The 62235-nt window shown below is 37.4% G+C and overlaps 1 protein-coding gene and 1 long non-coding RNA gene across 2 annotated transcripts; both read left to right on the top strand.

The window, feature by feature from the left end:
- Nucleotides 1-8974: 8974 nt before the first annotated feature.
- Nucleotides 8975-10670, top strand: LOC115926779. Its single transcript, XR_004065264.1, has 3 exons — nt 8975-9357; nt 9938-10087; nt 10597-10670. It is a non-coding gene; the product is annotated as an uncharacterized LOC115926779 (long non-coding RNA).
- A 179-nt stretch (nt 10671-10849) lies between these two features.
- On the top strand, nt 10850-40274 carry LOC115926778 (alpha-(1,6)-fucosyltransferase-like). The gene is made up of 4 exons (XM_030992078.1): nt 10850-10896; nt 36747-36980; nt 37608-37722; nt 39728-40274. The coding sequence occupies exons 2-4, from the start codon at nt 36793-36795 to the stop codon at nt 40184-40186; spliced, it is 762 nt and encodes a 253-aa protein (XP_030847938.1). The 5' UTR covers nt 10850-10896; nt 36747-36792; the 3' UTR covers nt 40187-40274.
- Nucleotides 40275-62235: the final 21961 nt, after the last annotated feature.

The following is a 62235-nucleotide window of genomic DNA, read 5'->3' as shown; positions in this document are numbered from 1 at the left end:
TTGTGGTGGTAATCATGCTCGCAGTCCACGGGAAGCATGTCCGGCTTATGGCACCAAGTGTAACAGCTGTGGAAAGCTGAATCACTGGAGGAGTGTTTGTCGGTCTCCAGCTCCAAGTACACAGTGGTCTGGGAGATCTCCAGCTTCAAGTACCCAGAAGTGGAAGCAGAAAGCTAAATACGCTACGCCACATCGTGGAGGCAAGAACGTTCACTCCATTCAAAGCACAAACAATATTGAAGCAGCAGCAGCGGTCCCACTACTGAATGACGCTGTGGATGTCCTGTCGTTCAATCGAATTATTGTGTCAGGTATTAGTGCTGTGCAGGTGGATGACAGGGACGACCTAACAATAGCATATGTGGAAGTCAGACGGGATGAGAGAACTATCATGAAACTTCGTTCGAAGGTTGACTCCGGTGCGGAGGGCAACACGCTGCCTCTTCGAATGTTTCGAGGGATGTACCCTGGGCATCTCACTAAGGATGGAGTTCCTCACCCTCAATCAGTGCATAATTCAAGTGCACGGTTGTTCGCTTACAACGAAACACCAGTGATGCACTTCGGTTCTGTTCGGCTGCCCTGTCGTTTCAACAACTCAACTTGGCTTTATGCTACATTCTACATCGTTGAGTCCAGGGTCCAGCGATTATCGGATGTGACACAGGCTTGAAACTGAAGCTGCTTACTCTACACACACGCATCAACGAGATCAAGCATTCAGCACAGATAAGCTCTACTGATGACCTAGTAAGGCAGTATCCAGACCAGTTTGACAAAATTGGCAACTTCCCAGGAGAATATCGTGTTGTTCTTGATCCAGACGTTCAGCCTGTTGTCCATGCTCCTAGACGGTGCCCAATCCACCTACGAGATGAACTGAAGCGTGAGTTTGATGACATGGAAGGTAATGGCGTGATCACTAAAGTCATTGAGCCTTCAGCATGGGTCAGCAGCATCGCTGTTTCAAGGAAGTCGAATGGCAAACTCCGGGTCTGCTTGGATCCCAAGGATCTCAACCGAGCTATTCGACGTTGCCATTATCGCACTATCACGACAGATGAGGTGATACACAAGCTATCAGGTGCTCGACACTTCAGCAAACTCGATGCCAAGAACGGTTATTGGTCTATCAAGCTCGACCATGACAGTTCACTTCTGACTACCTTCAACAGTCCCTTTGGACGGTACAGATATCTCAGGATGCCTTTTGGTCTAGCAATGTCTCAGGATGTATTCCAGCAGCGAATGGACGAAATCCTCGAAGGTTGCCCCGGCACAATAGGGATCGCTGACGATATTGTTGTGTTCGGCAAGAGTGAAGCAGAGCACGATCGGAATCTGCACCACCTCATGTCCAAAGCTGTGAAGTACGGTCTGCAGTTCAACAGTGGCAAGTGCAGCATCAAGGTCAACCAGATTTCCTTCTTCGGTATGATCTACGATGCAGATGGCGTCCATCCGGATCCTCACAAGGTCGAGGCAATCAAGTCAATGTCTCCACCTGAGAACAAGAGCCAGCTTCGTGAGTTCCTTGGTATGATAACCTACCTTAGCCCATTCATACCAAATCTTTCAGCCCAGACTGCAAGCCTACGTGGTCTTTTGAAGCAGGACGCTGAATTCCAATGGACCCCAACGCACCAGTCTGCCTTCAATGATTTACGTGACAAGGTATGTCATGATGCAACTCGGGCGTATTTCGATGTTAACAAGCCTACGGTACTGCAGGTAGATGCTTCTCTGCAGGGCTTGGGAGCGACTCTACTGCAGGACAGCAGAACCAGAAGTATCATCACGACAAATCAGCCCATGACCTAGCACCACTCTCACCTGGGCAGCTTGTGAGAGTCCAAGACCAGACATCACGTCACTGGATAACAGCTACTGTTCGTGAGCAATGCCATGAGCCTAGGTCATATCTCGTCGAGACGCCTAATGGAAGGGTGCTACGCAGAAACCGGCAACACCTCGCTGATATTGAGCCCAGGCGTATCCATCATGATGAGGAGGTAACCAGGACACCCGATCCTCATACACGCGAAGAGATGACGCTTGATCCAACGCCCGACATCAGAGGTTCTCCTGCCCCAACCCCTGCCCCAAACCCTGGCCCAAACCCTGGCCCAAACCCTGTCCCAATCCCCAACCACCAGCAGACCACCCGCAGTGGCCGGGTAATCAAGAAGCCAGAAAAACTGACTTATTGATAGGACTTCATCTTTGGATACTTCAAGTTTGGACATTATGGACTCAGTTTATTTTTCTGTAAGGGGGATGTAATATGTGATCTTATACATTGACTCAATGCTACATGCTATACACACATACACACAGTTAATGTACACTGTGGTGTATGGGCTCTTCTATATACAATATAACCAGTCATGCTGGATTGCAACTTCACTCTGATGTTTCTCTATGTGTCTTCATTTGAGTACTAACCATACAGCTAAACAACCCCACATTATAGATGGGAACATTGATAACGCCAAATATCGAGATATTCTGGACGCCCACTTGTTTCCATCCATTGTTAACATCTTTGGCAACGCGCAACACCCGTTCGTCTTCCAGGATGACAACGCACCGGCACACAGGGCAGCCAGGATGGACCAATGGTATGACGAAACTGGCGTCAACAGGGTGCAGTGGCCGGCGCAATCACCAGATGCTAACCCGATAGAGAATCTGTGGGATGACATCAAGAGAGCCAACACCAAAGACCGACCAACCACGAGGGAAGGTTTGGTCCGCTCTATCTTCAGGGCCTGGGGCAGCATCACCCAAGAAAGATTGCAAGGACTCTACGCGACGATGCCAAGAAGGATGCGCGCCATCATTAGAAGGCGAGGATATCCAACAAAATACTAGAGACTCGTGAATCTTACATGAAAAATGACTATTGATATATCAATAAAATGTGCCTGATAGTATGATAAAAAATGATGCACTACATATTCATTAAAACAGCACTCATTTTCAATTATTTGTCTCCTGTGTAATGTGTGTGTCTATGTTGCAATACTTTTGGCACGGGAGGGTAGCTACTACAAAGCACATCATATAGCAAGACGCTTTACTCTAGGTAATCCCGACCCTGTGGATCGTGCATTTAATACGCAACTTAATGTGAGTGGATAGTCATCGGTCGTGTGTCTACGGATGTAATGTTGAATATCCATGAGGTATCTCTGTCGTCACGCATATCCTGCATTATTCATATCGCGTCTGTTTTCGCCCTGGACGTCGAGACGGAGGAGGACCTCGGGCGGAGTATAGCCAATTCCACAGAGTAGACTCTCCCGCGGACGATGGCACCGGGCACGGGTACCCCGAGGGGAGGGTTCAGGAGGAGATAGCTGCACCAACTTCGGTCGGCGATCTCATTAAAAAAACAATAGAATACAAAGGCTCGCGGAGACGTCGCGCCCCCCCGCGGAGCCTTAGCGTATTACTTATATAGAAGTGATTGTCCTAAGTGAAGTAGATACAGGTCATTTGTTTTTAATAGTCTGCCATTAACAAATAACGGGTCTGTGTGTGAGAGTGAGCAGAATGGTAAATAATACAGAGAGACTTCTTTTGTAATAATATTTTATAATCTATTTAATAGAGTTTGCTGCGTGTTGCCCCAAGTAAGTATCCCATAATTCAGATATGGTAAAATTAAAGATGAATAAAGCATGAGCAGGGATGATGTTGGAAAATGAAATTTAAGTTTATTTATTATGCCAATATTCCGTGAAATGATTTTACATGTATTATCTATATGGTATTTCCACGAAAGTTTGTTATCAACAGTTATGCCTAAAAATGTAATGAATAAAACAATTTCCAAGGGGGTATCGTCAAAAATTATATTCTTGGGCAGTGTGTCAATAGAATTACTAAATAACATATATTTGGTTTGTTGGAGGTTAAGTGATAGTTCAGAATTTACAACATTGACTAGAGAATATGGATTTTTATGGGAATAAAATAAATTAGAATCGTCTGCAAAAAGTATAAATGAAAGGACATCGGATGATTTACAAAAGTCATTTATATGAATAATAAACAATAAAGGGCCCAACAAACTTCCCTGCGGTACTCCACAATTTACGTTTTGCATATTGGAAGTATGATCATTCAAGAATACATATTGTCGTCTATTGGATAAGTAACTCCTGAACCACCCCAAGGCCTTCCCACGCACCCCATAATGAGAAAGTTTGAATAATAAGATGTCATGATTGATGGTGTCGAAGGTCTTGAAGAAGTCCAGGAAGATGCCAACCAGGTGAGAAGAATTGTCTAAAGCACGCGCTACTTTGTCAATAAAATTCAATAAGGCATGTTCTGTATTATGTTTTTCTCTAAATCCAAACTGAAAGTTAGAAAAAATACTATGAGTTTTTAAAAAGTAAAGAGTTCTACGATAAACAACTTTTTCTAGAATTTTCGACAAGGAGGATAATAAAGAGATTGGTCGATAATTACTGACATTCAACTTATCACCTTTTTTGTACAGGGGTATGACTTTTGCGATTTTCATATTATCTGGGGCTTGTCCATTAAGTAACGATAGATTAAGAATATGTACTAAAGGATTTACAATTGAAGCTATTACACCTTTTAGAATAAAGTTATTAATGTCGTCATAACCGGGACTCTTTTTGTTTTTCAAATTAGATACAATATTAATGATATCTTCTTTAACTATAGGAGTGAGAAAAATAGAATTGGGGTTGGGTGTGACAAGGTAATCAGAGAAATGTTTGGCTGAAGGAGGAATACCTTCAGCCAAGTTTGTCCCTATAGAGGAAAAAAAGTTGTTGAAAATATTGGCTATGTTTTCAGGATCTTCGACAATATCATCATTATACCTAATTTTAGTTATATCTGATTTGTTATTGGATAAATTCATTGCTTGTTTTAAAATCTTCCATGTGTTTTGAATATCGTTCTTATATAAAGTTAACTGGTTCGTAAAGTTATTGTTTTTTGCTAATCGTATTGTTTTAGTTAAAATATTTTTATAACTGGTGTATCTAGCTCTTGCCTGTTCAGTACCTTTCATTTTACATGTATAGTATAAGTTATTTTTTCTGTTAATTGAACGTAAAAGTGATGTAGAAATCCATGGAAGTCTCGGTGATTTTTTTGTAGGTAGTTCCTTTGTCTTTAACTTTAGGAATGTGAATATCTAATTGATCATGAAATATGTTAAGGAAATTATTAAAAGATACATTTACGTCAATATTATCGTAAACACACGACCAGTCAGCAGAGTCTAAAGATGCGCCAAGAATGGCAATTTTTTCATGGTTAGGTCTGCGTCTTGATGGTCTGTGATGATTAACTAATGAGTGCTTAAGGGTAAAATGTGACTTAATAGGAAAATGATCCGTTATATCAGATAGAATTACAAAAGAGTCTGGGGTAGGAAGAGTATTGCAAAAAACATTATCAATAAGGGTGGCGGAGTGATTTGCCATACGGGTGGGTTTCGATATCAAAGGCAAAAACGAGGAAGTCAAAAATATTTCAAGAAATTCATGGGATATATTGTTGTTATTATGCTTTAAAATATCAATATTAAAATCTCCTATTATGAAAACATCTTTGTTGATAAAAAGTGGATTCTTTAGTAAATCTGTAAGGTACACTATGAAATCATTTAAATTTGAACTTGGAGGTCTATACATAATACCCATGATTATACTTTTAGTATCCGAAACATTGATTTCGATAAAAAGAGACTCCAGTGTTTCGTTCATTACATTAATTTCATTTAAAATTGAATAGTCGTAATTGTGTGAAACGAAAAATGCAACACCCCCGCCGGGTCTATTTTTTTCTATTATTGACAACAAGATCATAACCATCTAATGCTAATGGTAGGTTTGATTCATTGGATAACCAGGTTTCCGTAAGTCCTATTATGGAGAATGACTGTTTGGATGGGTTATCTAATAATAATAACAATTCTTCAAAGTGTTTATTTAAGCTTCTAATGTTTAAATGCTAAAGAGAAAATGGGTCTATAGCAAATTCCTTAACGAGGTTTTTAAATTGGGACTCGGTTACATATTCAGATGAAGGGCTTTGAATTTGGTCATGATCAGGGAAAAAATCTAAAATTTCTGTCGATGAGTTTATATTATTTGCTACAAACTGGTTATACGCTATATTAGTTGAAATATAATCATTCGCGAGATTTGTTGATGAAGGGTTAAATGAATGAAAAAGGTCATCATCATTTGAAGAATATAATGGCATATCAGCTAACTGGGCCATTGAAGTACAGTCAATATCTCAATATAACATTGCATTTTCGGTTTTGGGTTTGTAGCAATATATAAGCAATCAATTGGGCGATAGAAGCGTGCGTCCTGCATGGATACACAGAAAAAACAGTTTTACATGTGGGCAAGTACAGAAACATAAACACGTGAATACAGAGAACAGAACAATGACAACATACAACGGAGAAGGGGTTGCAAGAAGGACTTGACACAAAGAGAGAAAGAAAAGATACATGTAGGTACAAGTAGAGACTACATTCCACAGAAGTCCTCGTAGGCAGAGCTAACGAACGAGCCAATGAACAATAGGGACTTTTAGATTCGCACGAAGACAATAGGTCTATGCTACGATCGACATCCTGTTAATGCACTGCCGTGAATGGACGTCACACGTATCAGTCCACGCAAATCCAAAAGTCCCTAATAACAAATGTGGAGCATCTAAGCATGATCCTAGCATGATCCTGGCGAGATGCCCAGTATAACTAATAATATTATAGGAAATACACTCAATGTAAATAGATGCGCTCATTGTAATACAAAAAAGGAAACCATGCGATAATAAAAGTTTAACTATAAATTGAGAATTCAAATATAAAGATATAAAGAGGTGAAAGCATGCAAGCAAAACATTACACATTGAAGAATAAAAAAGGAGAACAAAATATGAAAAGGTGAATGCATGCAACAACAACAAAAAATGTAACATCTAGTACATTCAGCTTAATAGACAATCAAACAAGAAAAGGTAGAAGCATGCAACACAATTTACCATCGAGTAAGTTCGGCTTAATTGAGAATCAAAAAAGAAAGAAAAGGTGAATGCATGCCAGACAATCCAACATCGAGTACCTTTAGCTTAATTGAAAATCAAAACCAAAAAAAAAAAGAAAGGGTGAAAGCATGCAAGACAATTTAAGTTCAGCTTAAATGACAATTTAAAAAAAAAAGAAAAGAAGAAGGTAAATGCATGCAAGACAATTCAACATCGAGTACGTTATGCTTAATTGAGAATCAAAAAAGAAAAAGAAATAAAGAGTGAATGCTTGCAAGACAATTCAACATTGAGTACTTTGAGCTTAATTGAGAATTTAAAAAAAGAAAAGGTGAAAGCATGCAGGAGAATTCAATAACGAGTATGTTTGGCTTAATTGAGAATATAAATTTATATTAAAAAAAAGCATGCAAGACGATTTCACATAGAGTGCAGGCGCGTACGCAAGGGGGGGGGGTTTGGGGTTAAACCCCCCCTTGAGTTTTTTTTTTATGGTTATGTTTTGTGTATGATTTTTGTGAAAAACCCCCATTTTTTTATTATTTTTTTTTGTTAAAAAAAAAAAAAAAAATTATGCCAATGGCTGACCAAAAAAAAATGTCCTCTTACCCCCCCTCCCACTGAGCGACTTTTCAGCTGGCTTAATCGGTGCGGATTTTTTTTGGACTCCCCCCCCCCCCCCAAAAAAAAAAAAAAAAAAAGTGTCCTCTTACCCCCCCCCCCCCCCCCCCCCCCCCCCCCCCCCTCCACTGAGCGACTTTTCGGCTGGCTGAGTCGTTGCGATTTTTTTTTGGACTCCCCCCCCCCCCCCCCCCACTGAGCGACTTTTTGGCCGGCGCGATTTTCAAATTTTCCTGAGTCTTTGCAAAATTTTGGGCCCGATTTTAAACCCCCCCCCCCCTTGAAAAAATCCTGCGTACGCCACTGACACTATGAACACGACGGACAAAGAAAGAGGACAAAATATACAGCTCCTCAGGCAGACAAAGGAACATCTCCCCACCGCCACCATGTACACATTTGTAGAACAGGTGTCACATCACTATGAACATGACAGACAATGAAAGCGGACAAAATATACAGTTCCTCAGGTAGACAAAGGGACATCCCTTCACTGCTATTGTGTAAAAATGTGTAGAACAGGTGTCACATCCATATTCACCTGTTCTACACATGTTTACATAATAGCAGTGAAGGGATGTTCCTTTGTCTACCTGAGGAACTGTATATTTTGTCCGCTTTCATTGTCTGTCATGTTCATAGTGCATGCATATTCACCCGTTTCACCCACTCCCACACAACAGCAGCGAAGGGACGCTCCCCCGTCCACCCGAGGAACCGCATACCCCCCCCCCCCCCCCCGTCCGCCATGTTCATAGTGGTAGTCTTAATAACTGAGAATTTACATATGAAATGATGAGAGCATGTTTAAGAGAATTTAACATTTAAACAGTGTAATTTGAGAATTTACAAATGTAAAGGTGAAGTCATGCAACAAAACTCACATTGAATACGTCTTACCTCATTCCAGATTTCTACTGAAGTGGGTATCCCTTGTAGGGAAGAAAATAGCTGAAGATTATAGAAAGGACTTTGAGGAATGCGTTACCCATTAAAACATGGTGAACACCATTTCCCTGTGGCGGAGCCCCTTTTGTAATCAATTAAATATTTATATTTCTTGATACTTTTAATTGATAAAGAAGGTTTCTTGTCGAAAGCGTATAAATATATAAGTATCGATATCATATAAAAAAAAATAATACCGATAATTATTGCACTGATCAGTCTCGTGTGAGGTATCTCGACCGTGGCGAGGCGGGCACTAGCACGGAGAAACCAGGAAATGATTATGATTCCTAGTACACGTAGTTTTAACAGAATAGCGACGACGGATCATATTGGAACCAGCAGTTGCTACTAGTACAACTCGATCGTGATAAATGTGGGCATGTTTTTCCTGGATTTACTTGCTTCAATGTCTGCCTTGTTTCTATGATTTATATTACTGTGGGAATGTGGACTAGTTTATGTTTTATGTAGATCGCGGACTTGTCCGATTATGCAAATTAGTTCGCTACGCGTGTTGCACATGATTTTGCGGATGAATGATTTATTGTGTGATACGCCGCCCATGTTAATGTGTTAACATACATGTTAGTATTGAATCACATTCATGTCACGTTCAATTGCGGAGAGGACGTTGCTGTGCCTGTAGCTGTGTATTACAGAGTCACGCAGTTTCCTTGTTTTAGCGAGGGTTTTGGTTCAACTGTTTGGCAGTATTTTCGAGTAAGTTATGCTTATTGAAATAGATATTTGGTTTAATCCTGTATCATAGTGAGTGATAATGCATAGTTTGAGGTGGATATAGATGTCTGTTTGAAGTAATTATGATGATAAGAATGCCTGTTTATGATGTTGAACAGAAGTTTTGGTTAGGGCATTAATTTGGTCATATTACGCTGTTTATAGAAAAAATGTCAGAGACATTTGTGCTAAAATTGTTTTATGCAACATTTTCTTTCGTCATATTTTGGAAAAGATATTTTGAGGGATTGCAAAGATAATTTAAAGATTAATTTTCCCATTTTGTATTTCGCACACATGTGAAGTAAAAATGTATCTTGACGTTGAGGGCAGTAAGATGTAAATAAGCTAGCAAGATGGCGGCGCCCATAGTTGATTCCTAGATGTGAGTTGAAGATAGTTTTATACACCTTGGGTGTATGATATGAAAAATATTGTCGATATTTTCCCGTGGTGTTTATGTCTAGCTATTTACTATTAGCTGTAGATGATATGAGAATTTACATTAGTGTGATTTAGAGAGCAAATACTTGTAACTGTTATTGTTGTTACATTATTTTAGGGGCAAGATCAGATGACTTGCATGTTGCAGTTTCTGTTGCTGAGCTGAGCTGAGTTGAATGCTGGTAGCTTCTTGGTGTCTCCCTTTTCCCCTTCACTTCCTTTTCCACTGTAGTTGAGAGCTTCAGTGGTTTATTGCTGAAGACTTTGGGTACGTTTTAATGATATTCTGGTAAAGTTTGCAACAGATTTTGTGTAACTTCACTCAGTCTAATATTGCAGTGTTTAACAATTTATATGTATATTGATATTATGGGACAATTTTATATTTGTTCCATCGTATTATGAATACTTACAGATAAATGCATGTATTTCTTGTTTATCTGATGCAAGTATGATGCTCTGAATGATAGATTTATATTACTGTTTGATGAGATTCTTCACAGCTGATTTGATGTTTAGATTTAATTATGTCATTCCAGTTAATGATTATAATATTTGATTTCAGTGATTATACAACAGAATCAAGCTGAAACATATTTGATTTGAAGATAAAGTTGTAATTACTTTATATGATATTTAATCAAGAGGATAACAATATCTCTCTTTAGTAATTACTTTGATTTATTTCATTGATATAATCATGTATTTGTGAAGATGACATTTGTAATTGTTTGAAATACTAAAACATGTTTTGTTTTATTATTCTGCCAATTGCAGGGTTTTTTCCCGTTTTTGCGTGCATGAATCACCGAGAATCAACGGTTTGTGAATTAAAGCACCGGTTACGCTAACGCACGTTTCCCGAGTTTCATTTATCGTCTCACACGTACTACGACATTACCCCTCTCTTGGAATCGCTAAACATTTCTTGTCTACTAGCCTCGTTCACAATCAGAGGCGTTTCTTCTTTTTCTTCTTCCTTTTGAGTACATACCTCTTTACAGAGTATTATCGTACTATACTGGGGTGTGTGCAGGTGGACCACTACACCGGGGTTTACCCCTACTCTTATACGCGGTAAGTTATTGAATGGAATGATAATGTTGATTTTTTTCCCGCCCCTTATTATTGTTCGTTCTATTATTTTCATTTAATTATACCCAGCACCTGATTGCATGTTCCTTTTGATTAACATATTTGGGGAGCGAATTATAAATCACTATGAACATGACTGACAAAGAAAGCGGACAATATATACAGTTCCTCAGGTAGACAAAGGAACATCGATCCCTTCACTGCTATTATGTAAAAATGTGTAGAACAGGTGTCACATGCATATTCAGGGGAGGCTGGCAGACAAAAAAAATCCGCATCACCCGACTCTTACATGCAGGCCCCTGTATGATGTGTCTCAATTTAGTGTTTCTGTGTTTCTGAGTGGTCTAGGCACCGTGCGTTACAAAATTAAAAGATCACTGCGCACGCACGCCGAGTAGCCGAGAAGCCTGTTTCAAATCGAGCATAGCTAGTTTCCATGCGATCGAAACCGGGCTGACCAGATTAAACTTTAAAAAAGCAGAAACACGAAGTTGCAAATCATCCAGAGACTCCTAATAAATTGCGTTACTGATTATTAATTATATCATTACAGATCTTTATCCTCAGTTTTCTTATGTATAATTGATTTTCTTATAAAATTAAAGATATGGCGTATACTGAATGAACGCCATTAAACTATTACCTACAACAACAACATGCAGGCCCCGCTGAACGTTTTTCAAAGTGGGTGGGGGGGGGGGGGGGGGGGGGGGGGGAGGCTAAAGTATTTACGATCAGGTAGAGTATAGTGTAAATTGGCGTGGGGTCTAGGCGCAAAGCCCCGGCAGGGGTCAAGAGTCCCCGGAAGCTCAGGGGGTATGGGCATTTAATTACGGTCAGATGAGCATATTTTGATACCTTATTCATGACACTGGCTGGTCACTAATTGGCGTGGGGTCTAGGGAGCTGAGCTCCCTGTAACTCAGGGATTTGAGGCATTTTATAACGGTCATTGAGCATTCAGGGGCCCGCCTTAGGCCCCCTGCTGGGGTCGAGTGGGCGGAGCCCCCGGAAGCTCAGGGGTTTTAAGCATTTAATTACGGTCAGATGAACATATTTTGATACCTTATTCGTGACACTGGCAGGACACTAATTGGCGTGGGGTCCAAGGGGCGGAGCCCCCAGAAGCTCAGGGTTTTTTTGTTTTGTTTTGTTTTTGTTTTTGTTTTTGTTTTTGTTTTTGTTTTTGTTTTTGTTTTTTTTTTTGGGGGGGGGGGGGCATTTTATAACGGTCAGATGAGCATATTTGTATACCTTATTCATGACACTGGCAGGTCACTAATTGGCGTGGGGTCCAGTTGCGGAGCCCCCGGAAGCTTAGGGGATTTAGGCATTTAATCACGGTCAGATGAGCATATTTTGATACCTCATTATTTTGTGACACTTGCAGGTCACTATTCTTTTTTTCTTTCTTTCTTTCTATTTCTCTTTAGTATACTTTTTTCTAAATAATTGGGGGCGGAGCTCGAGGCCCCGGAGCCCCGTCGTTCTGCGGGCCCTGCCATGTAGGCCTCTAAATAAGCATATTTCTTGCCTGACTGTAAATTTAGGAATTTTTAATTTTCCAACAAACGCATAAAAAAGTATAATTTATTAAAAAGTGAGGAAAAATCTCGGAAAATTATGTCATTTCAGCAACATTTGTAAATTACTGGTATCGAATTAGAAATGAACCACGTTTGAATTTAATTGTGACAAAGGCAGGTCACTATTCTTTCTTTCTTTATTCAGGAATTTGCCATTTCCCAACAAACGCATAAAAAATGTATAATTTACTAAAGATTGAGGAAAGATCTCGGAATATTATGTCATTTCATCAACATTTGTAAATCACCTGTATCGAATTAGAAATAAACCACGTTTGAATTGTATTTGGGGGGTATCTGCCCCCCCCCCTCCAGCCCCCTCCCCCCATCAATACGCCATTGCCCCCCGATCTATACCGTTTAAAGTCGTTTAAAGGTTGCACGTTCTGAATTCGAGCATATGCAGGAACTTGGAATTATCAGACCTTCATCCAGCAATTGGTCCTCACCTCTCCACATGGTCCCGAAATCTACACCAGGTGACTGGCGGCCATGTGGAGATTATCGCGTTTTGAACACTCGGACTGTACCAGATCGTTACCCAGTCCCACATATTCAGGATTTCACTGCATCATTGGCGGGTAAGAAGATCTTTTCGAAAATAGATCTTGTGAAGGCCTACCATCAGATTCCCGTGGAACCAGCTGATATACCGAAGACGGCGATTACTACACCCTTCGGACTCTTCGAGTTTACACGTATGCCATTCGGACTTCGAAATGCGGCCCAGTCTTTCCAGCGCTTGATGAATGAGATAGTTAGGGGTTTGCCTTTCATCTTTGTGTATATAGATGACATACTAGTCGCCAGTGCATCCGAGAAGGAGCATGAAGAGCATCTTCGACTTCTCTTCACTCGTCTTCACGACTTTGGGATGGTGATCAATCCGGCTAAGTGTGTGTTTGGTGTGAACTCCCTTATCTTCTTAGGACACCACATCGACGCAGAAGGTATTCGACCCCTCGAGGAGCGTGTGAAGGAGATTCGTGAGTTTACTCGTCCTTCTTCTCTTCGCCAGCTCCGTGGTTTCTTGGGACTCGTCAACTTCTATAGGCGTTTCATATCCCTCATTGCTCGGATTTGCTCCAGCCTTTGACTGACATTCTGAGAAATCAGAAACGTAAGAACCAGCCAATTTCACTTGATGATACTGCTTTTGCTGCATTCAACAGGGAGAAAGAGGTATTGGCTGATTCTACACTTCTCGTCCATCAGCAACTTGATGCCCCATTGTCCTTGGTGGTCGACGCCTCTGATTTCGGCGTTGGTGGAGTAGTACAGCAGCATGTTGATAACCAATGGCAACCTATGGCGTTCTTCTCCAAACGATTCCAACCAGCTGAGACGAAGTATAGTACGTTTTCCAGAGAACTCTTAGCTGCTTATTTAGGCATCAAGCATTTCCGCCATCTAAAGTATTTACGATCAGGTAGAGTATAGTGTAAATTGGCGTGGGGTCTAGGCGCAAAGCCCCGGCAGGGGTCAAGAGTCCCCGGAAGCTCAGGGGGTATGGGCATTTAATTACGGTCAGATGAGCATATTTTGATACCTTATTCATGACACTGGCTGGTCACTAATTGGCGTGGGGTCTAGGGAGCTGAGCTCCCTGTAACTCAGGGATTTGAGGCATTTTATAACGGTCATTGAGCATTCAGGGGCCCGCCTTAGGCCCCCTGCTGGGGTCGAGTGGGCGGAGCCCCCGGAAGCTCAGGGGTTTTAAGCATTTAATTACGGTCAGATGAACATATTTTGATACCTTATTCGTGACACTGGCAGGACACTAATTGGCGTGGGGTCCAAGGGGCGGAGCCCCCAGAAGCTCAGGGTTTTTTTGTTTTGTTTTGTTTTTTTTTTTTTTTTTTTTTTTTTTTGTTTTTTTTTGTTTTTTTTTTTGTTTTTTTGGGGGGGCATTTTATAACGGTCAGATGAGCATATTTGTATACCTTATTCATGACACTGGCAGGTCACTAATTGGCGTGGGGTCCAGTTGCGGAGCCCCCGGAAGCTTAGGGGATTTAGGCATTTAATCACGGTCAGATGAGCATATTTTGATACCTCATTATTTTGTGACACTTGCAGGTCACTATTCTTTTTTTCTTTCTTTCTTTCTATTTCTCTTTAGTATACTTTTTTCTAAATAATTGGGGGCGGAGCTCGAGGCCCCGGAGCCCCGTCGTTCTGCGGGCCCTGCCATGTAGGCCTCTAAATAAGCATATTTCTTGCCTGACTGTAAATTTAGGAATTTTTAATTTTCCAACAAACGCATAAAAAAGTATAATTTATTAAAAAGTGAGGAAAAATCTCGGAAAATTATGTCATTTCAGCAACATTTGTAAATTACTGGTATCGAATTAGAAATGAACCACGTTTGAATTTAATTGTGACAAAGGCAGGTCACTATTTTTTCTTTCTTTATTCAGGAATTTGCCATTTCCCAACAAACGCATAAAAAATGTATAATTTACTAAAGATTGAGGAAAGATCTCGGAAAATTATGTCATTTCATCAACATTTGTAAATCACCGGTATCGAATTAGAAATAAACCACGTTTGAATTGTATTTGGGGGGTATCTGCCCCCCCTCCAGCCCCCTCCCCCCATCAATACGCCATTGCCCCCCCGATCTATACCGTTTAAAGTCGTTTAAAGGTTGCACGTTCTGAATTCGAGCATATGCAGGAACTTGGAATTATCAGACCTTCATCCAGCAATTGGTCCTCACCTCTCCACATGGTCCCGAAATCTACACCAGGTGACTGGCGGCCATGTGGAGATTATCGCGTTTTGAACACTCGGACTGTACCAGATCGTTACCCAGTCCCACATATTCAGGATTTCACTGCATCATTGGCGGGTAAGAAGATCTTTTCGAAAATAGATCTTGTGAAGGCCTACCATCAGATTCCCGTGGAACCAGCTGATATACCGAAGACGGCGATTACTACACCCTTCGGACTCTTCGAGTTTACACGTATGCCATTCGGACTTCGAAATGCGGCCCAGTCTTTCCAGCGCTTGATGAATGAGATAGTTAGGGGTTTGCCTTTCATCTTTGTGTATATAGATGACATACTAGTCGCCAGTGCATCCGAGAAGGAGCATGAAGAGCATCTTCGACTTCTCTTCACTCGTCTTCACGACTTTGGGATGGTGATCAATCCGGCTAAGTGTGTGTTTGGTGTGAACTCCCTTATCTTCTTAGGACACCACATCGACGCAGAAGGTATTCGACCCCTCGAGGAGCGTGTGAAGGAGATTCGTGAGTTTACTCGTCCTTCTTCTCTTCGCCAGCTCCGTGGTTTCTTGGGACTCGTCAACTTCTATAGGCGTTTCATATCCCTCATTGCTCGGATTTGCTCCAGCCTTTGACTGACATTCTGAGAAATCAGAAACGTAAGAACCAGCCAATTTCACTTGATGATACTGCTTTTGCTGCATTCAACAGGGAGAAAGAGGTATTGGCTGATTCTACACTTCTCGTCCATCAGCAACTTGATGCCCCATTGTCCTTGGTGGTCGACGCCTCTGATTTCGGCGTTGGTGGAGTAGTACAGCAGCATGTTGATAACCAATGGCAACCTATGGCGTTCTTCTCCAAACGATTCCAACCAGCTGAGACGAAGTATAGTACGTTTTCCAGAGAACTCTTAGCTGCTTATTTAGGCATCAAGCATTTCCGCCATCTTTTGGAAGGTCGTCATTTCACGATTTATACTAATCACAAGCCTCTGACGTATGCGCTGAATTCCAAGCCAGATAGGAATTCACCACGGGAAATACGTCAGTTGGATTTTGTCTCTCAGTACACTTCTGACATTCGTCGGAAATTTTTCAATTTGCTGTTGAATATGAGAGCAGAAATCAGCGCAGCGAGCGTGAACATACACACACATGTACACACAATTAACACCCATCGACAAAACAATTTCAGTACATTATCAAACTATCAGTACAGTACGTACGTGTAAAGGTTTAAAATACAGTCCAGGCTTTCCGCGAGCGGTTTCATTGGAATTAATCGAAAAAAATTCCCCTCGTTGGCGTGTAAATAAAAAATATGCAAGCCGGACATACGGGTATCCAGATTTTTCGCTAAACTGGATATACGGTTATCTACTAGCGTTACTGTTAGTGGCCACTAAGGCCAATTAATGACTATAAAAAACAAATATGCTCTTCCTGGCTATTTGGAAATGTGTCAGTTTGCAACAAAAATGGAGAACGCGCATTTTGTTGAAAATCATGTGATATCATGAACATTTATAACTCACTTAATTGTATGGAATTGAAAATAAGTCATGGTTTGATTTTATTTGGGCCGGCCGGGCTGGCGCCCCCAAGCCCCCCCCCCCCCCACCAGTACGCCAGTGATGACAAGTGTCAATAAAGTTTCCTTTCAGGGACCACTTTTTAAAAAAAATCCATCCTTCCTAAACTGAATAATGTATTAACCCAATAAACAGAACACCAAAATGTAACCTCTTTTGGGAGTGTATTTTAAGTGATTTTAAAGTATAGTGCCCTTTGAACTAGATTTAAACGTTATCGACACGTGCCTTCATTTAAACAAAAAAGGTACTCCTGTTCACGTTTTCATCTAACCTAAAAACCACCAGTTTATCACGCGACTGGAGTAACGTGATTCCACTTACCTCTGTAAATCAAGTGTTTATTACCAAATTACCACTTGACCAAGCAACGAGTTTTTTGTCAGTTAACCGATGGTGGCGATAAATACGTAATTATTTGGTCTTGTAAGCACCTTTATTTATTGGTTTCACATGTTATCCAAGGTTGATGGTAATAATCACGTTACTTACACCGGCTAATCGTCTTATTGTTCTGTCCGTGAATCTCTGGTTATATTCAACTAGTAATTCTGAGGTGTCTTACACACCTCTTTAAAAGGTTTCAAAGTTACCATAAATGTATTGGTTATGATCACGTGGCTCAAGCTGATTACTAATCTAAGCTGTGAAAACGTGATATGTACGTGTGAAAATTAGTAATTATTAAGTGTTTTAAAACACCTTTTTAAATGGTAGTCAAATTTGCCATAAATTCCGCGGTGATGATTTCGTGACTCAAACGGATTATTGATCTAAGCTGGTCATACGTGACTTTTAGGTGTGAAAAATTAGTCATTATTAGGTGTCTTAAAACACCTATTTAAATGGTTTCAAAGTTACCATAACTTTCTTGGTGATGATCACGTAGTTATAACTGATTACCTATCTAAGCTGTGAATCCGTGATATTTAGGTGTGAAAAATTAGTAATTATTAGGTGTCTTAAAACACCTATTTAAATGGTAGTCAAAGTTGCCAGCAGTTCCGCGGTGATGATCTCGTGACTCAAACGGAATATTAATCTAAGCAGGGCATACGTGACTTTTAGGTGTGAAAAATTAGTCATTATTAGGTGTCTTAAAACACCTATTTAAATGGAAGTCAAAGTTGCCATAAGTTCCGCGGTGATGATCTCGTGACTCAAACGGATTATTAATCTAAGCTGGGCATACGTGACTTTTAGGTGTGAAAAATTAGTCATGATTAGGTGTCTCAAAACACCTATTTAAATCGTAGTCAAAGTTGCCAGCAGTTCCGCGGTGATGATCGCGTGACTCAAACGGATTATGAATATAAGCTGGGTATTCCGTGTTTTCCATGTGTGAAAATGAGTTATTCTTGGGTGTCTTGATGGTTTCACAGTTACCATTTAAGTTCCGTGGTGATAATCCCGTGACTTTTGGCATATTTCTATTTTCACCAGTTGATAACTGACTGTTGGCATATTTTCATTGCACCAGTTGATAACTGGAGTGTGCATATTTCCAGTTGTACCAGTTGATGACTGAGCGTTGGCATACTTCGAGTTGACCCAGCTGACACCAATTCATTTGCATATTGAATATGGGGTGCGTGCAGATCTATGTTTTTTAAACAATTTATCTGAATTTACAGCATATTTCTTAATTACTGATGATTTAGTTATATGCAATTCATTTCGAAAATACTACAAATATAAATTACCAGTTATTAGGACATTTCGCTACTTCGTATAAATAGTTAAACATGAATAAGGGAAACATTAACTGTGAACTAAAATAATTTCAATAAAGTACAAATATACGAAATGTTTTCGATTAATTCAATTATGTAAGTCTACTTATTACCAATGCCCTTACATTGGAAATACAGACGTACCAGTATTGAAGTATTGATGCTGTTCAACTGGTTGGAAGTTTTACCAAATGTTTCTAATGGCTCAGCTAGATCAGTTGAATTATAACTGGCCTGGATCAACTGGATCATTTAGCCCATTTCAATTTCCAGGGTTACCAGTTGGCATTAAATGGTTCATCAACTGGACCAGTTGCAACTAGCTTTCTCATCTGGGATGTTTGCACCCACCCCCCCCCCCCACCCAACCCCCTCTAATCCCAAACTGCTTCCGGCGCGCCTGGACGTAATTATGGAAGATCCAAGACACGATGTTCAGAAACGGGATGAGAACGTCATTATTTTGGTTCATTTATTGTGTAACATTTTCGTAATTATTGGGTTGAACGCGGGTTACAGTAACATACTTCCTCTTCGACGTAAATTTCACGTGAATGAAGAACATGATTCATCTCAAGTCAGCCTCGTAATATTCACGTGAATTTCACGCAGATATTTTGACTAAAACTATCACTAACGCTTCACGTGTTTCTGTGACGCGATACTTTCGTGTATGAAGATGTAATTTCATAACCGAACAAACACGGGAGTATTAGGTTTACAAACCATGGTCTCCAAGGTAGGGATAATCACGTAGTTATAATGGTGATATTGCAGTGACAATTGCGTGATTTAGTGTACGTGTGTTTCAAGTTACCTAATGCAATAAACGTATTAACACATTTACGTAAATGTCCGGTGTTTGAAGAACGTAACTCTCCTCAAGTCGATACCTTGATATTGACGTGATTTTCACGTGATTTTGTTTATTGGGAAATGATGAGGGATTCCCGTTCATTAAAAACTGAGCAAGATTCACTGATTTGAAAAAGGCGGCTCTAACATCAATTGAATGACAAGTTTTAGTGACAGAAATCAACCCTCTGGTAATGGTGTCGTCCTTTAAGGGATTAGACCACCCAGCGAGCCAGCGAGGTCACTGTGACAGGTGGCTATCTCATTAACTTAGCTCCCATTTAACATAAGAAAAAGAGGATCATGGGGGACCAAGAGGCACACTGTCCTACTTGTAGCTACTTGCTCCCTCTATATAGAAAACTTCCCCAATCGGTGCCTGTGGGTCCCCCATGATCCTCTTTTTCTTATGTTAAATGAGAGCTGAGTTAATGAGATAGCCACCTGTCACAGTGACCTCACTGGCTCGCTAGGTGGTCTTATCCCTTCTAGCTGAAGTATAGTAAAGCCTGCCTTTAATGAATATACGATCTCACAGATTCAATATGTGTGAGGTCCGCTTTGGCCAACTGCCCAAAGTGATACATATAATCCACTTCGGGCCTGAACTGGAACATGTTATATCCCTCATTTAGATTGCAATATATCCATAGCTTATTCTAGCCCAATAGAGAAAAATAATTGCCGTGCTTATGTACTGCATCTCATGAATTTTTAATCATTATCAAACATACAAATCACTAGATTACGCATGAGTGATAATATAACACCTGTCCAAAATCAATTAAAAAAGGAAATATAGCCTAAATATTGGCTACTTCATTGGGAATAACCGAAAACATTTCAATACTGCTGCAAAAAACTGTGGCATCGAAATTGAAAATCAGCAATTCACTGATACAGGCGTTTACAGAGCAGTCTGTTTTGCATTAAGAGTTTGTAAATGCTCCACAATGAACGCCAATAAACCATTTACATGACGACTGTTTGATGATATACAAAAGTAGGATTTGTTGTCACCCGCACCCATGGTGATAATTTCGAAAGTGTAGCAAACAAACCACAATGAGAGACATAACTTATTGAAGGGGGGGGGGTATAGGGGTCACACACCACTACATCCTATCTTCACATACGAGCCCCTTTCCGCCCTGCCCCCTACCTCATGGTTGCATAATTGAGAATGCGTCCTATTTACCCTAACAAATCCTTACTAGTTTACTATTTTCAGTCTATATGTATCAAACTCTGTATTATCTTTATATTCATGGTTATATTTCATTTAGTATTGCATCAGATATATGGGTTTACTTTAGTTTTGTTTCTTAAAGGTATAGAACAGTTCTGGTCATGCAAATGTATTGTGAAAGAAATGTTATGGAATCGATCAGAAAAGGTTAATCATCTAGCACACAATTAGATGGCGGTTTCCTGGCAAAATTTGTATCATCACGTATTAGTCACAACATATTCTTTCACATGATTGGTAATAAGAGCTTCTATTTCAATTTTTTGAGAGGGGGCATTTCCAAAACTTGACTTTACCTGTTAACTGTTGATGGTATTTGAATTTAAGGATCGAGTCTTGAAATCAAATGTTACATGGGAGGACGTACCCCTATCAACTGAATATGAATGAAAATGAAAGAAGAGAGAGAGAGAGAGAGAGGGGGGGGGGGGGGAGAGAGAGAGAGAGAGAGGGGGGGGGGGGGGGGAGAGAGAGAGGGGGAGGGGTGGGACAACATGGAAGCCCATTCGATGACTTTTTCTTTTGCATTGTATATTATGAACATTTCGTACCTGAAAAAACTGGCTTACTGGGGGAATACTCGGTGAAAACTTTTTAACTATGGTTGAATTTTGGGTTACCTTTGGCTGAATGTCAGGATCCCCATATCCCGTTGTTAGGGAAGAGCCATTAAAAAAGTACATCGTATTTCCATTCAAAATTCAACAAGTTTCAATCATCTTATGGGCAATAGAAGTGTCAAGTGGCTTAAACATCAAACTGATGAATAGAGCATGAAAACACGATAAAGTCGAGCATCGCAAGATTTTATGGCCTGTGCGACCCTGAAGATTGCTGCTGCCAGAGACGGGATGGTTCACACAAGTCAAGAAGTCTCACACCATTTTTTTCTCGTAGCAGACGGATTATATTCACAAGGAGGTGTCAGTTATTGCATAAACCTACTACGTTTATGGTTATCGCAATATAGTGATCTTATACTTTTCATGTGTGGATTCTACCTATTTCAAAAAATTAATACTGTAGGCCTTACGTCTTTTATTTTAGAGGGACTCGGTAAAGTTGTTCAGTTGTGAGAAAAAACGCTCCTTAAGAATTAAAGTCTTCCTACTGTAAGCTCGATGTACAATGTTACGGTAATTTGAACTCAGAAGTACTAAAATAAAGATAACATGAAAGCATGACTGAAACTAGAGGACTGTTTTGAGAAAAAAAACGTACACTCAAAATGTTGATGAAAGAATTTATAATTTGAGTTTTGTGCATTATATACAGCATACAAATATTTTTCTTTAAACACATTTATTTAAAATTCCTTGCAGATTCTGCTATTCCTCGTCACAGGCACGTAGCCACGGGGGGGGGGGGGGGGGGGGGGCATGTGCCCCCCCCCCAAACATCAAACTCTGGATACGTGCCTGCCTCGTCATTCTGCACTTTATGGAATGTTACCATTAAACCGTTGGTTCCCAACACTAACAGCCTCTCTAAAGTGTTGGGTGCCCCAAATATATGATGACAAGATTTTACTTCGAAATGAAACAGGCTGTCATTTCATTAAATGTGTTCGAAGGCGGATATTGATGAAAGAATACTAAATTTTTGTTTTCTGCGTGAAACAAAAAGCCGAAATTTTGTATTCTTTCATCAATATCCGGCGTCAAAGACATTTGTTGTGATAATGATTGCAGAAGTGTGTGATAAATCTCATTTCTTTTACATCATTATAAACATTTCAGTGAAATTTTGCTATTTTTGTTGTTGTTGCGAATTTGGGGTTCCCAACACTTAAGAAGCGCTTTAAATTAAAGCTCCTCTATAGTTTTGAGAATCCCCAAAACTTGAAAGGCAGAATTTCACTTATTATTGCGTCATTACGTGAAAGATAACGACATTAACACTCGGTTCTTCAACTCTTTTCAAAACAAACGTGTTCAAAATGAAAATTGAAGAACGAACATAAACTTTGACTTTTCTATGTACATCAACACCATTATTAAATTAGTCTGAATAAAGTGGAAATAAGTATTGCACTTATGTTTTTTAGGTTAAGAATAACCACGTGTACGCAAGGTTGCACATCATAGCAGAATCGTGAAAAAAAGGAAAAGAAAAAGGAAAAAACTTACTTGTGTGCTACACGTGGACGCCTTTAACAGATGATGGATCAAGCATGGCATGAAAGCAGAGTATTAAAATGTCATACAAAATATAACAAAATCAAATATTGGACTAAGTTTGAACGAATCACACACCCGCGAATATATTTCCTCATTGAAATCCTCATGTTCATCTTGTATACAACATCGATCTTGGGTTCAGAGAAAGATTTGTTAATTATTAGGCATAAACGTGTGATGATCACAATAAACCACCTAGCGAAGTCACGCTACGTACTATTTCCGATTATCCAGCAGTGTCAATCCCAGCATCATCCATTAAAATCGTGTGAGAGGTACCCGCGCAAAGGCAAACTGTTACGATATGTTTCCCGCGCGCGCCATATGCTGATGATGTATTGAAAAATTGGGTGTCACCTCCTCTTCCGGAACTCATAAATTATTAGTCGCTTTCATAGAGGGTGGCCGTTTTCTTCACCCATGCCACTCCTTATGCATTGCAAGGCCAGTCTGTCTGCGAACCTGTACACACTAATCCATTGCTTTTAAAGGTAATAGCCCTCATTTGTACACCCTCCCGAATTTCCATGAAATTTCATTGGGAGAAGAAATATAATTTGGTGTGGGCGTGCAAATGAGGGCCACTACCTGTACAGATATTAGCCCTCATTTGCAAAACCTCCCCACTTTGATTAAGTTATATGGGTAGAAGCTCTCATAGTCTTAGACCAGATAATAAACCTCTTGTGCTCATCACACGTTTATCTCTAATAACACATCTCATAAATGGCTAACTTATACCAGCTATTTTAAAATAAACTCTTCATTACACTACACAAATGGTAATACAATTGGTCAACAGTCAATTTAAGTATTGCATGTTTTCTGATGTCAATGCTAATTTTACAGAAAATCCCTACCCAAACTAACAATCGTAAAACTCGAGTCCTCTGATTTTACTAGTTATGTAGCACTGAAGGAATGGTTTGTTTTGGCTTAAAGTTGTCTGGAAAAGGGTTATTATGTTTTATTCTGAAATAGGGGTGACATTTTATCTACCTGGCAATTTTTGTTTGGGCATATGTTTGGGCTTCATGACCCCCCCCCCTAAACAACCCAATATATATCGTTTGTATCATGACAAAGCACCTTTTTATGACATGCCGTACGTGTTCAATATTTTTAGCACAGCCACTCCGATATTAAGTTGATTTAATAAAAGTAGGAATAACATATTTAGTGAAAGGTTGGTGGGAATCCGATAACGGAAAAGAAAGTTATTTTCAAATTTGAAATCGATCAAACGGAAATTGGCAAATATGTGACGTCACTCGCGAGGAGCTCTCCTGTTTGTTTTGTACTAATGGATTTCTTTCTTTTTACTGCCTTCATCTTCTATTTCGTATATATTTACCTTTCTATGTTCTTGACATTCTTTATTCAGATCATCACATTTTTTTTCTTTCTTTTTTTCTTTTTCTCCAGGTTGTAACCTATTCACAAGGAAAATTAGTTTAGATCATCTGTGACATGCACATGTCCCAGTTTAATTCTTCGAAGTGAACATACCTTATTCTTTTTACATCCAAAATTGGAATGTGACTAATGTGCACATGACGACTCTGATAAAGGCCAGACCCAGGTTAACCTAGTTATTGTTCAGCACAATATAATTGCGGTGGCAGCTGGTACTGCGGTCATAAATGTCTCAGCCCAATGTTTTGACTGGAGTAGCCGAAGGTTACTAATGTTAGCCGTAGCCAAGGTAGCAGAATGCAACGGTGAATTTTCAATATTATATTATAGTATGATCCAAGTGGGTTAGCCCCAGCAACAAATTGACAACCAGTGGTGACGTGATGGTAGTGTCGCTTCCCAATAAGCAGTACATGTTCATGTAGATTCAAATCCTAGCTGGTTAATTTGTTTGTGACTTGTAAAATTTACAGTACGAGTTGTCGAAAGCTCAAAACGAATCTACCTGTTCATGCTGATCGTGGTAAATGTTTATGGCATCGGATAAATTTTGGTGGTTCAGGCGTATTTCTTGCCATCGATATCAGTAGCTCTGGAATCATGGGCGTAGATCTGTAATTGATACCTATTGTTCAGGGGGGGGGGGGGGGTGATCTATTCATTCACCCCCCTGAACAATAGGTATTACGTAAGGGTTGATGCCCATGTCTGGAATAGTGTAAGTAGTAGGATGGGTAGTCCTTCTAAAATTATGCTAATTACAAAGTAGTGTCTGTGATTGACGATTGACGATTGACGATTAATTCACTTAACCGAAATACACCATTGACGAATGAATAACACAGCGACACCCTTTTGTGATACCAAGACTCCAAACTGGCAGGTGCAAGGTTCAACCTTTAATAAAAGATAAAAAACACAATCATAAGCATTACTAGAATAATGCATCCAATATGCTACTTATCATAGCTGATATGACAATCAAATAATCTATCCAACATTTGTTTATCTTATCCAGTCAAATAATAAACAGGTTTGTAATTAACTGTAAATAAATGGCATATATATGAGTTAGGAAATATCTTTACATATTTCTGCTAAGATGAGTTCATAGCTCCTTTGATACAACCTATTGACTCACTATTAATTATCAAAGCATAATAGGCCCAACATATCATTTAGCGGTAACCTAAATCTTAATAACAGGCTGCACGAAAGACTACCAATGACTTTATACACAACCGGATGCCCACACACAACGTGAATTTACGTACGTGAGTAACAATTTTCTTACTTAATTTTACACTATTTGCATTTCTTCATTTTTATCACCAATAGCATCAAACACAACAATAGTCATCATATTTCAATAAACAAAGGTAAATAAATACTCACAACATTGGGCTTGTGTCAAAATACCAAGAAAAAAATGGTGCACTTTCAGTGCCGATAACTAACTGCAACAACGTGTTTTAGTTTCCCTAACAAATTCGCTACTACCCTCTATGGCTAAAAACCAAAATAACCAAAACTTCGCTTCTGACGTCACAATACCCCACATCGTATGCAACAGTGTCATCTCAGCTAGTTTCAATGAAGCTTTGATTTTCTTCAAACTCGTGTAACAAAAATTGTGTGTGAAAGTTTAACTGCTGGGAGCCCAACATTTTCCAAAAATGTAATGGCAAAATTTCCCTTAAATTGTTTAATGATGTGAAAGAGAATGTCTTTCGACACACACACCTGCAATTATTTTAACAACGAATGTGTTTGAAAACGAACATTGATGGCAGAAAACCCACATTCTGTATACGTTTATTGATATTCGTCTTCAAAAACATTTGTTTTTTTAAAATCATTGCAGAAGCGTGGGTTGAATGACATCCTCTTCATAACATTAAACATTCTAAGTTAAATTTTGCCATCAAATTTTTGGGACGCTTTTAAAGGTAGATTGATAACTAACCCTCCACGAAACATAAATATGTTCAATTCAAAGAAGAAAAAAAAAGAATCTATTCATTCATCATTTGAAAACTACTCCTCAGTTTGTTATCATGCCTAAGAGCTCCTACGCATAGAATTTAACCGAAATTGGGGAGGATGTGCAAATGAGGGCTATTATTTTTAACTCGTGCAAGCACTACCTTGTTTTTCTCGAGAAGGTGAATCACTGATGATTGCCTCAGTCCAGTCTCTCCAGCAATCAGAGACGTAAAGGAAAATCAAATTGGCTAGAAACTAGAAACGACATACCGCGGAAAAGCAGGCACAGATTTATCGAATTATGGTGTTCAATAAATATTGATGATCATTCGACAAGAGAGGTTGAACTTCAACCACAATATACTTCATCCTCCCGATTTAACAAAATCATGGGGGCCGACACCACCTCCAGAATTTCCCAAACTATCCAATAACTTTAAAGGTAGCAGCCCTCTTAGTCATGTGCATACCCTCTTTATAATTTAGAGCGCGTGCCACGCGCTGGACCAGTAATTTTGAAATGTGAAGTGAAGAGAGTGAACAATAATTGTCGATCAGGATTACTAATCAAACTTTAAGAAAAATAAAAGAAATATATTCACTGCTCTTCTCCAAATTAATGATCCATTGAAAAGGGTTATCATGCCGAAGTGCCAAGGTAAAAAATACACGGGAGCGACGAGCGATTTGCTCCTCAACTCGACAGAATTGCGGCATAAAATTATGTGCGTCTCGTACCCGAAATCTTCAGCTCGATGGAAACTGCCGCTATTTCGAGTTTGGGGCAGATATTACTGTCCGTTCGTCGTCACAATGTATAGCACCCTGTAGCAGTTCATTCTAAGACTGGAATACAAATAGAACAATGATTTCGGTCTCCTTGAGATACCGAAGATATCATTAAAGGCAGTATCCCTCATTTTGCGCACCCATCTCAACTTTGATGAATTTCCCCCGGAATTTCCATGGGTAGAAGCTCTTAGGCATGATTATAACCCTCTTCAAATTTTAGAGCAAACTGAACAGTAGTTTTCTAATGAGAAATGACTATAATTCTTTCATTTTCTTTGAAGTTTAATAACTAACCCTCCACGAGCCAATAACTGCTCACTTCAAAGAAAAGAGAAAAACAAATCTTTTTCACTTTTCATTTCAAAACTAATGGTACATTTGCTCTTAAATTCTGGAGAGGGTTACCATCACACCTCAGAGCTTATCCATGGAATTTTATCGAAATTCTATAGGGTGTCCAAATGAGGGCTACTACCTTTAAATACAACGTTAACATTTTTATTTGTTTTTTGATTTGTAATAATTGTTGATGGTATTTCTTGTGTGCCAAAAAGAGGTTACCAAAATTGTCGGCACGTTCTAGTGTTTCCTCTCGTTTGCAGTATTTGTGGGCAAAGCAGCTCGTCGTCGCGATGTAGACCTGTCGACTGTGGGGAGTGTGATACGCGATGGTCTGTCAACAATTCAAATTTATCATAGGAGTTTCCAAATTATCAAACGCATGGCTAAACCACTTCTTTTTGACTGCATGAAAAAATAATGACAACCTCTGCCTTCTGCTTAGTCTGCCTTTATATTTATTCGCATTTTTTTCTTTTCATCTAAGCATTTCTATCAATTTTTTAACCGTCAAGATATGGCTCCTCTGCGATGCTGTAAAAAAAAAAATTCACTGTGCTTCCATTTGAATCCCTCCATTGTTTATATTTTTCTTTACAAAAAGAAGAATAATCATTGGCAAAATAATATTATAATTCGTATGTTATAATAATAATTATTCTAAAAGACTAAAATCTAAATTCTACTTAACGTCACTCCCTTAAATTGTTTTCATTTCCTTGTTCATTGTCTTCGTTTTTTTAAAACATGTTCTTCTTTAATTCTATTTGCTGTTTTCCTTCCCCTCAAACCTCTACATTTATGGTAATATTTATATTGATCAATCGCATAAGTCAAAATAATGTGCATACAATTACAAAACCCTTTCAACAGGTTTATAATTATAAAGAATATATTTTTCATTGATCTTCTTTTTCGGCTTGACAGTCGTTTTCGCCTTTGACAGTTTTAATTCTTATTCTTCCTCATTTTCTCTCCATTTCTGCCCATTTTCTGAAAATTCCTCTGGTTCCACTTGTTGTCTCTTACTCGTTTCTGATCATCTGGCATAATCCAAAAAAACTTTTTAATTCATGATTGATTTGTTTATACATTGTTTAAAATCAACTTTGTAAGTAGGCCTAGATTAATACACACAATTTGGATGTGCAAACATTTCCATATTATCTGCGCAATTAGGGAGGCACTCCCTAGACTAATAGACCATGACTATACCCTCGCCTTATTAGTAGGTTAATTGTATGTATTGTCTACCGAAATAGCTACCTTTTCTGTTTTATTACTAAAGCCATTTTGACCACATGGTTTTCTTTAAGAGCTACCTTTGAAATATAAGTATTTTTTACCCTGTTAAAAGCTTCTACAAACGAATTTTCATCAAAATTGGGGAGCATACTGTATATCCCCTGAAAATATATGAATAAATACTTTTTAAAAGTCTACAGTACCTCAATTGTTTTTCACCCGATTATATCGTCAGTGAAACGTATAACACAAGAACCTATATTAATATTATCTACTCACAAACTGACTATTTACTTCAGGGTGATGTGCAGCATTTACTATATTCTATCTATGTAGGCCTATACCAAACTAAGCTGCTGAAGCTTATTTTAGTGTGGAAGCTCCTTCAGCTATGTAGTCCAGATTCAGTCCGTTCGTTCTTTTTATCCCCCACACACAGCGCGGTCTCTCCACTGATCGCGCAATCCCCAAATTTCCGTCCACACGAACAGGACCCAGATTTAGAGGAATGGCTAGGTCTACTTTCAACGTTGAGGGTGTGTTATTTTATCAGCTGATTGGGTGCGCTAAACGAAAACGGTACAGAGGCTGGACTATCAGCTATGCTGCCTAACGACTATTTACGGTTTGCCTATCGAGCCAGGGCTCCAAGGGCGAACGGGCAAATACACAAACTCAAACAGTCTTAATCCCATTTTCACCCTTGCTTCATCCCTTTGATGGGTTTACGACTTGACAGGTAATGGTGATGTAAGAGTGAAAGCTGTAGAAATAAAGGTTGAAAATTGTGTAAGTTTCGTTTATGATTGTCCTTAGCAACCAAACTCCTCCCAAATCTGATGATCGGTTTTTTTCAACATTTTTCAACTAAATTTCACAAGTTTTGTACGACTTTGTAATCCTGAACTCACAGGAAACTAACGAGTAGGTCAGCCTTTTTCGATGAGTTTTGAAAGGGTATTTCAGGTACGAAATGTTCATAGGCCGGACGAGCTTTAACTCGGCAAATATTATTGTGCAAGCATACGTTAATTATTTCATGAACCATTAGCATACTTTCTGACAATGCTTCCATATCTGATATTGATCAGAAGAAGTTACTTCACAACGTACAAAATATTTAGGTTTCAGACAAAAGTGCAGAACACTTTCATCTATGCCGCCCTACTATAAAGATTGTCAACCATAGCCCCCGAAACAGACACGAAAGTATGATAGTATTACGAAATCATATTGATTACACTGCAAAAGAGTTTTTTTCAATAAATAACTTTTTAACTTTATTCTCAAGGCTGTTTTTTACCTCTTACAATTGGAATTTTACTTTGACACGTGCTTTTCCGTTCTTATAAGTGCCTTTTTGAATTGTTATAAGAGCCCCTTCCCCTTTTCACAAATGCCGCTTTTCTCCTCCGATTAATATTTAATAGATGCCCCTTTTTCTTTGACAAATACCCCCTTTCCATTCTCATAAGTACTTTTTTCATCTCTGGTGAGTGCCCATTTTCAGGTGCAAGAAGTGCCTCATTTCACATGTGATAATAGCCCTGTTAAAGATAAAGACCAGTTATGGTCATGCGATCGCATTGTGAAAGAAACGTTATGGAATCGATCAAAAAAGGATGATCATCTAGCATATATATATGTTTTGGTGTGTACTGCAAGGTTCTGGAATCATCAAAATCATAAGAAATTAGGCCCAGTCTTGGTAAAGTTACAAGCACTTAGCACTGTACACAGAAAGATGTATATGGGACTACGCACACGTGCGCGACACGTGTGTAATATCTATCACATCCCAATAGATAAACTAATTTACCAAATATATCAATTAGTAGGCGGTTTCTCAGCAATTTTGTTTTGGTATGATCACGTATTGGTCAAAACATATTCTTTCACATGATTGGTAATACAAACTTCCTTTTTATTTTTTGAGAGGGGGGCGTTTCCAAAACTGGTCTTTACCTTTAAATTTAACACCTGTTACTTTTCTTTTCTAACAAGTGTTTTTTCCCCTTGTGATAAGTGCCGCCTTTTTCTTAGCCTTTTGACAAGGCCTCGTGACTCTGGCTAAGCGGCTGAGATGAGTCTAGATACCCCGGGTGAACGCGCGACCGAGTGACGAATGTCACGAGACCTTTTGCAAAGTGGGTTTCACTGCTCCGCATGAATTATTCATAGATACATATTAGCATGCCAATACGCCTACTTTGGATTTATTGACCAATCAGAACGGCGATCTCCCAGTTGGCTTCGTTCGTGATTCGTTCCATGTAGAGGTCAGTGGTCTTAGCACGTACGTATAGTAGGCATGTAGGTCCATGTTCGCACTACGTAGAGTTTTGTGTGTGTGTGTGTGTGTGTGTGTGTGTGTGTGATGGATACTATATGCTGACGTCGTGCGAGGATACGTTCGCTGATTGGACACTACGTTTTCTGAAGCGAGTTCCAGTCGGAAACAAGGGTTAACATAAGAAATCCAAACCAGATTGATAAAGGCCACAGGTCTGGACAATTCGCACTGGCGTTCATTCAGGTTTTCGCGATTAGTCTCTTTTTAGTCGCTCGGCGTCTATCAGGCATGTGGCCTTGTTTAAAGGCTACCTTTTCCTTTGACCGTTAAATGTGTCCCTAATGTAAAGCGGCTATTAAAGAGTAACTTATTCTCTAATTTCTCACAAAGCGTATTCGCATTTATAATCGCACTGTGACCTCACAAATCATAAATTAATTGTGAATTTAATTGTGAACGAAGTATTAGGCCTCTTAGGGGTTGAAATTGGGTGACTTATTATGGACAGGTTCAAGGCTTATTATGATTCATTCAAAATGACGTCGTCTCTACCTTGAGTTGATCGACTGTCTAAGACCTAAATAATGACATCCGAGATTTGTACTTAACGTTAAACGTTTATCTTAAAAAGGGAACCTCCTTGCTGACTGCTACCTACCGAGCAACTGTTCTACCAATATACATTCATGCATACTTTCTTAAAATTAACAAAGTACTTTTCCATGTATATATGCTAAAATGAATAGCTTAATTGGTGAAATATTGGGTCCGTATCTATAAGCTCATAATATATGTTAGCATCCATATACCAAACATAAAATAGTAAAGGGTCTACTTTTTATTAAAAATTCCGTTGTAATCGTTGTCATTAACATGGAGGAGCTGACCAGCTCTTACTTCTTATGTTAATAGTATGTGTCTTAATTAGACATAAATAATTATATCCGAGATTAGTACTTAACGGTAAACGTTGATCCTGATTGCTACCTAGCGAGCATCCTTTAAAAAAATGTACCAATGTATTTGTTGTATGTATATCTATTTTTAATTGTTTACTTAACAAGTTGTGTGTTAGCAGACATATACGAAACACAAATTAATATAGGGTGTACTTTTTATTGAAAATTCCGTTACAATCGTTGTCATTACCATGCAGGAGCTGACCAGCTCTTATGTTAATAGTATAATCATGAGCATTGTTTAAGTTCTTTGATATGCAAACCTTCTTCTCAGTACTTACATATCCAAGTGAAATAAGCCTTACACAAATGCGGGGCGATAATGTGCCCTCCGAGAGTGACTCTCCTTCAGAGTGCCCTTTCCAACCGACGAGGAGAAGAAGTAGTAGAAGAAGAATAAGGGTGAGAAGGAGGGAAGGGACCAAGGAGGTGAGGGAGAAAAGAAGAAGTAAGAAGTAGGAGAAGAAGAAGAAGAAGAAAAATGAGGAGGGGGGAGACTAGCAGGCGCGCGATCCAGGATTTTCGAATAGGGGGGCCGGATATTTGAAAATGGCGCAGACCGTTATTTCAACTCGACTTGCTAATAATGACAAGGTTATATTAAAAGCACAGTACCGGTACATACAAGCGGGTACAATTTTTTTTCTTTTTTTTCCTCTTGTCCGATATCAACATTCCCCAAGTTTAAGTTATGTGCGAGCAATTTTGTTTACATTTTCATCAGGGGGGGGGGGGGGCTGAATCCACTTGCTAATATATTAATTTTCTGGATTCACAATTTCGCGAGCGAGCGAAAAATTGAGCATTTGTATGTTGTGAAAGTGTTATTTATCCCCAAAATACGCGAGATAAGACATTAAAAAAATGCATATTCGGTCAGGATGTAATTTTTAAATTTGCGTGGAAAGAGAGGCTGTACCCCGCATTAACTGCAAAAAATGAAATTTGAATGCCTGTGGAGTAAATAAAGAAACAGCTCTGGCTGCAACCATGATTGAATGAGAGCTTCCATTTTTTTTTTAAATCCAGAACAATTAAACTCTTGTGGTGTTATATCTGTGTTTCATAACTGTCAAAATATATTTAACACTTTCTTTATATCTTTACATATTTATATTCATGAATTACTTCATCACGCTTGTTCGCTTATAAAATGCCAACGTGCTCGTCGTGCTGAGTTATTTGCTATAACTATGATTGCAATGAAAACTTTCATTTATTTGGAAATCCAGAACAATTAACTTGTGGTGTTCTATATGTGTTTCATGACTGTCAAAATATATTTAACATTTTCTTTATATCTTTACATATTTACATTCATGAATGACTTCATCACTAACGGTTCGCTTAAAATACGATCGTGCCGAGTTGTTCGCTACAACTAATATTGCAATGTGAACTTCCATTTATTTGGAAATCCACAACAATTAACTTATGGTGCTCTTTATGTGTTTCATGACTGTCATAATATATTAAACACTTTCTTTATATCTTTACATGTTTGTATTGCTTTATCACTCTCGTTCGCTTACAAATAACAACGTGCTCATTTTACTCCGTATTCATATGAATACAATATAAATATTTTTAACAAATCCGCATCACCACCACTGTTACATGCAGGCCCCGCAGAACGTTTTTCAAAGTTGGTGGGGGAGGGGCTAAAGTATTTACGATCAGGTAGAGCGTAGCGAGAGAAGCGAGGGAAGCGTAATTTTACTTGGGGTCCAGGGGAAAAGCCCCAGCGGGGGTCAAGGGGCAGACCCCTCGGAAGCTCAGGAGTTCAGTTTAGGAATTTAATAACGGTCAGATGAGCATATTTTGATACCTTATTTATACCTTATCACTAATTAGCCCGGGGTCCAGGGGACTGAGCCCCATGAAGCTCAGGGTTTTAGGCATTTAATAATGGTCAGATGATTTAATTGCGGTCAGATGGGCATATTTTGATACCTCATTAATTTTGTGGCACTGGCAGGTCACATTTTTTCTTTCTTCCTTTCTTTTTATTTTAATATCTTACACATACTTTTTCTAGTGAGGGGGTGGCTTGAGCCCCCAAGCCCCGCCGTTCCTCGGACCCTGACATGTGCCCATGCCTTAAGCCATAATGTATGGCCGTACAGAGGATTTTTTTTCATGTTGGGGACCGGGGTAAAATGCAATGAATTATTGATAATTTATTGCATTTTCTTATTTTTTTTTATTTGTGGGAACTGCCCCCTACCCTATCCCCCGCTGCGTACAGTCATGGTTCAGTGGCAAAGCAATGACCTCGTAACTGTGAGGCCCCAGGATCAAAACCGTGTCGATGTGCCATATTAGTGCCCTTTTGTGGGGCAATAATCCTCATTACTGTCATTTATGACTTAAGGGCGTAGGTCCCCTAGTTGATAGGCATATTAGCATACACATGCTCTAGCAGTCACGCAAAACAAACACTGGCAAATCATTATTCAATAATATCTGAGAATGTATACTATTATCTGGATCTAATAGGAATAAATCATTGTCAAAATAATTCCATAAATTGGGGTAAAAAATAAAATTTATTATGAGCGACAGTTTATATTCTCATAGTAATAACATATTGTTTTTCTTATCATAATCATACCTTGTCACATCAATACTATATCACATCGTATCTTTTCATGATATAGTATCATAATAATAATCATATCATATCTTTTCATAAAAAACATTATATTCTTGCATCACATGATATTGTATCTTATAATAAATACTTTGTTATCATTTCGTGCAATGTTAAGTCAGGTGATATCACATGAATGCAATAACATAAAGATATCATATTTAGATCATGATCTGTAATATCAATCATGTCGATCATATCTCCTTTGTATCATGATATTCATATGATTGTGCTGATAAAGTGTAAATTTGATTTCTTCAATCGTTAAGAGTTCATTTTACTGTATAAGTGTTGCCGTAATTATATGTCGCAATCATAATTTTGAAATATGAATGTAAATGTATTATTCCTGTTATATTCTGGCCCGTTTCCTTGGTCCAGTGGTCAAGACATTGGCGTTCTAATAGCCAGTGACCCTTGTTCGATTCCCGGCGGAGTCATTTTTTCCACATTCGCAATCAATTCCGAAAAGGGATGACAGCAACTAAAAGTATCTAGGAAATCAATGTATTTCCCTGGCTTTGAATTTCTTTTTTGTCTTCGATTTTCATACTTACTTTCAAAATAATCTTTCAACCTTAAATTCCTGCAAAATTCAGAACCATCTTATTTTTATGAAACTGCGGACGTAGTAAAAAAAGTTAATTTCAAGGATTTGCATTTCGATTGTGGGGGGGGGGGGGGGGCGGAAATTTGAAAATCGCACAGACCGTTATTTAATTAATTCAAGATCCCAATACCGACAAGGTCATATTAGAAGCACCGTACCGGTAACTACCAGCGGGCACAGGCTTTGGAAAGGGGGCAGGCTCACGCCACGTCACTTTAAAGGTACCGGTAATACAAAGTTTTGGGAAATTTTGAAAATTGGGTGGATAGTGATTCTTTACAATTTTAATATGTTTGGATGCCCCTGTGGATGTAGAATAAGCACTAGAAAATTTAGCCCCTAAAACACTTCTGCTTTTGAGAAAATTTGAATATACAAATTTTCCGATGCTCCCGGTAAATTTTGATAAATTTCAAATTGCGGCTACGGCCGTACAATGGTAACTGCGACCATGAAAATTCCAGAATATGTAGTTGTATATATGTAGTTGTATATGTATATGTAATTTCCAAACGGGAATAGCTAATTGGTCGATTTTAGACAAGAAACATTGTTTTAAAGCTTAATTAATATCTTGAGAGGGAGCTATACAACATAAAGAGTTTATTATTTACAATTTCATAACTTTAGACTTAGATTTTAACCACGACAACGATCACTGAATATTGTAGGATCGCATATAGGCTTCCAATATGTTCATTTGAACCAAATTCATGATCCAATACCAAAACTTTGTATTACCTTTAACTTTGAAATTTGTTATCCAATGAATACAAAAGATATATCATGAGTGCTTTAACATGAACCCTTTTTTAATAAATATATTATGCTGGATTCTGATCCAGATTACACAACCTAAAATGATAAGATGGTCATCCCCAATACGCTTGCAGTTCTCAATTATGTGCACCCCTTCCTCCTTATTCCCTCATCTATCGTTACCGTCACTGCCATTGACGTATTTGGCCGGCCCCCTCTTCAATAAAGGCTCCCATGACTTCTGGAATAACCAAAATGTTCTGATCACCATACTGCCGCTCTTTGGAGGGGCCGGACGCGAAGTATTTTTTACTAACCTTTTTAGGCACTACGGCTTAAAATAAACAAGCATGCTTATAATTTTTTGAAAATAAGCTGAATTCCGACTCAGTTTTGCACAACCTAAAAATTAGCCCCCCCCCATGCGCGCGCATTTCACACGCACATACCCCCCCCCCCCCAAGTTTTTCCCGTTTTCGTCGTTACTGTCACTAAGTGTCATTTCCTTGTCTTTCTTCCTTTCTCACCCGGCTTCTAGCTCTCTTCTTTCTCTTTTCTCTTTCTCTGTCTCTCTCTCTCTTTCTTTTCTTTTCTTCTCTTTTCTCTTCTCTTCTCATTTTTTTCTTCTTCTTTTCCTCCTTTTTTCCTTCCTCTTTTTTTTTGGCGCCGCCAATAGGGGGGGGGGGGGGGCGCGGCCGTTTCGGCCCCCCCCCCCTTGGATCCGCCACTGGGAGAGAGAGAAAAAAACGACCTTCTGTTTTCAAGAGAGGTGACACGATAATTACCTTTGACATTATTGTGATACATTTAACACTGTCTATGTAATTATATTAATCTATAATGCAGAAAGCAGAATTACGTTTGATTGCCTAGCGAGGGATAGCCGTGATAAATGGACAAAAGGTTCAAGTTGATGCTGTCGATGACGACAGCCTTGCTTATCGTCTGCTTCATCGTACTTGGCAAATCTCCTTCGTCTAACCAGCACAGTGAGCCTTCCGAGCAAAGCTCACCTATCAAGGAGCTCTACAGTAACAGTTTACAGAACAAAGACATCAAGAAACATGCCCAAGAACAAAAGTAATTAACCGTTCTCTCATTTCGCCAAGCCTCTTTCTTTCTATCTTCGAGATATTGACAACACATAGGTAGGGAGAACTACCCAACCCCTGCAAAACTCAATATCCACTACCTTGATTAGACAAAGAATTGCTGGGGAAATGGCATTAGAGAAGGAAATGGAGAAATAGAGAGGGAGAGAGAGAGAGAGAGAGAGAAAGAGAGAGAGAGAGACAGAGGGGAGAGAGAGAGAGAGAGAGAGACAGACAGACGTACAGAGACAGACAGAGAGAGAGAGAGAGTGAGAGAGAAAGAGAGAGAAAGAGAACGATTTCTCAGATGCATATCAGGACAATTACCCCCTGGAAAATCACCGCCCCGGAAAATTATTCCCCGGATAACTATCCCCCCTCCCCCCCTCCAGGACAATTACCCCCTAGAGAATCAGCCCCCGGAAAATTACTCTGTTGTTCTGCCTATTTCCTTTAATTAAAGTACAGGTTTCGACTTCTAATTCTTGTGTCCAATAAACTTATTGACCTTATCTAAATGTACGTGGTCTTTGTTAATTCATTATTTGGTAGGTCTTCTGATAAAGGAATAAGGTATTTTTATCACCTATGAAAAATCTTTTGAATTTCTGCCCAGGTACATCATGTCGGATGACAACACTACGAGTCGAGGAGATGGAAATTCATCATGGAAACAAAATGAGTTGAAGAAGCTCTCAAATCTTATACAGCAGAGACTTCATTTCGTTCAGGTAGTAAGAGTTAGGCCAATTTGTCTCTAGATCTTTATGTAAGAAAATATATCATCAGGAAAATGGTCTACCGAAAACATGATCGAAAATATTTTAAAGTCAATTTAAATAGTCTTGGCGTCCCCTTTTTGAATAGTACCATGCCTGCAACTGAACATAATTTCTAACGAAGAGCAAAATAATAGGGTATTGAAAACTTTATAAACGGACAGTCGTCGCGATTGCCCTTTTTTCTCATTTAGTCGTGATAGATGAACATATACATTTATTATATGATTTCATTAAAAGAGGTCAATAACTAAAGGAAAAAGAATTCTACTAAAGAAATTAAAACACTGACGTTTACAATTGGACCTGATGTTGTCTCTTCTATACGAAGAGAGCATGGATTAGAATCAACTTTAATCAACATTGGCGAGGGTGTACAAAGTACTCTTGACTGAAACTGTTACTTTGTCTTTTCCATTTTTTATTTGTTATTTGGAGAAATATTTCGAAGAGGTACAGGGATATGGCAAATAAAGAAATCTGTATTTATGTTCGAGATGTAGATCTTCCAAGCTAATACCCCATTCACAGTGGCCTCAAACACCGCGACAGCAGCGGGACTGTCCCGCTGCTGTCGCGGTGTTGTCTTCAGTGTGAAGGCTCGGACCCGTTATAAACTATCGCGGGATAACACCGCCTCGCGATAACGCCGCGACAAACTATCGCTAGGTTCGCCTAGCTACAGCAGCGGGACAGTCCCGCTGCTGTCGCGGTGTTTACTCAGTGTGAAGGCTCTCCGCTATAACACCGCGACAAACACGTGTGATTTGTTTACTTACCTATCACTGACCTCTTTTCTCCAGCAATGAGGAACATAAAGTGAAATAGAAATAAAGTAACCAGTGGATTCAAATTGATTTTATTATTATGTAGATATTATAATTATCCAAATAAAAATATTTCACACTTCAAAAAATTAAAATATTCTGACTGGAAGCAATAAAAATGCTAGTTTTTTAAAAAGTAATATGATCGAGGATACAAAAAGCAACTTGACATGTTTACCTTTTGCGGGTCATGAGCCATGCATACACGTGTTTGTTACGGAGGTAATAAAAATCACCCGCTGCAGCGTGAATGGGTACATGATATTTATCCCGCTGCTGCAGCGGGATAACTTTTCTACTGTGAATGCATTTGTAGTGGTGTTATGGCGGTGTCGCCGCTCCGCTACAACGCCGCTACAAATTTCAAAACCACTGTGAATGGGGTATAATTGTCACACAGTCATGTGTTCTATGAACGAATGCATGTGTAAATTGAAAGTGCAGCTGCATGTTTGGATTCTTCAAGTTCAAGTTCAATTTATTTCACATCCAATAAAAACATCATTATAAAATTCAAAATACAATTATACAAAATGCAATATATATAAAATATAATAAGAACAAATAAAACAACAACAGTAACACTAAAAATGATTGATGGGTGGAGTAGGGATGTGAGGGACCAGAAAAGGCCATTGACCTATCTAGGCTGGTCCTCTTTTTCTACAACCCCAACTTCTTTCTTTAGAAGCACTGGTCTGAATTGATTTTGAATAGCATTTCTTTATCACTACCTTTTTCCTGCGCAGTCGCAGTCGACTGTATGGCAATAATAGGCACTATCGAATGGGGAAAAGGATCAACATTTTCAATAAAGGCATCGTTTACTAATGTTAAATCTGAGAGGCATAGCCCTACATGTTATCAGTGTCTGTGATGTGATATAACGTTGAAGCCCTAAAACAATTGTGTTTCAAAATGATCACGAAGTGCCTCAAAAATGTATTTAAAAGAAGAACAACAAAAAATCTTTGAATGACCGGTTTTACCATACTCATTTCTCCTAATAGACTCTCTCACTCTCTCTCTCTCTCCCTCTCTCTCTGATTGATTTTTAATAAAGGAACCATGTGGAAGAGTAAATAGAAGGGGACAATTTTTATTTCACCTTCCTAATCTTTTTTACCCAGAACCCTCCAGATTGTAGCAAGGCCAAAAAGATCGTGTGCAACTTTAAAGAGAGATGCGGCTTCGGTTGCCAGACTCATCATTTGTCGTTCTGCATGATAATGGCATACGGCACTGGGAGAACGCTCATCCTTGAGTCCAAGGGGTGGGACTATGCTGAGGAGGGATGGGAAAAGTTCTTCCGCCCCCTCAGTGAGAATTGCCTTGATCGAAAAGGAGAGACCACCGGCAAGTGGACAAGTAGGTATCCTGGAACAGGACAGTTCATTGGTACTGCTAATAATGATGATGATGATGATGATGAAAATGATAATAATCAGAATAATAATAAGGATAATAATGAAAACGATAATGATGATAAGGATGATAATGATAACAACAACAACAATAATAGTAATAATAATAACAATAATTGTGATAATATTAATAATAATGATAACAATGAAAGTGCTTTGTCGTAACAGGACCCCGTCGTATAAAGAGTTCATATCAATTGCAACTATGTACATACGAGATAGGAGACAGTTCGTTGGTACTGATAAAAAAAAATTATAAAATTGATAATAATAGGAATAATACTAATGAAATTTATGATAATAACGATAACGACAACAAGAATATTATTTATAATAATAATGATAATAATAATGATGTTAAAAACATTAATTATAATGATAATAATAATTTGTCCACAAGGGCCCGTCTTATTAAGAGATATCAATCACAACTTTTATAAGCAATGGGAGACTGCAACTTGCGATTGAATACAGGACTTACTTTTGATTTGGATCATTCGTAACTGTTTATAAGACAGGGCCCAGATCATCGACTTGAACTTTTGAATTTCGCATGCGACTAAAGATTAACACTAAATTCAGAGGCAATGTATAAAACTATAATAATAATGATAATAATAGTAGGCATTCTATAGCCCTTCTGGTTCGAGTCCATGGGCATCGGAGGGCACGCCTTTAAACTTGGGGATACCGACAAACCTGAGAGACTTTAGTTTTGGCAATTAAGAACCTTCAGGGTAACCGTCTTGAGCGATAGAAACACACTCGTTCCCGAGGACAATTTTATACAACAGAGGGTTGTCTTGGGAACCACTTCTATCTTTCTGGATGGGGTTCAGCTCCCTCCTTATAGCACCTGGTGGGTTGTATGGATAGTCCTCCCGCCATGATCCTGGAGGCGGAGCCCCCGGACGCTCTCGAGCCTTCGTTATTCAGGTCCTGATTTGACAGGCGCCCATTTTGTTACAGCTGGGTCCCTCTGTGGAGATAATTGCATGACAGGACGTTCAAATCAAGTCGATCATCACCAATTGTGTGTGTCCGTTTGTGTGTGTGCGTGCGTGTGTTTGTGTGCTCAAACAATTTCATTTTTATTTCGTCTCAAGTTTTGTAAACAAGACCTTCGTTTTAAGAGACAGACTGTGTGGCACGTTTGATTAATATTAAAAGCTACTGTTCAGAACTCATAGTTCAGATAAACATCGTTTTGGTCAAGCAAGGGGAACTCTTTCACTATGATTTCTGTCATTTGATTGTACAATTAATTATATTCGTTTATTAAGTCTATTTTCAGATGATTCAAACAATCTGTACATATATTTGTCCTTGTGGGTTTTTGAGACAACATAAAACTATTATTGTTCAATATACCTGTAGTTTTAACTTGACTTATCATGTTTTGCGGATGCACAAATAGTTTGAAATTGCTTGGTTATTGAACGTGAGGATTATACATAGCAGGATTCTATGTTAAATCTTTAGATGAAAAGTCTTCTTTCTATTTTACTTTATTAAAAAAAACATTTTGATGTTTCTTTGTATTGATTATGTACAGTTTTTTAAATTTCTTTTAAACAAATCCTTGCCACTTTCAAAATTCCATATTTCCCTACAGATAAAGAAGTTGAAGAAACACGGTGAAATAACAATTACAATCACTGTGACGTGCGTGCTCCTTTTCAATTTGGTCTGTGCATACATTTCATAAACTTTCATTTTCTTTGACCTCGGACTATTTTTTTTCTTTCCATACAGGGGTTCTATAGAAACATATTTTCAATAATGATATTTAGAGTAAATATGTGAGTGCAATTCTTCTAGATAGAAAAGATTCGTCACAGTTTGATTGATCGCAACTTAAAAAATGCATAACTTTATCATTTTCAATGAGGAATTAACTCAAATTTTCACTGACCAGTTTCTCTAATTTTTCTGCCTTTGTAAAAACTAACTTAATATCAGACGGATTTCCCCTTTAATGCGGTGGTCACATCCCGCCGTACTTGCAAGTGCGTGCTGTCTACGTGTAAAAACGTGGGCAAAATTTGGGTATCTCTTTTTATTTATTTTTTATTTTTTTGTAAAATGAATTTATTGATAAATTTATGCTTTTGAACAAATCAAACAATCATACACAATCAATTGAAATAACATCGTAGCATCTAAACATAGTTCAAATAAAACATGTTTAGTTTTCTTGAATAAAAATAGTGTTTTCAAAAATGCATAGCTTTTTTGTTTTACAGTTCCTTTCGATCTTTAATCGGTTGTGGATTAATCTTTTGAAAAACCAAAGAATAGAGACTTCATGAAACATGAGTTTGCGATTTTCTGCTTGCATAAATGTCAAATAAACTGTGTATTTTGCATATATGATAAGAAAATTTAAACTTTTAAATATTTTGTTTTTCAACTTATAACCTTCAATTATTAAAAACGAACTTGTCAAAGGAAAAATTTTGGTATCGGTACGTGGTAAGTACCGCCTCCGATCGGATTTGGGAACACGCAGACACACCGTAGCACTTTTAGTGCACGAGGAACTTTCGCTGCGTTCGGGCTGCGTTCGGGCTGCGTTCGGGCTACCGATTCACCCAGTGCGTGTGACGTGCGTTACCGGTACTCCCTCCCTGCCTTTGCTACTCCCTCCCTACGTTTTCCCTACGTGGCCTCCCAAAAAATCGTACGGACTAAAAACACGCACCGTCGGTTGTGACCAACGCTTAAGTTTGGCTTTTTCATAGATTATGAATTTTTTAAAAAAACCATCTGAGCAGCAGCAAACCAATTTGATTGTCAAATTTGGGACTCTCATTACGGGACTGCTTGTGTGACAACTATCCAGCTGTCGACAATTATCCGTTGATACATATTACTGATTACTATTTTTCGCAATTGCAAAATACATACAAAATATAGTTAAAGTGGTAGAAGTAGTAGTTATAGTTGTAATTAGGTCTATAGAGCCCTGAAACAAAAATAGTATCAAAGTTTTGGTGGGCAATCCCCAAAAGTTAAAGAGTTCATGGTGTCATTGTTATTTATGTTCCAACATTGTCAAATTATGTGTATGTCCTGTAATGTTCCTGATAATCGAATAAATCATAAGTCACTCTAGGCGTACGGCCGGTTGCCGACATTTTGCTCAAGATTTATTTGTTTAAATGAGGTGTGACATCATTTATATTTTTCACTCTGTGACATTTGAACTGTATCTGAAAGATAAAAATATCTTAAAAAAAGGTGGTAAACAATTTCGAGTTGATGATTAAAAAAACGATGACCATTGTCAACAGTTAAACAAATCAATAACGGAAGCTAAAAAGACTGTAACGAAGCTGCCAGCATACACAAACAGATGTCAGTAGGTTATGAAAAAAAGGAACGGAAATTAGGAGTATATATGATAAGTAAGGATAGGAGAATTCTCAATTTTTCTCAAACATGACACATGATAATAGAAGTAATTTGTTTGCTATCTGTTTTTCGAGTGGCCAACTTGGAAAGAACAAGGGTAATGTGTGACTAGACTGGATCCTGGGTATAAAATCACAAGTTAATAGATATAATGATACTGAAGAATCAGAGGCAGCGTTCCGAGGGAGGGGCATGGGAAAGTATCCCCTCCTCTGATTCAAGTACCCCAAAAGTGCCATTTTTAACTACGAAAGGTGCCCCTTTTGCTTCAGATAAGATCCCCTTTTCTTTGTAATAAGTACCCTTCCCCCTTTTCATAAGTGCCCATTTTTACCTCTGATAAGCGCCCCTTTCCCTTTGTAATAAGGCAGTGCATCTATACCCTTCTAACAAGCGCCCCTCTTCACCTCTAATAACTGCGACTTTTACTATTGACACGTGTCCCTTTTCCTACCTATATTTATACTGCTCTTTGATAAGTGCCCATTTTAAGCTATATTTCGGGGTCCAGACAACTCGCCACAAAGACAGCTCACACCTGGACAACTCGACACAATACCCTGGACATTTTTTCTTCTTTGCCACATCAGAGGATTTATTAATTATATATACATGGTTACATTCAAAGATACAATACTACAAATCAAATTTACATAATCACAAAAACATTATTATTGTCATAAGAATTGAAATTAAGTTTTGCTTTGCAAAGCAATTGAATCATAATTAACATAAAAATTATACTAATTGTTTCGTGTCCCTCCCCTTTTTTCCTTCTTTTCTTAAATAACACCTTACAGTTCTTTTGGTAAAAGCTTTCTGGTCATCTTTATGTTTGATTTACTTTTCAATCTTTTTTTTAATTTCTCTATGGAAAATTTGTTTAGAAGCAAATTTTCTCTTGTCTATCCCAGTTATATTTCGTTTAACAATCAATTTATAAATGGTTCAAAATGCTATTGTAAAGAATAAATTACAATGACTTTCACAATCTATTTTGAGCAGGTGTTGGATACTGACGTCAATATCTTTACTTTGTATATATCTCGTAATATTTCTTCTTTTAGATGTTTAATGAAGGGCTCAATTAGTTTGCTTTCGATAAATGCGTGATATGTATCCCCTTTTATATTACATTTTGGGCATACATCGTCATTGGATATTCCACATTTGAAGAGATTACTTCCTACTGGCAATAGATTATACAGTAATTTCAAGTTAAAATTATGAATATGGTATCATTAAACAGGGTGTTAGTTAACCTTAAAGATAAAGGTGAGTTCTGGTAATCCGATTGCATTGTGAAAGAAAAGGTGTGGAATAGATCAGAAAAAGTTGATCATGTAGCATCTCTATAGTATCATTTTCTTCCAAAATTGTTTGACACATGACATTTATTTGTAATCTTGAACATTCAGTGTAAGTTTTGTTTGATTCTGTGAGAATTCACTTTTCTTTTTTTTACCAGAACTCAAGTTTATCTTTAACCATGAAATATTATTTAAGGTATTATATGTGATAATTTTTTAATTAGAAGCTACCAAATTTGGCTACATTTGTTGTATTCACGACCGAAAATGTTATAAACACGATTCTCATGAGAAAATATAGCCTTCGGACGTCAGTTTTCTATTTCTTCTAACATACTTGAATATTAGTTTATTCTGTTTTGACAGTACTTTGCTGACTCTTTTGCTAGGAAATGATCGGTAAATTTATTAATTGATTTTATTCGTCAAGTATGAGCAAATTTACAATATGAAACAAGGGAAATATTTTCCCATTTAGTTAAAGGATAATGTAAGGAATTTTATAAAGTGATGACGTGGATCCTAACCATATGATTGGTTGAAAGCGTACACGTGACCATGCATTTATTTTTGCCTTACGCGAAATTTGGATAACTACCGGTCATTTTTCTATGGTAATGACCGGTCATTGGTATAATGTTTTGCGATCGTAACATCCAGATACCGGCATCTCCAGTCGGGCCATGGTCATCAAGAACAGCTTCGTCAGCGAATTGCCGGCGAATCTTCCCGCCTCGCTCAGTACAACAAAAAGTCAACCATCAGCAGTCGCGAGATTCACGCCATGACCGTCATAGAGTAAGGACCTCCTCCGTTTCGCTCCGCTCCTCTCCTCTCCGCCCAATACCACGCCCAATACCACGTGCCACGTGCAATTATTATGGCACATCCCAAGAGAGCCCGCCAGCGCTCGGGCGCGGATGGGCAACTGAGAAAAGACCTACGTGGCAGCCCGCAGGAGCTTTTACCTTCAATTCAACAGCTGCTCGATGCTCAGTCAGAACAAATTTGGAACAAATTTCAGATGGAAATTCGAGGACTAGAAAGCAGAATAACTACAGAAATTAAGCAGTTCGAAGCCAAAATAGCTGAAGTTATCACTTCTGTCGACTACAACGCATATGACATAGAACATTTGAAAAATGACACCATTCCGAATATGAAAAAGCAAGTGGAATAAGATAGAATGCAATTAAAGGAGGAGATAGACAGACTAAGCACATACATAAGCAGAGAAAACTTGGTGTTTTTAGGAATTCCGGAGAAGGAACCTGAAAATGGGGCGGAGAATGTGTCCAAGGTGTTAGAAGACTTTTATACGTCGCATCTGAAGCTAGAGTTCGGCCTGATAGAAGGAATACAATACCAACGAGTTCATCGCATTGCGGCTGCAATGAGGCCGAGACCAATAAAGGCTCGATTTGTGCATTACGCGGACAGAGAACTTGTATTGAAAAATGCAAAAAATCTTAAAGGCACAAAGATGTACATTACGCAGGATTTGCCAATTAGAACGAGACAACGGAGAAGACAACAAATGGAAGCACTGAGAGAAGCGAGAAATGCGGGGAAGTTGGCTTATTTCTCGGAAACGGAGCCATGGACGCTGTACGTGGATAGGGTAGTCCTACCTATAAAAAAGCAGGCAGGATTCATCGACCAATGCAGAAGAACAGGACAAAACCAGCGTTCTAACAGCCCACTACACCCGGTACCCGGAGCGACGCCGACCAAGGAATTATCCCGAGGAGCGACCAACGTAAGGAGTGACGGAAAGGCCAAGGCAGACGAAGAGATGGAAGTACATGTGGAGGGTGTAAACTAAAGCCAGTTTAACCAGGAAGCTAGATAAGTATAATCTATTATTAAGAATTATTTGAGCAACCATTATGATCGGAAGAGGGATGAAAGAGAGAAACAGAAGGAGAACAGACATTATTAACGATAAATATAATCAGCCTAAAGATTGGAACAGCAAACTATCTGAAACTGTAATGAAAGTGAGAAATCAGCTCGGCAAGAAGCAGAGAGATACGAAGTAGTGAAGTATTCTTCAGTACAGGGAAAGGAAAGGAAAAAAAAACAAAAACCAACGTTTGAAGAGAAGAAGAAGTAGCTGAGAACTGATATTGAGGAACATTTTTTGGTATTTTTGAAGAAGAGAAAGAAAGGACATGAAATAATACTTTCTTGCTGGCCTGTATATTATGTGTAAGAATTATACCGTGTTTCTTTTATGTTGCATTTAAACGGAGAAAAAAACAGAGTTACCTAATGATGTGTTAAGCCGGGTAAAAAAAAGAAAAGAAAAGAAAATGATTTTTGATGGTATGAATTATTTATCAAGGATCTAGATAATCTGCACCTTCAAGCCTTGGTTGTTTGTTTTAGTTACTGCAGTTGGTAGTTTAAAAACTGCACTTATGAAAGAAGACTTTGCATTCAGGCTGTGTGATATTAAAGTGATTCAAAATTAGAAGAAAAACATGATAATTAATGAGTGTATAACCTGCAGACGATATTTGATATAAAAGCAGAAACTCCTCCTTTGAAGGAAACAATTAACTGTGCTTTTATAACTAGTGAAATTCAAAGCAGGTTCAAGATGTTGAGAGTAACAGGAAGCATGATGAAGATAGAAATGCGAATGACTCCGGGAGAGAGAGAATAAAATTCCTGTAAACGACATATTTAGACTATTACAGTAGACAGGCTAAAAATGTTCATATCATATGCATAATACTTAGATTGACAACAAAAGCAAATCTTTTTAAGGGGATGGCATCTGTTTTATTATGTTTTATTGGAATTCTTGAAGAAATCTTAAAGAAAGGTTGCCGGTTGCTGGCCCATTCATATGAAATAAGAAAGGGAGTTTTGTGAACTGGGGTAGGTAGAAGGAGGTGAGATTGTGCAAAGTTGGAAATGCAAGCTGTACACATAAAACAGGTTGTATTGAGATAAGGAATTTTGTTATTACCGTAGGCTGTTTTGTATTGTGAACTTAGGATGACATGCAGTATGTACAATCAAGGCAGGATAGAATAGTGTTGAATGAGTTACAATGCAGTCGATCTGTACTATGTAGTAAGGTATTTGTTTTGTGAACTGTTTAATGTAGAAAGAAAAGTGAGATATGGCATAGTCTTGAATTGCAAGCGTTATACAATGAAGGCATGTTAGTTTCAGAGTACAGTTTTAATCCAAGTGTTAATGACAGAAGATTGACAGAAAGGAAGATGGAACATGTACTTTGGTTAGTAGATAAAAAGGCATAATAATGGGGGGGGGGGGGGGGAGATGCTGGGTTGGACATATGATAATTCATACATGGGGGTTTTAACCCTTCTTTTGTTGTACCCCTACATGACGGTCATGGCGCGATGCAATCGCAGTTGATATGCAGGAACTCATTGGTTTTATTTTATTTATTTATTTTATTATAGTTTTATTTTAACAGGGTGGTCTCATTCAAGTTCATTTCTGAGCCTGCTCTCCCAGAGAGCCCTGTATTCACATAAAAAACATGTACAATAATAACATGAATTCAAAACATACATACAAAGGTAAAATATACATGGTATATACAATAATTAAACATAGGTAACGAAAAACACGCATTAACAATAAATTATAAGGAAAAAAAAATACAACTATCAAATTGAAAAAACTAGATGAATGAAATGTAATAAATAAAGGTCAAATTAACGTGAAAATATGTTTACAAGGGAAACTGAAAGGTTTTGACATTCTTTTTAAAACTTTGCAGCGACTTACAATTTTTAATATGATAGGGTAATTTATTGTATATTTTAGCTCCTGAAACCGCTAAAGTTTTCGTTTTAAAATTTGTTTTACACTTTGGAATGAATAATGGACTGTTTAAAGCATAACGAGTAGAATATAATATCGGTCTTTTACTTATACATGGATTAAGATATGGTGGTGATAAGTCGTTTATGATTTTAAAAATCAAGATGCATTTCTGATATTTAATTCTTTCCTCTAATGACCGCCATTTCAATTTACTCATTAAAACATTTTGGGGTGTAAAATATTCGGCACGAAGAACTAATCGTGCATATCTATTTTGTAGTTTTTGCAACTTTGTTAGATTTTGTTTCGAAGTATTTCCCCATACTGAATTACAGTAGTTTAAATGCGGTAGGATAAGAGAATAGTATAATGTAATAAGATTCTTACGGGAAATATAATTGCGTATACGTCTAATGCAGGCAATCGTACCCGATACTTTCTTAACAACTTCGTTTACATGTAACGACCATGTTAAGCTTTTGTCTAGTGTTACACCTAGATATTTCATACTTTCGACTGAGTCGAGTACATTGTCACTGTAACGAATACAAATATTATTATTTTGAATTTTTCTTTTGGAACCAAATAGTATTGTTTTGGTTTTATTTGCATTTAAAAACAGTCCATTGTATTTTAGCCATTTCAAGATACGGGTAAAATCTTTTTGGAGATTGTATTCACAAACTTTATAATCCTTTCCATGATGAAATACTGCCGTGTCATCTGCATATAAGGAAATCTTTGTCTTAGAATGGAGTTGCAGGTTACAAATATCATTCACATAGAGGCAGAAAATTAATGGCCCCAGTATTGATCCTTGTGGAATTCCTGATTTCACAGTTAGAAAATTACTCTTAGTCCCTTGCAAGAATACACATTGTTGCCTATTAGATAGATAGGATTCGAACCACTCAAGTTCAACTCCCCCAATACCATACAATAACATTTTCTTAATAATCAATGGATGTGGTATAACGTCGAACGCCTTTTTCAGGTCAAGAAAAATGGCTCCAGTGACCAGACCTTTGTCCATATTGTCAAGTATACCTTCGACTATTTCAGTCAAGCATGTTAGAGTTGAATGCCCTGGTCTAAAACCTGATTGCCGTTCACTTAACAAAGAATGTTTGTTTAAGTAAGAGTATATCTGATTGTGCACTGCTTTTTCAAATATCTTTGACATTGTGGGGAGAATGGAAATAGGTCGGTAGTTAGTTAATTCCATTTTGTTTCCACCTTTATGAATAGGGGTTATTTTAGCAACTTTGAAGTCATGAGGAACGTACCCTTTTGACAATGAACAATTGAACAATACTGTTAAGACTCTAACAATATGTGGGGCAGCTATTTTAAGTAGCTTTGGAGGAAGATCATCAATACCAACTGCTTTTGAAACATCAAGCTTGAGTAGTTCTTTTAATACAAAACATTCCTCGATCTCTGTAAATTTGAATTCATGTGCTGTTTGCGGTAATGTTTGCAATGCATTTATATTGAGATGAGAATCATTCGCTCCTGTTAGTTGGCTTTGAATATTATTGAAACTTTCATTAAACAATTCTGCTACTTTTTCTTTGCCTACTACAATTTGGTCATTTACAAGAATTTTATGATCAGAATTGGCATCTTTCTTTGGGAGTAAGTCTTTGAGTACTTTCCAGGATTTTTTCATATCATTACCATTTTCAATGCAAAGATTCTTATAATATTGTTTTTTTAACTTCTTGTTCAGTACATTTGCCTTATTTCTGAATTCTTTAAACTTTTCCCAGTAGTCTGTAGTTCTGTGTTTATCAAATTTGCATTTAAAATAATTCCTATCTCTTGCGATACATAAATATTCGTTGGTAATCCAAGGTGACCCCCTAGAACGTTTTCTTACTGTGACATACGGTGCATGAAGATCACAAATGTCTTTGAATTTACATTTGAAAATATTCCACATATTCTCAACATTGTGATTGTTTAAGTACAAATTATCCCAGTTTATATCTTTAACATCATTTTTGAAAAAAATGTCATTAAAGTTTCTAAATGAACGGTAGGTACTCACAGAACATATAGAGGGCGGTGGTTTTTCTTTCAATACAAGGTATATCAATAAATGATCACTTAGACCGATAGACCGTGTGCCACTCTCCAGTGATTTCAAATTATTTGACACAAGAATTAGATCAATAAGGGTTGTACTATTAACGGTTATACGTGTCGGGGTCCTTATCAGCTGAGACAAATGCATATTGTCACTCAGATCATGTATCTGCTTTGAAAGATTATTCTGAGTTAACATATTACAATTTAAATCACCTAATATTACAATATCATTTGATAACATACATATATTTTCTAAATTAATTTCTAGGTTATTGAAAAAAGCACTTCTACTGTTAGGTGGACGATATACAACTCCAAGATACTTTGGTTTGTGATTGTGTAGTCTTATCTCTAGCCACATAATTTCTAACTCACGGTCTTCAAGATCAGGTCGTCTAATATATGATATATTTTTTTGTATAAAACATCCAACTCCTCCTCCCTTTTCGTCTCTATCTAGTCTTTCAAAATGATACCCATCAATTTGTAACAATGAATTACAAATGTTTTCACTTAGCCATGTTTCTGACAAGGTCAGAATTTCGTACGGATTTTCTTTCAAATATAATTGCAGATCATCCACCTTATTTCTAAGACTACGAATATTTAAATGTGCAATTTTCAATCCTTTACCCTTTGGAAAGTCATTTATAGAGGTACAGGTATTCGTACTTAAGTCAATGTCTATATCAACAGAATTTGTATGGTTCAAGCTCACATTTCTATCTTTTACTATATCCTCAACATTCCAAAGCGGCATTTCTAGGAAAATACATTTGGTACATTGCCAATTGTGAAACTGTTCAGTTTTATCATCATATTGTTTGGAAGATACATCTCCACATGAAATATGTATCCATTGGTTACATTTATTACAAAGTAGCGCTTTTTGATTACACTTTACGGGTTTCTCACATATATTACAAGGAAAGACATTGACCATGGTTAAAATGATGAAATAGGACAACAACAAAAACTTGAAATATAATTACAATTAATTTGAAATAACGTTCGTCTCCTTCTCAATTAAATTGAATATAACGCTTGAAATTCTCAACATGAGCCAAGCTGGCATTAATTTGGGATAATTTTGATCTCTAATAATACCTCCATTTTGTTACAAAGAGTAAATTGTTTCGAAATGGCAAACAGGTACATACAAGTTCATGAATAATTTCTCCAGCACCACCATCTGTGGGTGGAGGCTCAAACACTCAGTTCAAATTATATAGCAGAATTTCTCATATATACGCTCAGTTTGTCTAAGTCTCTCTCTCTTGTGACATTCACTCTTCCTTTTCCTTCTTTCAGTTTAATGCAGATACGTCCATCTTGTGTCCATGTCTTATCAATGATTTTCTTGAATTTGTTTCTAACCTTCCAGAGTAGTTCTTTCCGCTTCTTAGTGAGGCTTTCATTGATGTAGACATGGTGATTATTCTCATCGCTAAGATTCTTTAGCTTGAATCGTGCACTGTAGACTTGCTCTCGGGTTCGATAGCTATTGAATTTAACGATGATATTCCTGGGTGTGTGGCTATAGTTGGTCGTCCCAATGCGCGGTTTCGTCGATCCGTCGCTTTGGGGTTTCTGCTGCCCAAGTCGATGACTACGTTCGACGTCATCCATCTTGATATCGACACCGAGGTCCTCCTTGCAGAGTTGTATGATTCTGGAATCGGTATTCTCATTCATCCTCTCAGGTACACCACTTATCACAAGGCATGTACGTCTGGAGTACTGCTCAGCATCATCATTAACTTCCTTTAATTCGTCTATTTCCTTTCTCATCGCCGCCATCACATCCCCTTGATTTGCAGAATTAAATTCCAACGAGTCCAAAACTTCTTGACAAATTGACTCCTTTAAATCATTCAGAAGCTTTCCTTGAATTGTTCGAGTGAGCTGATTCACAAATTCGTCGTCTTTGAGAAGACTTTCTAATACTTGCCGAATGGCTAAATTGAGTTCAGCATCGGGCTCTACGGAAGTAGATTCTGGCGCCGCGGGGCTTCGTAGCTTGGTCACGTGATCTCCCGATGCGTGAATTGGCGCCGGTTTACCGGGTTCCTTTGTACCGCCCGATACATCAGCGGGAGCTGGTGGGCTCTCCACGGCACCTTGGGTAGGGACAATGGTTGGGTGTGTCCCGTTGTTTGCTGCAGCTTCTCGTCTTGGCTTTCCTGATCTTGTAGGCATTTTTACTGATGTTTTGCTGGTAAATCAAGGGTTTTGGGTCCAATTTCTACAAGCGGTAGTCCATGTAACGATAAACAGTTCTTGTTTTCGAGGTTTTCGAGGTAATATTTCCAGTATAGCTCAGTTTAGCTCATTGTTGGAGAGAGCTAGGTCATAACACGTCCGCTCATCACGCCGATCAGATTATGCATAATAGGTTTTATTAACTGGAATGTACAAGGAGGTGAGATATGGCATACGGTAGTTAGAAATGGAAAGCTGTATGTACAATGAAGGCAAGAGAGAATAGTGTTGAATTGAGATGGAGATAGCACAGAGGAAATGTATTTACACTGTAGAAGCAACTTGGAAGGAATATTTATTAAGTGTTACGATAGTTTGAAATGGCAAGCTGTATGTACAATGAAGTTTTTTTTTTTTTTTTTTTTTTTTTTTGCTGTGATGTTGCAAAATGTTAAAAGAGAAGTAGTTTCTCGATGCAATTTTACTTGCAGCAGTTTCAGAACACTGCCTTAATCCAAATGTTAATGAGTTACAATGCAGTCGATCTGTGTAGTAAGGTATTTGTTTTGAGAACTGCTGAATGAAGAAAGAAGAGTGAGACATGGCATAGTCTTGAATTGCAAACGTTATACAATGAAGGCAGGATAGAAAAGTTTTGAATGGAGATTGAGATAGCATAGAGGAAATGTAATAGAGGAGCTATTTTGAAGAAATATTATATGTAGACTATTTCCTTCAGTAAAGTTGAGGGTGGAGAAGTTTCTTGTACAGAAAAAGAGAGGTAGAGAGTATTAATTTTTTATATGTTAATATAAATATGAAAGAGAAGGGATTTCTTCATGCAAATTTGTTTAGGTTAGTTTCAGAGTACAGTCTTCATCCAAGTGTTAATGACAGAAGATTGACAGAAAGGAAGATGGAACATGTACTTTGGTTAGTAGATAAAAAGGCATAATAATGGAGGGAAGATGCTGGGTTGGACATATGATAATTTATACATGGGGGCCTTAACCCTTCTATTGTTGTACATGAAAAAGACCATTGATGTAATCGCAGTTGATATGCAGGAAGTTATTGGTTTTATTAACTGGAATGTACAAGGAGGTAAGATATGGCATACGATAGTTTGAAATGGCAAGCTGTATGTACAATGAAGCTTTTTTTTTTTTTTTTTTTTTTTTTTTTTGCTGTGATGTTGCAAATGTTAAAAGAGAAGTAGTTTCTCGATGCAATTTTACTTGCAGCAGTTTCAGAACACTGCCTTAATCCAAATGTTAATGAGTTACAATGCAGTCGATCTGTGTAGTAAGGTATTTGTTTTGAGAACTGCTGAATGAAGAAAGAAGAGTGAGACATGGCATAGTCTTGAATTGCAAACGTTATACAATGAAGGCAGGATAGAAAAGTTTTGAATGGAGATTGAGATAGCACAGAGGAAATGTAATAGAGGAGCTATTTTGAAGAAATATTATATTTAGACTATTTCCTTCTGTAAAGTTGAGGATGGAGAAGTTTCTTGTACAGAAAAGGAGAGGTAGAGAGTATTAATTCTTTATCTGTTATTACAAATATGAAAGAGAAGGGATTTCTTCATGCAAATTTGTTTAGGTTAGTTTCAGAGTACAGTCTTAATCCAAGTGTTAATGACAGAAGATTGACAGAAAGGAAGATGGAACATGTACTTTGGTTAGTAGATAAAAAGGCATAAGAATGGGGGGAAGATGCTGGGTTGGACATATGATAATTTATACATGGGGGTTTTAACCCTTCTATTGTTGTACTCCTACATGAAAAAGACTATTGATGTAATCGCAGTTGATATGCAGGAAGTTATTGGTTTTATTAACTGGAATGTACAAGGAGGTAAGATATGGCATACGATAGTTTGAAATGGCAAGCTGTATGTACAATGAAGCTTTTTTTTTTTTTTTTTTTTTGTTGCTTTGCTTTGCTATGCTTTGCTTTGCTTTGCTTTGCTCTGTTGTTGCAAATGTTAAAAAAGAAGTAGTTTCTCGAAGCAATTTTACTTGCAGCAGTTTCGGAACACTACCTTAAAGGTATTACAAAGTTTTGGGAAATTTTGAAAAATGGGTGGATAGTGATTCTTTACAATTTCAATATATTTGGATGCCCCTGTGGATGTATTAAAAACACCAGAAATTTTAGCCCCTAAAACACTTCTGCTTTCGAGAAAAATTGAATATAAAGATTTACCGGTGCTCCCGGTAAATTTTGATAAATTTCAAATAGCCCCTACGGCCGTAAAGTGGTAGCTGCGACCATGAAAATCTCAGAGTATGTAGTTGTGGTATATAATTTCCGAACGAGAATAGCTAATCAGTCAATTTTAGTCAATAAACATTGTTTTATAGCTTAATTAATATCTTGACCTTGAGAGGGAGCTATTCAACATAAAGTGTTTATTATTTACAATTTCATAACTTTAGAGTCGATTTTGACCGCGACAACGATCACTTAATATTGTAGGATCGTGTATGCTTCCAATATGTTAATTTGAACCAAATTCATGACCCCATACCAAAACTTTGTATTACCTTTAATCCAAATGTTAATGAGTTACAATGCAGTCGATCTGTAGTAAGGTATTTGTTTTGAGAACTGTTGAAGGTTTTTTTTTTTTTTTTTGCTGTGTTGTTACAAATGTTAAAAGAGAAGCAGTTTCTCGAAGCAATTTTACTTACAGCAGTTTCAGAACACTGCCTAAATCCAAATGTTAATGAGTTACCATGCAGTCGATCTGTAGTAAGGTATTTCTTTTGTGAACTGTGGAATGTAGAAAGAAGGGTGAGATATGGCATAGTCTTAAAATCGCAAGCGTTATACAATGAAGGCAGGATAGAAAAGTTTTGAATTGAGATTGAGATAGCACAGAGGAAATGTAATAGAGGAGCTATTTTGAAGAAATATTATATGTAGATTATTTCCTTCTGTAAAGTTGAGAGTGGAAATGTTTCTTGCACAGAAAAAGAAAGGTAGAGAGTATGAATTCTTTATATGTTATTACAAATATGAAAGAGAAGGGATTGCTTCATGCAAATTTGTTTAGGTTAGTTTCAGAGTACAGTCTGTATGATAAAGTAGGAAAGCTAAATTAGGGGAGAGGGGAAAGGGGGAGGGGACTGCCATGCAACTTTTGCAAAGGCAGTCTGGTTAGTCATCATGTATGATTCGCCACGCGAACTCTGTTATTTGTCTGTTTCATGTTGTCATCTTATGTTTTCTTGTGTTCTTTTCCTTTTCTTTCCTTTTCTTTTTTTGTTTTTCAAATATGTGTTCTCGAATATTTGTAGTAGTCTCATGTATTTATACATATCCTTTTTCTTTCTTAGTTTCCTTTCTGGTAGGGGAGAAGGTCGTGAGGTTGTTTCATTAAAAATATTAATTTGCCAAGAGATGATCCCTTTATCTGCAAGGTCGGAATTTATAGAGGGTCCCAGCTCATATATAGATATGGGTTTATTTCAACAAAAAAAGGTGGATAATAAAGGGAACTTGTTTTCATGTAACTATCTCACACTAAACGTGAGGGGAATTAGCGATAGAAGCAAACGAGAAAAAATGTTTAATTGGTTTAGGACGAAGTCTATAGATATAATATACTTACAAGAAACATACAGTACACCTGATATCGAAAAGAAATGGCAATTGGAGTGGGGCGGGAAATGTATCTTTAGTCATGGTACAAGCCACAGTAGAGGAGTTTTGGTATTAATAAATAGTAAGTTAGACATTGAAATTAGTGACACTTGTGCAGACATAAATGGAAGATATTTATTGATTAGATGTAATATACAAGGTCATAAGATGTTGCTAGGAAATGTTTATTTTCCTACTGGAAATAACGAAGGGGAGCAAATAAAATGTTTAATGGATTTAAGGGAGTTGTTGTATAGAAACAATTCAGAAGGGAACCCAGTAGTTCTTGGAGGTGATTTTAATGTTATTAGAGACAAGAACTTAGATTATTTTGGACAAGTTTCAAAGAAGCAATCAAAATTCAGTAGCAAATTAGAAGAATTCATGGATGAATTTAAATTAGGAGATGTATGGAGAAATAAAAATAAAGATAAAAAACAATATACTTATAGACAAGGGAATCCATTTATGCAAAGCCGTTTGGATTATTTCATTATATCAGAGAATTTAGAACAGATAACATCCAAATGTGACATTATTCCCTCCTTAGCACCTGACCATTCAGCTGTTAATTTGGTTCTGCATGATAGAACGTCTGGACAATTTCAGGGTAAAAGGGGTTATTGGAAGTTCAATAATAGCTTGGTAAATGATAGAGACTATGTTTTAAAGATGAAGGAAGAAATACAGACTTTAAAGAACAAAATGTTATCTGAGATAAAAGACAAGAGAGTATTATGGGACTATATCAAAATGGAAATACGCAGGTTTACAACTAAATTTTTAAAGAAAAATGCAAGGGAAAGGAAGGAAAAAAATAGAAAAGCTAGAAAAAGAAATTGAAGACATGGAAGAGAATTTACTATCAATCAATAATGTACATTATAAAGATATCCTTGAACAACTGAAAATTAAAAAACAACAACTAAGAATATTTTATGACTATATTAATGAAGGTTTAAAAATACGATCAAGGGCCTCTTGGTATGAATGTGGAGAGAAGAATACAGCATTTTTTAAACAGCTCATGGAAGCAAATAGAAAGAAAATTGTAATACAGAAATTAAACGTAAACGGAAAGATTGTTACTAAGGAAAAAGAAATTGTCGAGGGAATAAAACAGTTTTACAGTCAGTTGTATAAAAAAATAGAAGTTGTACTAGATGGAGGTTTAGAATTTTTCCCTAGTAACATGCCAAAATTGAACGAGACCTTAAGGGGTTAAGGTGAAGAAAAGATAGTAGAAAGGGAATGTATAGAAATATTAAAAACATATGAAAATAAATAAATCACCAGGAAATGATGGCTTAAGTGTAGAGTTTTATCTTAAATTTTGGCCGGTAATTGGAGATCTAATCCTTGCATCTTTTAATGAAGCCTTTAATCATGGAGAACTATCAGCCTCTCAGAGACAAGCAGTTATCACCTTGATACATAAAAAAGATAAAGATTCAGACTTTATTAAGAATTACAGACCGATTTCTCTTTTAAATGTGGATTATAAAATTTTAACAAAGATACTTTCAAAGAGATTGCAAGAAATTTTACCTGATATTGTATCTTCTGATCAACTTGGCTATGTTAAGAATAGAAACATTGGAGAAGCCATAAGAATAATAGATGACATGATTTTTCATACTTCTTTTTATAAGGAAAATGCTTTTTTGATGGCCTTAGATTTTAAAAAGGCATTCGACTCTGTTTCTCATTGTTTTCTATACAAAGTCTTAAATTCATTTGGGTTTGGACCATTGTTTTGTAAATGGGTGAATATACTTTATACTAATACTGAAAGTTGTGTTATGAATGGAAACGCATCAACAGGTTATTTTAAAGTTGCAAGAGGAATTAGACAAGGAGACCCATTATCTCCATACTTGTTCATTTTATGCATTGAAATTTTAGCTCATATGATTAGAAATAATCAATTGGTAAAAGGAATTTGTTTTGGAAATACAGAAATAAAGCAACTATTATATGCTGATGATATAACACTCTTCATCAAAGATATGAGTTCAGTTAAGGAAAATGATCACGTTTTAGAAGGTTTTTATAAAATATCAGGATTAAAGTTAAACAAGGATAAGACATATATTCTGCCCCTGGGCCCACAGGTGTCTAATAATACATTTCCGTTTGGGAAACTTGTAGATGCTGTTAAAATATTAGGTATTTATTTTTCAGTTCATGTAGATATCAAGGAAAAAAAATGAATTATAAGGAAATATTGAGCAAAATTAAAAAACTACTGACGTGGTGGAAACAGCGTGACCTAACTTTAATGGGTAAAATTCAATTGATGAAAGTATATGGATACTCTAAATTGACATATGTAACATCAGTAATGCCAGTTCCAGAGTGGGTATACAAAGAAATGGAAGTAATATGTTTTGATTTTTTTGTGGAGAGGTAAAGATAAAATTAAAAGAAGTACAATGATGTTAGACTATCAGCAGGGTGGGCTCAAACTGATGAATTTTAGGTTGTTTGTAAAAGCACAAAGAATAATGTGGATAAAAAGGCTTGTAACAGGAACTCATGATATCAAATGGAAACAATACTTTAAATATTTAATGAGACCGATAGGAGGTAATTTAATATTTTATTGCAATTATTGGAGAGATACAGTGAAACTTATGTTACCTTCCTTTTATCAGAATCTTCTGAAAGCATGGATAGATATGAAAGAATATGTTAAAACAGAAGAGAGATACAAAGGGAATGAAATATTGTATAATAATAATTTTATTCAACTAGAAGGTCAAACCTTATTTGAGGAAACTTTGTTTTTAAAAAATATATATCGAATTCATCACATTTGTGAAGAAAATGGAGAATTGAAACCTAAAGCTCATTTTATAATGTTAGGTTTGAGCAGAGTGGAAATTGATAAAGTAAACAAAATTTATAAAGTAGCCCCTTATGAATGGAAACAGAATGTTCAACTTTTAAGAAAGACAATTCACACTGGCTTTAGTTTAGAATTTATTTTTTCAAAGAAAGTGTTTACATTTGAAGATTTAACTGCAAAAATGGTATATAAGAGTCAAATTAAAAAGAATGTAGAAACAAACTCGGCAGGCGGCAATTTAATGACACTTTACAATATTCCAAGAAAAGAAGTAGAAAAGATATATGTTCAACCAAGGATGTGTACCTTAAGTAGTAAACTGCGAGAATTTCAGTTCAAATTATTGCATAATATTTTATATACAAATCATCATTTACATAGATTCGGGTTCCATGAAAATGGTTTGTGCTCATTTTGCAAAAATTTTGAAGAAACTTATCAACATGCATTCTTTGAATGTAATACAATAAAGGAAGTCTGGGGGAAATGTGGAGATAGACTTAATTTACCAATTCTGAAGAAATTATCCTGGAAAGAAATTCATATAGGAATAGATGACACTACTTTTAAAACAGAGCAATTATTGAACCACATTTTAATTTTGATTAAATATATGATTTTCCACAGTAGAGAGAAGGGAAACCGTCCAAAAGCAAAAGAAATAGAATATAGATTGTTGGAAAATAGAAATGAAGAGAAAAAACTTTCAATGGAAAGAGACACACTTTCAATTCATTTAAGGAAATGGGAAGCTTTGGAAAGTTTAGAATAAATGTTTTCAGTTTTTTTTTCTCAATATACAACTTCCTGACCCTCCTCTCTTCTCTTTTTTTTTTTTTTTTTTTCCCCTCTACTTTTGTTTGTTCGTTGTATGTTAGTGTGTGTTTTGTATACTGTTGTACATGTTATGTGTTCAAATGTTGTGTGGGGTGGGGGGTAGTAGGTGTTTTGTAGCTTTTTCTTTTTCTCTTTTTTATATATATATATATAATTTTTTTTTTTGTCTCTAAAGGAAAATGAAGAGGTGTAACTTTTGTATGTAAATGTAACAGATCATTGGTAAATTTATAAAGACCTATGTTAAATTATGTTGTTATTTTGTATCCAATGTTATAAATGTACAATTTTTCTTTGAGAGAAATGAATAAAAACCTATGAAAAAAAAAAAAAAATAATTAATTGAGATTTCGTCGTGTTACTTTTACCCGCGAAAATGGCTGCCGCGGAATTTAAAACGCCTACGTTTGAAATACTTTCGACTGAAGAAATGAGGGTGAATGATGAGGGTGATTTATCAAATAACAAGGATCCACGTCATAATTTTATAAAGCAAATAATACACAGCATTTTGTTCGGGCATTAGTTAAATTACCCACATTCGGTACCTTTGAAACAGTCCAAACACCCTCATCTATCGCCTCAGGCGTGTTAGACTGTTCCAAAGGTACCTTGTGTAGGTAATTTTTACTAATGCCCTCACTGCTGTGCATTATTTGTATACTACACCATGGGGGTGAGGGTGGTATAGTAAGTGTTTCTTTATATGTTCATGATCATTTCGTTTTCAGTTTAGACCATTAGATTACGATTTGATGGTTGGGCTTGTAGGGCAACGGAGTCTTCATTGTTGTCATTATTTGAGGATGGTGAATTTATATCCAAGTTTCAGGATTAATATCATAGTTTAATTACGCAAAATGTGAGGAAATGCTATAAAGCACATCGCGTTACTGTATAATTGGAAGTAGATTGTGGGTTCTAGCAATGGCAACGGAATGCTAAAACAATAGTACTTGTAGGGTAAATAGACATAATTAGACATAAACATGTTGAGTATTGAACACTTGGGAATCCAAAACATCCTATTCCATCAAAATATAATATCATCAAACCATATTAGGATGGATAAATCTGTCTTGCTTTGAACAATCATTCAAAGCAAAATGGAAATATATTTGTTCATGTATTTTTTTTCTGAAAATAACACGCACTGCACACATCAATTGGTACGACGTGCACACTGTGGTGCATAGTTTTCAACTCTTTCTCTCCATATTTCGAATATCAGAACATATGAAAAGTATTTCTATATTAATATTATTCCAAGGTGACATAGAAAAATAATGTAAAATCCCCCTTATTTGTTAATATCATTTTATCATCGAAGGTGGTGCCGAAGGCATTATATATTCGGGTCTGCTAAATCAATTGTGGTACGAACTTTAAACATGGTGATAATTGTATCATCATAGATAAACGATCTGACTAGATTTTGGAATATGTATGTATGTAAAATGTCATAAAGGTCAATTCCCATAAAATGAAAGGTAATTAACCTTATTGTTGTAATATTTCGAGAATCGTTTGAGGTATGAACGTCAAACATGATGATATCATTCATCAGATTACAGGGAGACTAATGGGTTTAATAGTGAACATCTGGAACTTTAGCCTTGTTTCAAGTTCCAGATATCTGAAGTATATATTTGAGGAAATTGCCCTAATAACATGTATCACCATAGAGGGACGGAATGATAACAATTAGGTTTAATTAAGAATTTTGAGATCAGTTTAGATGTCATGAAATTGTATTTTTAGCCTCAATGTCCATATTCCAAGGATTTTTTTGAGCCACTCATCGTCAAACCACCACAATTTAAGGCACTGGAGCCGGGGGCAGAGAGCACAATGCCCTAATGTCAGAAAAACGGACTTTCCCCCTTTTAGACATAGAATCGTAGTCATGTTAACGAGACATGAGTGATTACAATACGTGCTTGTTTAGATGTTTTTGCCACCTCATTCTCCCCATTCTCTGAAAGAACAAGTTTCTCGTAGCATCCTTTACGGATGCCCTAATTTAAAGT

The sequence above is a fragment of the Strongylocentrotus purpuratus genome, unplaced genomic scaffold (genome assembly GCF_000002235.5).
Source record: "Strongylocentrotus purpuratus isolate Spur 01 unplaced genomic scaffold, Spur_5.0 spur5_scaffold_2, whole genome shotgun sequence".
NCBI lineage: Eukaryota > Metazoa > Echinodermata > Echinoidea > Camarodonta > Strongylocentrotidae > Strongylocentrotus > Strongylocentrotus purpuratus.
This window is presented reverse-complemented; position numbering and strand designations above follow the sequence as displayed.

Excerpts from the sequence above, each read along its gene's own strand:
- LOC115926778 (XM_030992078.1), top strand. The coding sequence starts at position 36,793 with ATGGACAAAAGGTTCAAGTTGATGCTGTCGATGACGACAGCCTTGCTT. Across the intron at positions 36,981-37,607 it reads AAACATGCCCAAGAACAAAA|GTACATCATGTCGGATGACA; the intron begins GTAATTAACCGT and ends ATTTCTGCCCAG. Across the intron at positions 37,723-39,727 it reads AGAGACTTCATTTCGTTCAG|AACCCTCCAGATTGTAGCAA; the intron begins GTAGTAAGAGTT and ends TTTTTTACCCAG.